We start from the raw sequence: 72,089 nt of genomic DNA on the forward strand, positions 1-72,089 counted from the left end.
CTTGCTAGGGGTGTGGAAGACAATGAAGGATCATAAGGAGGAGTGGCTTCCTCAAATGATACCTCGCCTTGATTGTCGATTTCCTGATGTGCCCCTACTTCGGGAGGAACAACTATTGTGGCCACTTGTGACCCTCCATGCACCTCTGCTTGCGCATCTCCTTGCGCTGCCTCTCCTTCCACATGTACTTGGGCTTGTACTTGCACATGTGATTGTTGTTGCGGCTGTGGTTGTTCAACACTCGTCAGATGAGCTACAACAACCTGTGTTGATTGAGGGACATTGCTGCTGCTTTCTTGCGATGAGCCAACATCACTGGTCGATGGTGATTGAAGAACTATACTGGCTGCCTCTGCAGCACTCAAGGGCTTGGACTTAAGTTGGAGTGGTGGTGGTGGTGGCAATGAGCCCAATGGAGCGGGGGTGCTGCTGCCAGCTTGGTCCCCAGCAGATCCCGCTGCAGGCATACTTTTTTTTTTACTCCCAAAAAAAGGGGCGGGCGGCACACCAGTGTCCTTGGTAACTTGCTTCTTCTGCTCCTTACTGGCACCTTTCTTGCTAGAGGAGCTACGGGTTACTTTTTTTGGGGCCATCTTCTTCAGAGCAGGTCAGCAGGCAGCAGTTGCACGAGTTGCAGAGGGTTCTGTGTCCAGACGTGAAGTCGCGTGACGTTATGCTGCACACACACACCGCTGCAGGACTTCTTCCTGGCACTGGTGGTTCTCTTGAGTCTTCTTGTGCACCTAAAAGCAATGGAAGACAGAGGAACATCAGTTCAGTTATACACCCCAAAAAATGGACAAAACACAGAAAAATGAGCACAATCCCATGCCATCCATGATGTTTACATTGAAGACACCCCACAGAAAGACTAGGGACATGCAAGTATGCAACACTCACTACCCCTGGGCATAATGGATGAAAAGTAGGCAAAATAAGTGCATGCCTCAGACACTGCCTCTCTTCAAAATGGCCCCTTACACCCCAAGCACATGTTGCCTGTACCAGCCAGCACTCAAGATGGCCACCACCACCACCCACATGGCCAGTCCACATCAACAGTACACCCCCAAAAAACAGAAAAACAGCCAGAAATCACCACAATCCAATGCCATCCATGATGTTTACATTAAAGAGAGTGAGACCAGACCACACCACAGGCACACTCAGTCCATGCACCACCACCCCTGGGCAAAAGGCCACACCAGCAGCCCCCAAAAAATGACAAAAAACAATAAAATAAGCACAATCCCAGCCCATCCATGGCCTCAATTATGTTTACATTCAAGAAGACACCCCTCAGAAACACTAGGCCCATGCAACACTCACTACCCCTGGGCATAATGGATGAAAAGTAGGCAAAATAAGTGCAGGCCTCAGACACTGCCTCTCCTCAAAATGGCCCCTTACACCCCAAGCACATGTTGCCTGTACCAGCCAGCACTCAAGATGGCCACCACCACCACCCACATGGCCAGTCCACATCAACAGTACACCCCCAAAAAACAGAAAAACAGCCAGAAATCACCACAATCCAATGCCATCCATGATGTTTACATTAAAGAGAGTGAGACCACACCACAGGCACACTCAGTCCATGCACCACCACCCCTGGGCAAAAGGCCACACCAGCAGCCCCCAAAAAACGACATAAAACAATAAAATAAGCACAATCCCAGCCCATCCATGGCCTCAATTATGTTTAAATTCAAGAAGACACCCCACAAAAAGACTAGGCCCATGCAACACTCACCACCCCTGGGCAAAGGGCCCCACCAGCAGGCCCAAAAAAACGACAAAAAACAATCAAATCAGCACAATCCCAGCCCATCCATGGCCTCAATGGTGTTTAAATTCAAGAAGACACCCCTCAGAAACACTAGGCCCATGCAACACTCACTACCCCTGGGCATAAAGGATGAAAAGTAGGCAAAATAAGTGCAGGCCTCAGACACTGCCTCTCCTCAAAATGGCCCCTTACACCCCAAGCACATGTTGCCTGGACCAGCCAGCACTCAAGATGGCCACCACCACCACCCACATGGCCAGTCCACATCAACAGTACACCCCCAAAAAACAGAAAAACAGCCAGAAATCACCACAATCCAATGCCATCCATGATGTTTACATTAAAGAGAGTGAGACCACACCACAGGCACACTCAGTCCATGCACCACCACCCCTGGGCAAAAGGCCACACCAGCAGCCCCCAAAAAACGACAAAAAACAATAAAATAAGCACAATCCCAGCCCATCCATGGCCTCAATTATGTTTAAATTCAAGAAGACACCCCACAGAAAGACTAGGCCCATGCAACACTCACCACCCCTGGGCAAAGGGCCCCACCAGCAGGCCCAAAAAAACGACAAAAATCAGCACAATCCCAGCCCATCCATGGCCTCAATGGTGTTTAAATTCAACAAAACAGTTGTATCATGCACCCCTAACCAACCCTGGTCCTACTGGATACTGTGGCTACCCACAATATAATTTATTTAATGTTCTGAAAAAGTTCCAAAATTTTACTTGCAGCAACTGTAATGCCCCAAACAAACTTACTTGCGAAAGTTGATTTCTAATCCAAAAGTGATCCAAAGACAGTCAAAAAGGCCTCAAATCCAAATATCCAGCAGCACCCACAAAAAGTAATCCTTCCAGCTCCAGATCCAAATGAAAGTGACCAGGAGATGGACAAAGCACTGGGAGGAGCCTGCTGGACAGGAACAGGAAGTTGGAGACTGTGGGGCACTTCCTTCCTCCCCCCCCCCAAAAATGGACTCCTTGCAAAAAAAAAGGCCATGCAAATGTCAATCTGAGGAGTGATTCTGATAAAAATCATAATTTTCTGAAGGTTTATCCTGTTTGCTGGTGATTTTCTTGTGCAGAATTGCAAAAGCTCTATTTCGCGAGTGCGAGATTGTTCCTTTCCGTCGCAACTACGTGTTCGCAATTGCGAACTCTTGCGAGGTGTGCTGTGCAAGGTGGCAAGCCGCGATTACGTATTCGCGGGCGCCAAACTCCCGCGGGATCACGCAGCAAGATCCAAAATGGCGCGTCACTCGCAAAGAAAAACAACTCGGCAAACGCTAAATGACGGAAAGTGAACGCCGTGCACCACGCCGCGCGCCGCAACCAAGCAAAAAATCCGCCGCGAGCGGATTCACGGATTTTCGACAAATTCGCGAGAGTTCGCGGATTGCGAATTTGCCGAAAATCCGAAAAATCCGCGATCGGAGCGGATTTTACGCCCATGCTTAATTACCTTAAAGTGCACAACATACTTCACTTTCCAAAATAACAACTTACCTTTGAGAAAGCAGTTGAAGTTCTCAGTGAAAATCCTTTTCAAATGCACTTCAGGAAGTAGTAGTCAAAATGGCTGTGTTTCCCTCTCATTTTTCATTTATATTCATGTACATAACCAATCAAATGTCAGGAAAAAAAATAGAAAATGAAAGTAACATTTTAATTGGTTGTCAATTCTAACACTTCAGATGTGTTTTTGTTATGTAATTTACCTCAGGATATTTAGACAGGGCTACAGGCCAAATGGCTGAATGGAATTCCACCAAAATTGGGAAAATGGTAGGGACTGGTATGTAGTATTGCCTATTCTATATTTGGTGAAAGTGTCTCCAGTGGTTTTTATGTAAATTAACTTTTATTATTTTTTTTGGAGCGCTTCCCAGTGCGCGCCTCGGTACGCTTACCGGCAGCGGTACGGGAGTCCTCCATTTTGTGTTTCGATAGATTTGAGTCAGAAAATGGCGGACAAACAACGTTGGGAATGGGTATAAGGGGGCACGGTTGGCACTCCCTGACCCTCTAGGTTTCCTGAGGGGGTCTTAGGAGGCCCATATAGGACCAAAAAAAATTATATTTTTAAATATTCGCGGGGGGAGCGCCCGGTACGCGAACCGGGAAGCGTACCGGGGTGTGTACTATGGTGAAAAATAGTGAAAAAAGTTAGAAAAAGATAATCATTTGGAGTGATCAGAGATAGGGTAGCCCTGAAAAGGGCTTTTGGGTTCTGTGGCTGATTTAGGTACCTACAAGTAGGTACCAATGCACAGTCTTAAATTCAGGAGGAATATTCTATTCCCTTCATCTGAGAAGTGCACACCATCTTCTCTGTAAATATCTTGCATGTTGTAACGCAAGTTGTTGTTGTATATTGAACCCATTCCATAGTCTCTCATGTAAGCAGAAACAGATTTATTCACATGTTTCCGTGCTTTTTCAAATTGTGGACAAAATGGTTGGACCACTTCCATTTTTGCCTTTGGCATATATTGGAATATACCAAGGCAGTTTGTGGAAAAAGTGCCATCAATTGCTCAAAGGTGTCATTTAAAAGCATTTCCAGACCTACACCAGTCAAAGTGCCCAAGTCATTTCCTCCACAGTGCAGGATTAACAGGTCAGGGTGTGGCAAATGCAAAAAGGTTTTCAATGGAATCAATTGGTGACATTTTAGTCCTCTGTGGCTAATCCATTTTATGTTCACGTTTGATAAGTCAAGGTTGTGTACATTTCTGTTACTAGCATACCTTTGAGCCCAGTGGATATAACTATGTCCAATAATCCAGACAGAGCACATGGTCAGAGGAGATTCTGGTGCAGTTAGATGAAGTGTGGAAAAGAAATGGCAGTTGGAATAATAGGAGTTTGCAAAAAAAAACCTGTGGAGTTTCAGTGCTCTTGAATCACAAGCAATGATTGGTAGAATGAGATAGGTGAAAACTGAAAGTTGGGGTGCATGGTTGTGTTCTGTGTAAGAAGTAATTTGAATGGTTAAAAAAAAGTTATTTAAAGAAACCTTACACCAGATAAGCTGGTGTATTTGCAGGTCAAACATCCTTGCAGAGGTGATTTGCAACATTGTAGAATACACTTTTAACCCTGGCAGCTCAGTGAGGAGGGAGTTGCTATGGTAACAGGTAGGAAGAGCTGATGGGGGGAAGGGTGTTGGTTTGAATATAGAGAGGGAAGAGTTTTAATTGGTTAACAAAAAGGGATATCTGTGTAGAATTAGAGGTTTTCTGTGCCTTTATGGTTTGCAGTGGTTGGAGAACATACCTTTTGCTCTGCTAAAGAAATATTGGTGTATGTATCTGACACTGTTGGGAATGTCCTAAAGCATTTGTAAAGGTGAGTTATGATTCATTTAATATACATAGATACTTGTATATTCTATGGAGAAGATTTGGAAGAAAATTGTGGTCTTTACATGTTGCTTTGTGTCATGCTTTTTGATAATGCTTGGTAAAAAGTTTTTACTGCATAGAGTAATTGTATTTTTTTAAATTGTGAATTTTTAGTCGTGACATGGAATGCTTCTAACGTAGGACTTGTGCTGTGTTTTGTAAATGTGATGTAAAAAACGATTTTGGGGGGAAAAATAGTTTTTACATTTTTTAAAAGAAATAAACAATGTGTGCATGTTTAATAGAAATACATTTGACTCTTTACAATGATGTTACATGTGTTAACTCAGTGTAGGAAACATATTGAGTTTGTTTGCATAGAGGAATTATAATTTGTAAAATTGTGAAGCTTCATGTGAAAGCTTTTGCCTTAGTCTTATCATTGCTGTGAGGCAGATGGTTGTACATAGGATTGTGCTGTGTTTCCTAAATGTGATTTAAAAAACGATTTTGGGGAAATTAATGTTTTTTACATATTTGAGTATATTGTGGCACAGATGTTTAAAAAGTGACGCATCTAATTACATGAGTCTCATTTTAAATATGGTGCAAAAAGGTACATGTTTGGGCTTTCTTGGGGAGCGTAGGTGGTGAGGCTTGTGTCTAAGAGTGCAGTGAACTAGGCTTCATGAAGCCTATCCCTGACTGCACTGTTAGATACAGGTGTGAATTTGACTCTTTACAATGATGTTACATGTGTTAACTCAGTGTAGGAAGCATATTCAGTTTGTTTGCATAGAGGAATTGTATTTTGTAAAATTGTGAAGCTTCATGTGAAAGCTTTTGCCTTAGTCTTATCCCTGCTGTGAGGCAGATGGTTGTACATAGGATCTGTGCTGTGTTTCCTAAATGTGATTTCAAAATCGATTTTGAGGAAATGAATGTTTTTTACATATTTCAGTATATTGTGACGCAGAGGTTTAAAACGTGACGCATCTAATTACATGTGTCTCTTTTTAAATATGGTGCAAAAAAGTACATGTTTGGGCTTTCCTGGGGAGCGTAGGTGGTGAGGCTTGTGTCTAAGAGTGCAGTGAACTAGGCTTCATGAAGCCTATCCCTCACTGCACTGTTAGACACAGTTGTGAATTTGACTCTTTACAATGATGTTACATGTGTTAACTCAGTGTAGGAAGCATATAGAGTTTGTTTGCATAGAGGAATTGTAATTTGTAAAATTGTGAAGCTTCATGTGAAAGCTTTTGCTTTAGTCTTATCCCTGCTGTGAGGCAGATGTTTGTACATAGGATCTGTGCTGTGTTTCCTAAATGTGATGTCAAAAACGATTTTGGGGAAATGATTTTTTTTTACATATTTGAGTATATTGTGGCGCAGAGGTTTAAGACGTGACACATCTAATTACATGTCTCACTTTTTAAATATGGTGCAAAAAGGTACATGTTTGGACTTTCCTGGGGAGCGTAGGTAGTGAGGCTTGTGTCTAAAAATGCAGTGGACTAGGCTTCATGAAGCATAAAAATAGTTTTTACATTTTTTACAAGTAATAAAGAATGTGTGCATGTTTAATAGAAATACATTTGACTCTTTAGAATGATGTTAGCTGTGTTAACTCAGTGTAGGAAGCATATTGAGTTTGTTTGCATAGAGGAATTGTATTTTGTAAAATTGTGAAGCTTCATGTGCAAGATTTTGCCTCAGTCTTATCCCTACTGTGAGGCAGATGGTTGTAAATATGATCTGTGCTGTGTTTCCTAAATGTGATGTCAAAAACGATTTTGGGGAAAATAAATAGATTTTACATTTTTGAGTATAATGTGGCGCAAAGGTTTAAAAAATGACGCATACATGCGTCACTTTTTAAATATGGGGAAAAAAGGTACATGTTTGGGCTTTCCTGGGGAGCCTAGGTGGTGAAGATTGTATCTAAGTGTGCAGTGGACTAGGCTTCATGAAGCATATCCCTGTCTGCATTCTTAAACACAGTTGTCAATTTGACTCTTTACAATGATGTTAGCTGTGTTTTAAAACAGTGTAGGAAGCTTATTGAGTTTGTTTGCATAGAGGAATTGTATTTTGTAAAATTGTGAAGCTCCATGAGAAACTGTTTGCCTCACTCTTATTCCTGTTGTGAGGCAGGTGCAAGATTTTGCCTCAGTCTTATCCCTGCTGTGAGGCAGATGATTGTAAATAGGATCTGTGCTGTGTTTCCTAAATGTAATGTCAAAAACGATTTTGGGGAAAATAAATGGTTTTTACATTTTTGAATATAATGTGGCACAGAGGTTTAAAAAGTGACGCATCTACCTACATGTGTCATTTTTTAAATATGGGGCAAAAAAAGGTACTTGTTTGGGCTTTCCTGGGGAGCATAGGTGTTGAGGCTTGTGTCTAAGAGTGCAGTGGATTAGGCTTTATGAAGCCTATCTCTGCTGCATTCTTAGACTAAGGTGTTTTGAGGCGAAATCTTGCACTTGTCTCACAACAGGAATAAAAATTAGGCAAACACTTTCTCATGGAGCTTCACAATTTTACAAAATACAATTCCTCTATGTAAACAAACTCAATATGCTTCCTACACTGATTTAAAACACAGGTAACATCATTGTAAAGAGTCAAATTGACACCTGTCTCTAAGAATGCAGACAGGGATATGCTTCATGAAGCCTAGTCCACTGCACACTTAGATACAATCCTCACCACTTAGGCTCACCAGGAAAACCCAAACATGTACCTTTTTTCCCCATATTTAAAAAGTTACGCATGTATGCGTCATTTTTTAAACCTTTGTGCCACATTATACTCAAAAATGTAAAATACATTTATTTTCCCCAAAATCGTTTTTGATATCAAATTTAGGAAACACAGCACAGATCATATTTACAATCATCTGCCTCACAACAGGGATAAGATTGAGGCAAAATCTTGCACCTGCCTCACAACAGGAATAAGACTGAGGCAAACGCTTTCACATGGAGCTTCACAATTTTACAAAATACAATTCCTCTATGCAAACAAACTCAATATGATTCCTACACTGATTTAAAACACAGCTAACATCACTGTAAAGAGTCAAATTGAAACCTTCGTCTAAGAATGCAGACTGGTATATGCTTCATGAAGCCTAGTCCACTGCACTCTTAGACACAAGCTTCACCAACTACGCTCCCCAGGAAAACCCAAACAAGTACCTTTTTGCTGCATATTTAAAAATTGATGCATGTGGGTAGATGCGTCACTTTTTAAACCTCTGCGCCACATTATAATCAAAAATGTAAAAACCAATCATTTTCTCCAAAATCGTTTTTGACATCACATTTAGGAAACACAGCACAGATCGTATTTACAATCATCTGACTCACAGCAGGGATAAGACTGAGGCAAAATCTTGCACCTGCCTCACAACAGGAATAAGACTGAGGCAAACGCTTTCTCATGGAGCTTCACAATTTTATAAAATACAATTTTATATAACTATATAACTCAATATTTTCTTGGGAAGCATAGGTGGTGAAGCCTGAGTATAAGAGTGCAGTGGATTAGGCGTTATGAAGCCTATCTCTGCTGCATTCTTAGATACAGGTGTTTTGAGGCAAAATTTTGTACTTGTCTCACAACAGGAATAAGAGTGAGGCAAACGCTTTCTCATGGAGCTTCACAATTTTACAAAATACAATTCCTCTATATAAACAAACTCAATATGCTTCCTACACTGATTTAAAACACAGGTAACATCATTGTAAAGAGTCAAATTGACACCTGTCTCTAAGAATGCAGACAGGGATATGCTTCATGAAGCCTAGTTCACTGCACACTTAGATACAATAATCACCACCTAGGCTCACCAGGAAAACCCAAACATGTACCTTTTTTCCCCATATTTAAAAAGTGACGCATGTGTGCGTCATTTTTTAAACCTTTGTGCCACATTATACTCAAAAATGTAAAATACATTTATTTTCCCCAAAATCGTTTTTGATATCAAATTTAGGAAACACAGCACAGATCATATTTACAATCATCTGCCTCACAACAGGGATAAGACTGAGGCAAAATCTTGCACCTGCCTCACAACAGGAATAAGACTGAGGCAAACGCTTTCACATGGAGCTTCACAATTTTACAAAATACAATTCCTCTATGCAAACAAACTCAATATGATTCCTACACTGATTTAAAACACAGCTAACATCACTGTAAAGAGTCAAATTGACACCTGCGTCTAAGAATGCAGACAGGTATATGCTTCATGAAGCCTAGTCCACTGCACTCTTAGACACAAGCTTCACCAACTACGCTCCCAGGAAAACCTAAACAAGTACCTTTTTGCTGCATATTTAAAAATTGATGCATGTAGGTAGATGCGTCACTTTTTAAACCTCTGCGCCACATTATAATCAAAAATGTAAAAACCAATCATTTTCTCCAAAATCGTTTTTGACATCACATTTAGGAAACACAGCACAGATCCTATTTACAATCATCTGCCTCACAGCAGGGATAAGACTGAGGCAAAATCTTGCACCTGCCTCACAACAGGAATAAGACTGAGGCAAACGCTTTCTCATGGAGCTTCACAATTTTATAAAATACAATTTTATATAACTATATAACTCAATATTTTCTTGGGAAGCATAGGTGGTGAAGCCTGTGTATAAGAGTGCAGTGGAGTTAGACATAGGTCTGATCTTCTTTGTAGTTGTGGACAGAGCTGTCTTCCACTATATTTTTCAATACACTCCTCGCCTTTTGTGCACCACTGGAGAATCCTCACCTGATCTGAAACCCTGTATTGATCGTTTGCTTTTTGTCATTGCTTTGTTGTTTGGTAATAGTGGTCTATAATGTGGTACTGTTTTTCTTTAACACAGATTGAAATCGTTATTTGAAGAAAAAGCTAAGATGCCCACAAAAGAAAGGACAAAGAAAGAACGCAACCGGGAAAAATCAAAAATAGCAACGGAATTACAGCATTCTTCCACAACAGATACTTCAAAAAACAGGAACAAAGCTCCTGGTAAGACAACTAAGTCTTTTTTACGCAACATATGTACATCCAGAAAAAATAATGGACACCATGTACAAAAAGAAAATGAGAGAGTAAAATTGAAAAGGAGGGAGAGAAATTCAAAGAATCCTAAAACTGGAGCAGGAGAGAATAATATGTATAGGAATAGAAGGCAGAATCAGTTTAGAGACATTCGTAGATGAATGTTTCGCAATAGGGTGGTTTTAAATTTGTTAAAAAACATTAGGAAAGGTAAACAGAGAGCTGCTTTTTATAAGAAAAAGAAAAGTGTAGAGAAGATTGTTGATCATGCTTTTGAAGTTAAGAAAAAATTATTTATTTTAATAATCAATAGAATTAGGACACTTAACAAGACAATTGATGTTTTCAAATCAAACAGTAGATGGAAAAGAGTAATTAATCGGACTCATTTTTGTAAAGTTTTTTCTGGAGAATGGATGCACAGTTCAAGTTGTGAGCCATTTTTTAATGAGGAGAGTTACTTCCAGGAGAATGATTTAGTGCATGCAGTTGACACCAGTGGTCGAGCGTATGAAGTGAAAGACGGTTGTCCGATTGAAAAAGAGAAACTTGTGCCTAGAGAACCAGAAGAGGTGTTATCTGATGGAGTTTTAGGGAGACGTACTAAGGGTCCAGTGTACACTTGGAAGTGTAGTAGTATTTGTAGTGTGCGACAGGAATCAATTGATTTGTTTTATAATTTCTTACGTACATATAGTAAGAAAAGTCTAAAGCAGAAAATGAAGTTGTTGCAAGACTTAGATCCTTGCAGAGTGAGAGGAATCACAGGTTTGCAAGGCCATTCACTGGCTTGTCTTTCTAGAATAGTCTGTCAGAGTGTTTTTCATCATTTTAGGATGTTAGCAGTGCATCATACCAAAATGAGGAAATTAGTGAGAATGTTGTATTATGCAAAAAGTCCAGCACTTAAGCTAAAACAATTAAACAGTGCTCTTTTGCATGGAACAGAATTAGATGTGAAGAAGATTTGTGAAGAAATTGAGATTTGTTATTTTCGTGAGCAAGAGGACAGTGTAGAAATTGAGACAGCAATTCAAGGTAATGTGGAAGACAATGTACAGATTTTAAATACAGAAAAGTTTGAGAAGGAAATTACCAGGTTTAAGGTGAAATCAAGTGAAAGGCCGAATTTTACTTGTGTGTGTTGTCGAGGGACTCATTATAAGATTCAGACTAGGTTAGTTGATTTATATACAAAAAGTGAAAAGATGGATAATTATGAATGGAAAGATTTAGCAACTTATTTGTGGGTGGAGAATTCTTTTGATTTGAGTTCTGATCAGCGTATTTGTAAATATTGTTATGACAAATTAAATCAAAATAGAATGCCTGCTAGAGCTGTTCATAATAATCTGGAGTTGATAGACATTCCCCGTGAATTGATAGATTTAAATACATATGAGTCTATTTTGATTCAATGTGTCCATCCTTTTCAGGCAATTGTTCGCATGGAGCCTAAGATAGGGAAATTGCCTCCTACAGATTTGCAGAGAGGATTAAAGGGAAGAGTTGTTTATTTGCCCCTAGATTTGAAAAAAAATATTGATACAATTGGTATAGAAAAAGTAGAAGAGGAACCTTTAGTTATTCTAGTTAATTGGGTTCCAACAAAGAGTAAAAAAATCTGGCAAGATTTAGTGGATGTTAGGAAAGTCAAAAAGGCAACGTTGTATTTAGTCAAAAACAATGAGTGCTACAAAGATGTATGTGTTGCAGCAGAGGAAACAGCTGCAGATGAAGACAGTGATTGTTCAGCTGGCCAAATTGAAAAAGTTGATGTGTCTAGAAGTGAAGAAATATATGAACATTATACTGTTCATCCTTTACATTCCAAAGAAGTAATGGGGAATGCAATTGACTTGTTTCAAATGAAAACAGCAAAAGGAAGTCCCATTAGTGTATGGGAAGAAAGTTTGGAAGCTCGTTGTTTTCCACAGCTATTTCCAACAGGTCGAGGTGGACGATATGACGATCGACCACTTCAAATTCCTTCATCTGAATATCGAACTGTAAGATTATATGCTGAAGATGCAAGGTTTTGTCAATGCATTCCCTATTTGTTTCATCTATTGTATGAAAGTGACTTGTCTGGGCTTTCTTATGCAGTAAACCATATTCTGAAAAGTGGAGCACATCTACAAAATGTTTCGGTGAGGGACTTTATGCAGAAAGTGAATCTTCCAGATAATATTTTAGAATCTCATCTAATCAATCGCATGGCATGTCAGCGTGGTACAAATGAGTATTGGTACCGTCGCCATGGGGAATTGAAATGTATGCTAAGAAACTTAGTAACTCCTACATGGTTCCTCACTCTTAGCTGTGCCGAGTATGCATGGGAGGACTTACTTCAATTTCTACGAGAGGCCAATGCTAATATACAAAATATAGAATTCAAAACACCTGGAGAACTGTGCTCTTTGGATCCAGTGAATGTATGCAGATATTTTAATCATAGATTTGAAGCTATGATGTCTTTTATTACCAACAAAAAAAATCCTCCCCTTGGAGAGGTTTTGGATTTCTTTTGGAGAAAGGAGTATCAATCGAGAGGTGCTCCTCACATACATATGTTGTTGTGGATTAAAGATGCACCCAAATTTGGAACAGATTCGAATGACACAGTGATGAGTTTCATTGAAGAGTATTCAACATGTGCTGTTCCGAAAACTACAGAAGAAAACAGTTTAAGGCAACAAGTTTTACGCTTTCAATCCCATCGTTGTGGAAAGTACTGTCGTCGAAAATTCAGAAACAAGGACAAGTTCTACACAAAATGTCGTTTCAGCTTTCCACGACCAGTGATTTCTAAAGGAAGAGTAAATAATTTGATGTCTTCTCTGCGACATACTGTGACGAGGAAATCACCAAAAATACATACAATTTAAAAAGAGACAAAGAGTCTAAATACATCAACGACTACAACCCAGTGATTTTGTCCATGTGGAATGCTAACATGGATATTCAATTTGTTGCTGACAACTCTATTGCTGTGGCTCGATATGTGACGTCTTACATCACAAAAAAAGAAAAGACAGAACTAAAGGAAATGTGGGAGGACATTTCACATGAAAAGAGTCTAAGCAAGAAATTATACAGTTACAGTCTGAAGATGTTGTCGCATCGAGAAATTGGAGCGTATGAATGTTCTGATCGATTGTCGTCAGCAAGTCTCTATGCCAAATCTAGAACCATCATTTGGGTGAGTCTAGGTCTTGCTGCAACACGAAATCGAGTTTTGAAATCTGTACAAGAGATAGAGTATTTGGTGGAGAAAGAACCAGAAAGTACAGATATTTTGAAGACAAACATGTTGGATACATACTATCCAAATAGAAGTCATCACCTTGAGAACGCTTGTCTCTATGAAGTTCTGCAGAGATATATTTATAAGAGGAACATCAGAGAAGATATCAATAATGGAATATATGGAGTCATTGGATGTGAAGGATGTCTAGTGAAACAGAAAAAAGGTCATTTGATTAATCATCGCAAATTGAGTTGTGATAATCCAGATAAAAGAGAATTTTATTATTTGGCTCTTTTGCAACTGTTTAAACCATGGCGTGAAGAAGAGGAACTTCTTGGAGATTTTCTCTGTTATGAAGACTCCTTTAATGCAACGAAGGATACCATAGAATGTCCTGTTTTTCCAAATTATCTGCAAATGTTGAATGAAGAAATAGAGCAAGAAGCCACAATTGCTGCAGAGATTGCGAGAGACAGTTCTCAAGGCAGTCAGAGTTCTGCTTCATTGAGTCAGGATCCACTAGGAGGACCAATTATCCAAAATGAAGCTGCTACTGCCATGGATGAGGTGGAAAGAGTTATGGAACAAGGTCAAGATGATGAAGTTAACTTAGAAGATTTGGTGAAACAACTAAACCTTGAGCAGAAACAGATATATGACGAAGTCACAGAACAGATTGAACATGGATTCAGTCATGAGAAAAAAGAATGCTCATGTACATCATTTAAGCCTGTCCAACTGTACGTGAGTGGAGAAGCGGGAACTGGAAAAAGTTTTCTGATTAAAGCCATTGCAACTTATCTGCAGAAAAGGACTGAATCACCGCTGTCTTGTGTTGTTACTGCTCGAACTGGGCTGGCAGCACATAACATTAAAGGGATTACTTTACATCGTTTACTGATGCTGCCAGTGGAGCATGATAACAAATTGGAGTATCACAAGCTATCAGGAGATGCGTGTTCCGAAGTTTCGAGAGTTCTGAAGAAAATGAAACTTCTTATCATTGATGAAGTAAGCATGGTGTCAAATATTATGCTTGATTTTGTGCATTTGAGAATGCAAGAAATTCTTAGAACAGACTATGATGTCTTATTTGGTGGAAAACATATTATTGTTTTTGGAGATCTTCTGCAGTTGACTCCAGTGAAAGGACAACCTGTGTTCAAAATGCTCCCACATGAAGATACCAGGAAGTGCTTAGGGAGCATCGGAAACGTTAATATATGGTTAGACTTTAAATATGCAGAACTGCTTCAAAATATGCGGCAGGCAAATGATGAAGATTATAAAAATATTCTACAAGATGTAAGGATCGGAAAAGTAAGTCAGCAAGGGAAAGAAGCTTTACATGCACGATTAATTTCAAATTTGTACCTAAATGAAAACATTCTTCCAGAGAACATATTTAAGAAAATTAACGAGAAGAAATCTGGCATATGTTTGTTGCCAACTCTGAAAGAATGTTCCATGTTCAACAACAAAATGTTACAGTTAGAAAATGAAGAGATAGTGAAACTGGAAGCTATTGATAAAATAGAGCATATGGGAGCAACAATTATTTTGTCTGAAAATTTTAAATCAAAATTGAATTCATTAGAGAAGACTATATCTAAAACTGCTGGTTTTGAAAAGACTCTGAATGTGTGTTTGAATTGTCGAGTCATTTTAAGAAGGAATTTAAATGTTGAAAGAGGTCTAGTAAATGGAGCAATGGGTTATGTTGTTGGTTTTCTGAATTACAAAAATAGAGATGGAATAGAAATTTTAAAAATTAAATTTGATGACATTGATGAAATAGAACAAATTTGTCGTTGTTCAGCTAGATTTTTGCTCGTGAAAGACTTATATGTTCGCCGAAAACAGTTTCCTATTTGTTTGGCATATGCGGTGACAATTCATAAGTCTCAAGGTTTAAGTGTAGATAGCGCTTTGGTGAACATTGGAAGTTCTGTGTTTAAAGAGGGTATGGCATATGTGGCATTATCACGAGTCAGAACTTTAGCAGGATTGTACTTGATTGAGTGTGATGAAACAAAGATTTGTGCAGATTTAGATTGTGTAAAAGAATACAATAGGTTAAGAAGAGAGTATGCTCCACATTTGCCTCAATATCCTCTGATTGAAAAACGTGTGGTAGGCCGAAAAAGAAGAAATAGGAGTAATTGCAGTGAGGTATCAGCAAAAAGACATAAAGTAGATAACAGTGTAATTGTAAAGGGAAACAAAAAGGATTCTGTTGAAGATGTTGTTGGATTTCAGTTTGAAAACAGTTCTGGTGTCAACTGCTATGCTAATGTAGTAGTTAATGTTGTTTTTTTTTTCAAAATTTACAAAGACAGATTGTTGAAAATCGGGAACAAACATTGTGCTGTTTATTGAATTCTGTGTTAGAGAAATGTAGTAGTGATAGAGCTAAAATAGAAAGTGTTTCAGAAATTAGAAATCTTCTAGATATATGTTCAGGTCAAAATCAATTTTCACAGAATATTCACCAGGATTGTCAGGAATTTTTAATGTATATGTTTGATGTATTACAAGATGAAGGAGTAGATATAAAAAATCTATTTGGCCTTTCTTATCAATGGCAACATGACTGTGATAACTGTGCTTCATCAAGTACTACTAGAATAGACTCTGAAAGATTTGTATATTTAACTTTACCAGACTGCAAATCAGTGTCTTTCAATAATCTAGTTAAAGCAGCGGATCACAATATGATGTGTACTCAATGTAAGTCTGCAATGCTGTCCACATTATTTCTACAAAATTATGGTCACTATGTTATTTTAATGTTCCAACGATGTAGACATGATGGAACTAAATTGACAACTTCTATTAAAAATTTCGTGGCTTCTCAGTTATCGATATCAGGAAGAACCTTTGCAACTGTAGCTATTATTTTTCATGACGGTCCTTCTACAACATCAGGGCATTACACATGCTATTTAAAAACTTCTAAAGGTTGGACCCAATGTAACGACAATAATTTGACTTTCAAACAACGTTTGCCTTTTGGCTTTATAAATTCATACCTAGTGTTTTTACAGCCAAAATTTAGGTAAAGGTAATTGGCCTATGAAGACGGGAGGAGTACTCATATATACTCATACATGTGACACTATTTGGCCAAATGGAAAGGTGCAAGAATGAGTAAAGAGTCATGACTGAAAAAAAGGAGTATATTAAAATTTTGAAAATATTTCAGATGTTCTTGGAGCTTTTCTTGTAGAAAGTCGATGAAATGGATTTCTAAGTGAACAGCAAAATACTATGTAACGAGAAAAGGACCTCCATGATATACTATTTGGCCTCAAGGAAAAGTAAGTCAATCAAACATTAGCGTACATTTGTCGTTTGTCAGTATGTAAGGTTTTTTTTAAAACACAATCTTTTAGATTGTGTTTTTTTTTTCCGCTGTCATATGATGAGTAATTTGAACTCACTGCTTTAAGTGAAATTCAATATATTCTGAGAACAGCAAAAATAAACTTTGTAACATGTTGTAGAAATTATTCTATACTTTGGATTGTGTAAATTAAATTGTATTCCCATTCTCTGACATCCACTCTCCCTCGCTTCTCTTTGTTTGCTTCTTACTTTTGACCTCTTCTCTTTATTTTTCGTTCACTACTTCTCTGTGCTCAGTGCCTCACTCTACTTGTGTTATTTTCACTTGTGTTTATCTACCTTCTATCATTTCTTTTACAACAACTTCACTGCTCCTCTCTCATCGTTCTTCATCCGATTTCTTTTACTCTGGTATCGTTATTATCCATCATTTCCTTTCTTTCAATGTCCTTCTCTATACTTTCATCACCAAATTATTTTCTCTCAGTACCACTGTTTTAGTCGTCTTCTCCTCTCTTTCCTTTTTTTTGAAGACTTACTTTTATTCTCACTCATTGTACTCCACCTCACTCAGTTTTTCTCTTAGTGTGTCTACGTTATAACTTCTCAGTCCATTTCCTTCAATTGTTGTATATTATTCTGTCTCCCTTCATCCTTTCACTCTTTGATTGTTCTTCTCTTACTCTCAGTTATCTTCTATTCCTCATTCTTCTAAATGCATCCTTAATTAGACTGTTTTCTGTCTCAGTCATTATCTTTTTACTTACTTCTGTTTCCTGATTTAGTTTTGCTAACTCACATTGTTTTAGTATCTTTCTTACCTTCAGTTCATTTCTCTGTACTTCTCTCTCTTTTTCTTAGTGAATCTATATGCCTTACTCTTTGTAATTTGCTCTCCTTCTATTTCTTTTTCCCTCTTTTTGTCCTTCTACCTTAGTTTATTTCCCTTTCTGTGTTCTTCACTCTCACTTTATATCTAAATACACAGATACCAACTGTAGTAAAAAAAATTAAAGTTACATTTATTATATGGTAATTATGACTAAAAAAATGTAGTTTATTATCACCCTTTGCTTTAAGGTCACTAACATTTTCTCAATATACCTCACTCCAGTGTTTTTACTCTGCTTCTTTCACTTATTCTTATTCTCCATGTTTACTCCCCTTTCCCTATTTACCCTCTCATATTCAACTTCTTTTGATCCCTATTCTTTACTTCACTTACCCTCTGATCCCTTCCTTTGCTTCTTCACTCATTCTCTTTTTTTAAATTATTTACCTTACTCCTACACATATAGCTCATCCCCCTCCCAACACATGCACACACCTGTAACATACACCCACACACACACCACACACACACCTCATACACACAAAAAACCTCCCACACGCACTCTTCAAAAACACACACACATTCCATACACACACATACATCGAACACATATACACCCCACACTCATACACTTTTCATACATATTTCACACACCCTCATTTCTACCCACACCAAAACAGTCCACACAACCACACCCACAGACACACCTTACACACCCAAACTCCTACCTACACCCACTGACTCCCTGTAAGTCACACACATTGCATTACTTAACTTTTTTTGCTGTTTTACTCAAGCCCATTCAGGTACTGTTTCCTTTACTCTCTATGTCCACTCTCTATTTCACTCACCATGTGTTATCCTAATTCAATATTTCTCCCTCTTTCACCCCTCTTTACTTATACTATGGGTAGCCCATTTCTCTGTCAATCCACATGTTTTAACTTTATTCGATGTTATCCATCTTATTTCATCCCTCTTTATTTATGCACACTACTCTCTCCTTTACCAGTGTTATTTAAATCTGGTTCCGTTATTACCTTTTATTTGTACATCATTTTTTCTCTTTCCTTTTAGTCTTTAGAGACACTCACATTCTTCATGTGCCTCTGCTTTAGTATTCTTCTTCTCTCTTTCTTTGTTTCACAGCCTTATATTTTTTACATTTTCTCTCTTACACTTTGTTATATCTTTTACACTGTTTTACTATGTATTACACAGTACATCTGTGTTGCTCTCTCTTGCTGTCTGTCACTTAACATTACTCTCTCTTTCTCTTTCTCTTATGCTCTCCTGCTCTTGTTTTTTTTTTCGTTTTTTTGTGTTGCGCTAACGGGGCGCTCACCGGTGCGCGTACCGGGAAGCGCACCCATGAGAAAAATTAAATGAAGAGTGCAAAAAATTTTAGTAATTTTTTAAAAATGGGAGGTAGTTCTGAAAAGAACTTTTTTAAATGTTTTTGTTGATTTATATTTTTTTTATTTTTCTGAACATTTTTTTTTTTTTTGTGAACAATTTTATGTTTTTTGGGGTTTTTTGGGGGGGGAACAACGAAAAACAGGCATTAGAAAGGGCTCAACAGGAGCAAAAAAAAAATTTATTTTTTGGGGCGTTTTGAGCACTTGTGGTTTTCAAATGCTCTGTTTATCAAATTGATACTCATATTTGCACATGAGAGTAGGTCACCACAATAAAGGCACACTATCTTCATGTGCACAAAATTCTGTTGGATGTTTGGGACCGTTTCCCTCACCTCTGGTCCCGATAGGTTACCTGTGCCGATGTACTGGCCACAGGAGTTGGTGGGTTGTCTTGGAGGTGACGCATCTCTGCAACGCTGTAATTCAGTGGATGCCACCTCTGCATATGACGGTGCATAGTATAGTTACCATAACTATACTGTTTGTCTGTACCTCTAGATAAAACATCTTTACAAATGAGGCATGTCACATGTCGGGCATTCACTTTTTTTTGGCCTCGAGGAAAAGAATAAAACTGCCAAATAAAACTGTCTTTGTGGTGGGATTTCCGGGGCTCTTCACGTAAGAACTGCCTCCGCTCTACTTCCTCTTCCTCTTCTTCTTCCTCTTCCTCTTCCTCCTCTGGGTTGGGAAGGAACTGTGGAGGTGGTCCTTCCTTCCAAGGTGGTTGTGGTGGTGGTGGGGGTCCACCAGCTGCAGCTACTACAGATGCCATTATTTTAATAAGCAAAAACAGGCCTTCCTCTCACAAAGATGAAAGTCAGAGTGAGGAAAGAAGGTGGGGGCTTTCATCATTTGGGAAAAAAAAAATTCTAAACCAATGAAAAGTGTTATTTTTAGGTCACATGACCTAGCCTTACATCATTAGGAAACCAAAAGTGAAATGAACCAATAGAAAGTTTTATTAACAAGTCACATGACCTGTTACGCTTACATTACGCGCTCCGCGCCGCGCCCCGGAACGCTTCCGGGGAGCTGCGCTTTGCGCCTCGGTTCGCCATCCGGAGCACTTCCGGGTGCCCTAACGCGGCGCGTCATAAGACGCATTACGCGGCAACGCGATACGTCGCGCTTACGCGACGCGCCCCGGATCGCTTCCGGGGAGCTGCGCTTCACGCCTCGGTTTGTGCTCCGGAGCACTTCCGGGTGCGCTAACGCGGCACGTCATAAGACGCATTACGCGGCAACGCGATACGTCGCGCTTACGCGACACGTCACGATGTTGTTTTCTAACGTGGCAGTTGCGCTAACGGAACGTTTACCGGTTCGCGTACCGGGTCGCGGCACCAAATTGAGCTAACGGGAAGCTACCCGGTGCGCGGACCGGTAGCGAAACAAAAAATAAAATAAAAAAATATATATACATAAAAAAATTATATTAAATACATATAAAATATCTTTTTCCTTTAAAAAAAGAATACATTTAACAGCTTTTAATATTTGCTATTAAAAAACCATTGAAATTCACTGAAAAAACCATAGGTTATAGACCATATATAGTTAGGAATTAGCATTTACAAAACCTTGAAAATTCACTGAAAAAAACATAGGTTATAGACCATATATAGTTAGGAATTAGCATTTATAAAACCTTATTTTACTGACACAAAACCATTGAAATTCGCATATATAGTTAGTTGCACTAACTATATATTTCGCGCACCCGCAATCCACTGCTGATGATGTCACATATTACATCATTCATGACATGGTCAGTGACATCACTGATGACATCACTGATGACATCTCAAATGACATCACTGATGACATCACTGATGACATCTCATTTGACATGACTGATCACATCACTGATGACATCATTCATGTGATAATACGATGAACTTCTTCAGACTCTAATATAACCTTATATACACTCAGTGTAAACCGACACTCACAGAGTGTCACTCATCCATGGAGTTGACGTGTATCTAACAAGGACCCCCTGATTATATGGATCTTATAGTTCCTAGGTCAGGGAAATTAATACAATTGAAAGGCAACAACCTAGGCAACTAATTTCTCAAACACATTAATGGTGAATTAAATAAACAATTGGCTGAGACTGACTGTAAGACTTGAGTGTTTTTATTTAACAGTTACACAGTTAATAAATCATTATTATAACGCAATCATAAAAGTTAAAATATCATACAAGATTCTAAAACAAGGACAAATGAAGACATAAGTAAAAAATATATTCATCAGTGATAAATCAGTGGCGAGAAATGAGTCTCTACGCGCGTTTCGGCGGCCAGCGCCTTCTTCATGTAGTAGCCACACAATTTCTAGAGAGTGAAAATATACATAGATTATATATACACATAATGACACAATTTATACAATTTAGACAAGTTTATTAAAATCTTCAATTTTAATCTATACAGCCATTTAGTCCAGTTTCTGTTTAACAGATTTATGAAGCAACAGTAATTTCCATTGTTCAATTTTATTCTTGTCATTTCCTTACATGTTCTCTCTGAGTCCAAAAAGACATCTGTCTTAACTTGGGAATTGAAAAAAGTGGGATACGAGGTTACATGATAGATTAAGATATTTTTATAAAAGATATCCTACTTCAGTAGTTTGAAGAGCATTTGATATGCTTCAGACAACGTATAGCCACTCAATTAGTGTAGGAGGAGATAAGCGAATGGTCTTTTGAGGGCTTATTTATGATGCTGTATTGATGAGAAAACGACCAAATGACATGAAAATTATTTTAACTTACTTTTATACAGGGCAGAGGAAATAAAATTATTGGTTTCTTTTGTTTTGTGGGTGTTTTTCCTAAATAATGGTTTGGTATTTACGTCTGTAATACTTACAATAAAGATCACTTATTTGACACTGGTCAAGACGGTTCTCTACTTCTTAGGTAACTCTTTTTGGATCCAGTGTTACAGGAGCTTGGGTATAAAGTTATCTCAATTATTACTTTTTTATATATTCCAGATGAGAAAGTCAGTTTACAGGTATTATTTAGTAATGTTTTTACCTGATTGACCAGGACCCAAGTAGTAAATTCCCGCTGGCCGGAGCCCTTTAAATGAAGAAATGCCGAATAAGATTCCCTAGGTCGGAATCCACCTCAGTTGACTTCTAGTATCTGTTTTTTTTTTAAAAAGTGTAAAGCCAGAATTGTATCCATTGGTTTTGATCTTAGCAATGATTTAATTAGATTCAGTTTCTTACACAGTGGTGGACTTAGTTTTTAGTAGGTTAGTTGTCTAGACTTATTTTTGATCTTACCTATGATGTCTGTAATTCTTGATTTCTTTTTCGTGAGCCCACTTGTTGATCTTTGATGTGATCATGGGCTACATATAAGTTAAGACGTGATATTCTGAGGGTCCAAAAAAGAGAAAAGGAGAGAATGCAAAAATTGTATCTATATCTTTGGACCGATCAGGCTAGAGTATTTCTCTGACTCTTTTAATCTTACCAGTGATTGCAAGGTCTTCTATTTCAGAAAGCGTGGATGGCGCTAACAGGATGTTCCAAAATTCTAGCTGGGTGGGGAGGTGATGTTAAAAGATCTCCCTGCCTGGGGACATAAAGAGGGAAGCGTGTTGAATTCTATTTTAATAAATGGTTGGAAAACTGGGGTACTGCTATTTATTCATAGCATTTTGTTGTAGCGTCTTACCTCACGATGATCGGCAGGGCTCACTATGTCCGGCGACAGCGGGATAGTCCGTCTAGCGATGTGATGGTTCGGGAAAAGCCGATAAACTGCCCGACGGTGGGAGGTGTTTATATATCTTTGATAATTAATGTTAATTGCATACACCTGTGTTGTTTCTTCGTGAAGTTCTTCTAGCGCGCTAGTTTTGGTGAGGAGTATCCCATGTAAACACCTGATGGTGGTTTGGCTCTGCGCACTTCTGTGATTGGGAGTGAGGCGCTTTCCTGTTTAAGTGCGCTGAAAGCGAAAAAGGACTTAGTTCTGTAGTTTTTTAGTGTGGTGGGATACATTTGCTTATGTTGTTTAGCGGTTGTGTCAAACGACAGACTTTGATACTATAATTGGAGGTAAATGTTTAAAATGCAGCGATTTAAGCATTTACAAAACACATGATTCTAAGGGAAAGTAAAACCACGAAAGGGATGCATATAAATAATTATACTCTCGCGCTGGTATTATTTGCGCTTGCGAGTGAAGACAGACTTCGATTTCTGCAGTTTTGGAGGTAGATACATCATTGAGGCGATTTAGGTGCCTACAATGTACTTGGTGGTAAATGTAGCGATTTAGGCATTTACAAAACACATGATTCTATGGAAAATACATCCACGAAGGGAATGCATATAAATGATTATACTCTCGCGCTGGTATTATTTGCGCTTACGAGTGAAAACCGACTTCGATTTCTGCAGTTTGGAGGTAGATACATCATTGAGGCGATTTAGGTGCCTACAAAGTACTTGGTGGTAAGGGAAGCGCCTAAACTGTACCTAATTCTGAGGCAAAATAAACCCATGAGGGTGAGGCATTTGAGAGATTCTATTTGCGTGCTTATATTATTTGCGCTTACAGGAGAAGACAGACTTTGATTTATGTAATTAGCAGGTAGATTCTTCATTGTGGCTATTAAGCACCCATAATGTGATTGATTATTGGGGAGGGGGGACTTACGGGATAAGGGATTTTAGTGAATTACATGATTATGAAAATAACGAATTCACTCAAGGTAACCTATTTTTTGATATAGAGAAAATAGCGGCTATTCTCTAAATGGTATTCGTAGATTGCAGGCTGTACAATGTATATTCTTTTTTGGAATAGTGTTACGCTACAGGGATTGCTTCCTATGTTTTTAGGACTATTACTCATGTTATTACCTTGTTTTGATAGTAGCTTCATCAATTTTTTATTGATTCTCCGTTCTGATTAGTGACGGCATTATTTATATTTACTGGGGGTTTTTTTTTGGTTTGCAGGCATCTAGTTAATTTACAGGACATGAATTTTCAGGAGATGGCGTGTTCCCACGGAATTTCATTATTCATTCCCTGGCGGAAAGTATTAAAAATAAAAATCCAAAAGACTTCCCTTTTCTTTCGGATGGCTGTACCGCCTTTGGAGTCTGGGGTGTGGATTTTTTCAAGAATCCTCCATTTAAATTCATCTGCACAGTGACCCTTCTCTATGAAGTGCTTTACCATTGGGCATGCAATTTTTTTAGTTCTTATCGCCGAGCGATGTTCGTTCAAGCGTGTCTGGATCATACGCGAAGTTTCTCCCACGTATCCTAGAAGGCAAGGACATTGTATGAAGTATACTACGTTGGTTGATTTACAGTTCCACATTTCCTTTGCTTTTGTTTTGTGGCCATTGTGTTCGAATTCTTCGCCTCGCAGAATATTGCCACATGAGTTACATGAGGAACAGGGGAAGGTCCCTTTTATTGGATCATTTGTTAAAATTGATCTTTGACTAAAATTCTCTCTCTGAGTACTATTTTGAAAGCGGGAGTGGACAATGAACTCTTTTATATTTTTATTTCTCTTGTGAGCAAAGAGAGGCTTCGCCAATTTTTGTTCACTGGTGCAATTACTGTTTAATATATGCCAATTCGAATTTATGACTTGTTTAACCTTTTCATTTACAGTGGAGTGTTTTGTTATGCACACTATTTGGTCAGTAGATTTGGAAGGTTTGGTTCGCAGGAGACAATCTCGGTCATAGTACCTTGCTCGCTTGTATGAGTCTCTCACTAAACGGTGAGGATAACCTCTATCAATAAATTTAGTTCTCATAGCTATAGCTTGCTTATCAAAGTCATTCAAGTTCGTACAATTACGTCTGACACGTAAGAATTGAGAGAAGGGAATGCTATTTTTTTGCGATCTTGGGTGGAAGCTACGATAGTGTAGTAGTGTATTCCTAGCTGTAGGTTTTATGTGGAGATCTACTTTTAGGGCACCTTCTTCATTCGTGATTTCAATATCTAAAAATTCTACTTTCTTGTTACTGATATTGGAGGTGAAATGGAGGTTAGGGTTTGCTGCATTTATCCATTGAAGGAATTCTTCTAGAGTTTCTCTCCCATCGGTCCAGACAAAAAAGATGTCATCAATGTATCTGGACCAATGGGAGATAGACTCGTAAAAGGGGGCAATCTCATTTTGAATGAATTCCTTCTCGAAGGCTGCCATAAAGATATTGGCTATCGATGGTGCTACTGAGGCACCCATGCTTACACCTTTGATTTGGTGGTAGATATGGGATCCAAATTCAAATATATTCTCTGTTAATACAATTTCTAGGCAAGCGAGCAAAAATTATTTTGGGCAGGGAATTTTGTGTAAATCAATGAACCAACTCGTGGTTTTCATAGCATCAGTAAGGGGAATATTACTATATAGGGACTCCACGTCCATGGTGACTAATAGTTCATTGTTGCAGTTAAAAGAAATTCCTTCAATTTTCTGTATCATATGGCCTGTATCGCGTATGTATGAGTCAATTTTGGGGATGAACGGACGCAAATAATTGTCCACATATTTGGACAGTGGTTCAGTTGCAGTACCTATGGTGGAAACAATGGGACGGTACGGGGGGTTGCTGGCGTGCTTATGTATTTTGGGGAGGCCATAAATACACGCAGTTTTTCCCTGATTGTGATTCAGGAAGTCGAATTCTTTGACATTAATGAATCCGTCTTCAAGGGCAGCTGTAGTTAGGGACATGATTTTCCGCGATAAGTTTATTAGAGAATGAGATCTCAAAGGGACATAAAAAGTCGGGTCATCCAGCATTTTGAGCATATTGATTTCATATTCGGATGTGTCAATGATTACTATGCCGCCTCCTTTGTCACATCCCTTAAAGGTTAGGTTTTTGTTGTTGGAAAGGGATGTTAGGGCTTGGTGTTCTTCCTTTTCTAAGTTGTAAATTGGTTTCGGGATGTACCTTAGCGCCTGATCTAATTTTTTCAAAACTACTAGCTCAAAGGTAGCAACTTCCGGCCCCACTTGTTCTAGACCAGGGCTGAAAGTGGATGGAAGACAGAGGGGTTTTATGAGGGGATGTTCTTCATCCGATGTGTTGTTTAGAGCAAAAAACTTTTTCAACCGGATTTTCCGGAAGAAGGAGATTATGTCACAGTACAACTCAAATAAATTGAGTGTGGAGTGTGGGACGTAGGATAGACCTTTAGATAATAGGTTAGTACTATGGCTATCTAACTCTGATTTTGTTAGATTGAAGATTGGAATTACATGCCTTGTTTCCAATATTGTCTGCTTCGAGTCTCGCGGACAAATTGTGGCTCTTCCTGTTGATGATGGTGCTGGGGCTGGTAATTCCCTCTCGCCTGACCTTGGAAGTGGACTCTGGGGCGTCCCCGAGCGCCCCCTCGGTTCCCTAAAAAAGGTTGTCTACGGTTTCCTCTATTTGGAGCTTGATTATAGATAGGGTCTTGATCATAGTATGTAAGTATCAATGGGGGCTAGCTAACTTTAAGGGGAAGAGAAAGAGTGACTCAGGTACGTCAGACAATACAAGGAAAGCGCGATGTCTTCCTTTGAAAGCCCTCACCCACCGACCTAGTCGGTGGCATGCTTCATCATCGGGCCCACCACAGTGGCACCGAATGTGCCCCGGGTGTGCTGCAACGCCAGGAGACTGCGGAGCTGGTATATTGCTGCGTGTGCAGTGAAGGGGTGAGAAGTGAAAGTTTAAAAAGCTATACAAGCGGTCCCAGCACCCGAGGGTTAACAAGTGTTTAATGAACTGGGCCTCCGTTAGCTGTTTAAAAAGGCGAAAGGACAAAGTGGAGTGATTAATGATCTCCCTTGTCCTGTGTGGTCTACATGTTTCTGCCAGTGCCTTTTCTATTATAAGCTGGCTTTCCTCAGGACCAAAGAGTTAAGTGAAAAAGTGCAATTAAATAATAAACTAATAAACTATATTAAGTGATTGTGTTTTTGTTGGCTATGTGTTGCGCTCGCTAAGGCGCTGTAGCTGTTAGAGGGGGATTCCCTCAGGCTTGTCTACATAAAACACATAGGACAAAGACAAGACGTACAGGGGAGAGTCATGTTAGGTTGGCAGTTTTTAGAACTCATGGTGGCCGGCTCATAGGGTGGTGTTCGACATAAAACTGGCTAGGGTGAGCTCATAGCGATTGTATGAGGCTAGTGAGACTGTAAAAACAACCGTAGGTGGGTAGTGGTGGGCTAAAAAACGAAATCACAAGGTGAGGTACAGGAAAGTACTAGTTCTAGGTCCTCACTCTGTTATTTCTCTGTAAAAAGCCTCATGGGTCGCCTGGCAGAGAAAGAGACCCTGTGGAGATAAATGAGGTTCACAAGGCTGTCTAACCTGTAGGAAAGAAGAGTTTTGGCTTACCCCATGGTGTTGGACAAGCGGTTTTACTCACGAGTAGTTCGGTCTGGTTCCTCCTTGGACCTATTCGTCCTTCCGCGGCGCCCGGTGTGAGCTGAGTGGGCTGCCTCGTTTTCTATTTATATGGTTTTGTAAACTCGGTACACCTGTTCAGGTTAGAAAGAGGGAGGGGTGCGCGGTAAACGCTGTCTCATGCCGAGACTGACTGCGCATGTGCGGAGGAGTAGTGCGCGTTGGCAGCGCATGCGCGATAGACTGTTTTAGCGCATGCGCGGTGAATTGTTATAGCGCATGCGCAATAGACTGCTGTAGCGGTATTGTGCTTGCGCATGCGTGGTAGCGAGTAGTTCAATAGAACTGAGTCTGAGAAATGGCAAAATTAACTATATTAGTTACATTCATGTGGCTCAGTCAGCAAGGGTATGCTGCTGTCGATTGAGACAGGCATTAGAGGAGAAGAATGGGCTAGGGAGGGGGACGTTCATGTAGGAACATGGTGGCACTGGTACATCACGAGTAGCAGGAGTGTCTATGAGGCCAGACTGTTCCACGGAATGGAATCATTAAGGCCTTTGGTATGGGTGGAAAGACGGTAAATCCAGCGTTGTTCCTTATGTAGTAAGAGTTTCTCATCCCTGAGGTTGTCAAATTTCTCAATGACAGTCCATGTGAAGTCATTTGGTGTGTGGTTGTGGGTCAGAAAGTGGTCTGTAAGCTTACTGATGTTTTTCCCACATCTTATGGTGCTTCTGTGTTCAGTCATTCTAGTGCGCACTTTCCTGGTCGTCATACCAACGTACCGGAGGCCACATCTGCAGGTGATGAGGTAAACTAGGTTTGAAGAGTTACAGTTCGTAAACTGTCGTTGTGTCCAGGTCTTGCCTGGTTCCAAGGTCAGTGTTTTGGAAGGGGATGTCAGGTGGCATACACTGCAGTTGTTGCAGGGTTGGTGGCCAGTGATCTTGGGCAGGCCCCATGCATTAGTGATGGTGTTGTCTTTTTCTTGAAGTTTGGGGCGCGGTCTTGTGCTCACAAGCTGGTCTCTCAAGTTGGTTGCTCTTTTATAAGCAAAGCGAGGCTTTTCCCACTGCCTAGTGCCCGAGTTTATGATTTTCCAATTGCGGTGGATGATGTTAGACACTTGGTTAGATGCTGTGTTGTACGTTGTTACACAGGTAAGCACAGGATCTTCTTCGGGTTTTTGGATTGTTTCTAGGAGAGCGTCCCTGTTTTGATTTCTTGCTCTTTTGCAAGTTTTGTTAATTATCCTAGAGGGATAGCCGCGGTCCATTAGTTTGTGCACTAGGTCACTGGATTGTTGCTTGTAGTCAGTTATGTTGCTGCAGTTGCGCCTGATGCGCAAAAATTGCCCATAGGGCGGGTTTTCCCTCAGGTGTCGGGGGTGCATGTGAAGCGTAGGTACGGGTCTAGTTGGTTGACCCATAGCATGAATCTATCAAGCGACTCCTGGTTGCCCTTCCATATTATTAGAATGTCGTCAATGTAGCGACGTCAATGTAGTCGAATGAGACATTCTCATAATACGTACCTACGCTTCACATGCACCAGTAGCCCCCTGGAGTTACCCTTCCTGGACCTCAATATCAGACCAGAGAATGGAGGACTCTCCACCACCACCTTCTACAAGCCCACAGCAAGAAACTCCCTGCTCAGGTTTGATAGTTTTCACCCCCGACACCTGAGGGAAAACCTGCCCTATGGGCAATTTTTGCGCATCAGGCGCAACTGCAGCAACATAACTGACTACAAGCAACAATCCAGTAGGCAGTGGGAAAAGCCTCGCTTTGCTTATAAAAGAGCAACCAACTTGAGAGACCAGCTTGTGAGCACAAGACCGCGCCCCAAACTTCAAGAAAAAGACAACACCATCACTAATGCATGGGGCCTGCCCAAGATCACTGGCCACCAACCCTGCAACAACTGCAGTGTATGCCACCTGACATCCCCTTCCAAAACACTGACCTTGGAACCAGGCAAGACCTGGACACAACGACAGTTTACGAACTGTAACTCTTCAAACCTAGTTTACCTCATCACCTGCAGATGTGGCCTCCGGTACGTTGGTATGACGACCAGGAAAGTGCGCACTAGAATGACTGAACACAGAAGCACCATAAGATGTGGGAAAAACATCAGTAAGCTTACAGACCACTTTCTGACCCACAACCACACACCAAATGACTTCACATGGACTGTCATTGAGAAATTTGACAACCTCAGGGATGAGAAACTCTTACTACATAAGGAACAACGCTGGATTTACCGTCTTTCCACCCATACCAAAGGCCTTAATGATTCCATTCCGTGGAACAGTCTGGCCTCATAGACACTCCTGCTACTCGTGATGTACCAGTGCCACCATGTTCCTACATGAACGTCCCCCTCCCTAGCCCATTCTTCTCCTCTAATGCCTGTCTCAATCGACAGCAGCATACCCTTGCTGACTGAGCCACATGAATGTAACTAATATAGTTAATTTTGCCATTTCTCAGACTCAGTTCTATTGAACTAATCGCTACCACGCATGCGCAAGCACAATACCGCTACAGCAGTCTATTGCGCATGCGCTATAACAATTCACCGCGCATGCGCTAAAACAGTCTATCGCGCATGCGCTGCCAACGCGCACTACTCCTCCGCACATGCGCAGTCAGTCTCGGCATGAGACAGCGTTTACCGCGCACCCCTCCCTCTTTCTAACCTGAACAGGTGTACCGAGTTTACAAAACCATATAAATAGAAAACGAGGCAGCCCACTCAGCTCACACCGGGCGCCGCGGAAGGACGAATAGGTCCAAGGAGGAACCAGACCGAACTACTCGTGAGTAAAACCGCTTGTCCAACACCATGGGGTAAGCCAAAACTCTTCTTTCCTACAGGTTAGACAGCCTTGTGAACCTTATTTATCTCCACAGGGTCTCTTTCTCTGCCAGGCGACCCATGAGGCTTTTTACAGAGAAATAACAGAGTGAGGACCTAGAACTAGTACTTTCCTGTACCTCACCTTGTGATTTCGTTTTTTAGCCCACCACTACCCACCTACGGTTGTTTTTACAGTCTCACTAGCCTCATACAATCACTATGAGCTCACCCTAGCCGGTTTTATGTCGAACACCACCCTATGAGCCGGCCACCATGAGTTCTAAAAACTGCCAACCTAACATGACTCTCCCCTGTACGTCTTGTCTTTGTCCTATGTGTTTTATGTAGACAAGCCTGAGGGAATCCCCCTCTAACAGCTACAGCGCCTTAGCGAGCGCAACACATAGCCAACAAAAACACAATCACTTAATATAGTTTATTAGTTTATTATTTAATTGCACTTTTTCACTTAACTCTTTGGTCCTGAGGAAAGCCAGCTTATAATAGAAAAGGCACTGGCAGAAACATGTAGACCACACAGGACAAGGGAGATCATTAATCACTCCACTTTGTCCTTTCGCCTTTTTAAACAGCTAACGGAGGCCCAGTTCATTAAACACTTGTTAACCCTCGGGTGCTGGGACCGCTTGTATAGCTTTTTAAACTTTCACTTCTCACCCCTTCACTGCACACGCAGCAATATACCAGCTCCGCAGTCTCCTGGCGTTGCAGCACACCCGGGGCACATTCGGTGCCACTGTGGTGGGCCCGATGATGAAGCATGCCACCGACTAGGTCGGTGGGTGAGGGCTTTCAAAGGAAGACATCGCGCTTTCCTTGTATTGTCTGACGTACCTGAGTCACTCTTTCTCTTCCCCTTAAAGTTAGCTAGCCCCCATTGATACTTACATATAAACCCAGGGGATACGGGCTAGCATATCTAGTCCTCTCTCTCTCTTTGATCTGAATCTTGATCATAGTAACCTTCATTATTTTCAATTTCAGAGTCTGAGGTCTCTGAAAATGTATTCACACGTTGTTTTTGTTGCTGTGGGTCAGTAGTTTCAGCTGAGTAATGATTATGTTGGTAAAAATCTGCTCTCAGGTAAGGGTAAGTATTTTCAATGGTAGCAAACCTCTTATCTTTTAATAATTTGTCATTTTTCCTTTTGTCTAAATAGTTGGTAAAAGACTCTAGTTCCTTATTACATTCATCAATTTTCTTAATGGAATCCTCAATATTCCCCATTTTTTTGATCTTATCTTCTAAATCTTCTACTTCAGATCTTACTTCTACTGCTAGTTCTTTAGCGGTCTCGACGATGAGCATCATCAAGTCTCTTGAGCATCTACTGGCAATTCTGCTCCATTTGTCCAGAAATGCTTTGTAGTGCACAAACAAACCAGGGATGTTTCTCACTCGGAGACCCATAGGGATGATACCTAACCTTAAGTAAGCCAGCATGAATTCACCATGCGCTTCAATTCTTTTGAGTTTCTTTTTAAGTTCTATTAGTTTTTTGGTATCGTCATTATGCCGATTGGAATTTGTAGTGGTAGTGCCGAATTGGGATGATGTTCCTACAAGTGTTTCAAATTCTTCATCCGTGAAACCGAAGGTTTTCTGGAGGGCCATAGTAATAATGAATAGGGATTTAAGTGTATTGATGGATAATTGCAGAAAGAGGAGGTAAGGAAATGACACTTGAAGAAATGGATACAATAAATTCTATTAGTAGAAAAGCCCTGCACAGACAAGCTGTGGGAAAATTGACGTGTATCTAACAAGGACCCCCTGATTATATGGATCTTATAGTTCCTAGGTCAGGGAAATTAATACAATTGAAAGGCAACTACCTAGGCAACTAATTTCTCAAACACATTAATGGTGAATTAAATAAACAATTGGCTGAGACTGACTGTAAGACTTGAGTGTTTTTACTTAACAGTTACACAGTTAATAAATCATTATTATAACGCAATCATAAAAGTTAAAATATCATTCAAGATTCTAAAACAAGGACAAATGAAGACATAAGTAAAAAATATATTCATCAGTGATAAATCAGTGGCGAGAAATGAGTCTCTACGCGCGTTTCGGCGGCCAGCGCCTTCTTCATGGAGTAGCCACACAATTTCTAGAGAGTGAAAATATACATAGATTATATATACACATAATGACACAATTTATACCATTTAGACAAGTTTATTAAAATCTTCAATTTTAATCTATACAGCCATTTAGTCCAGTTTCTGTTTAACAGATTTATGAAGCAACAGTAATTTCCATTGTTCAATTTTATTTTTGTCATTTCCTTACATGTTCTCTCTGAGTCCAAAAAGACATCTGTCTTAACTTGGGAATTGAAAAAAGTGGGATACGAGGTTACATGATAGATTAAGATATTTTTATAAAAGATATCCTACTTCAGTAGTTTGAAGAGTATTTGATATGCTTCAGACAACGTATAGCCACTCAATTAGTGTAGGAGGAGATAAGCGAATGGTCTTTTGAGGGCTTATTTATGCTGCTGTATTGATGAGAAAACGACCAAATGACATGAAAATTATTTTAACTTACTTTTATACAGGGCAGAGGAAATAAAATTATTGGTTTCTTTTGTTTTGTGGGTGTTTTTCCTAAATAATGGTTTGGTATTTACGTCTGTAATACTTACAATAAAGATCACTTATTTGACACTGGTCAAGACGGTTCTCTACTTCTTAGGTAACTCTTTTTGGATCCAGTGTTACAGGAGCTTGGGTATAAAGTTATCTCAATTATTACTTTTTTATATATTCCAGATGAGAAAGTCAGTTTACAGGTATTATTTAGTAATGTTTTTACCTGATTGACCAGGACCCAAGTAGTAAATTCCCGCTGGCCGGAGCCCTTTAAATGAAGAAATGCCGGATAAGATTCCCTAGGTCGGAATCCACCTCAGTTGACTTCTAGTATCTGTTTTTTAAAAAAAAAAGTGTAAAGCCAGAATTGTATCCATTGGTTTTGATCTTAGCAATGATTTAATTAGATTCAGTTTCTTACACAGTGGTGGACTTAGTTTTTAGTAGGTTAGTTGTCTAGACTTATTTTTGATCTTACCTATGATGTCTGTAATTCTTGATTTCTTTTTCGTGAGCCCACTTGTTGATCTTTGATGTGATCATGGGCTACATATATGTTAAGACGTGATATTCTGAGGGTCCAAAAAAGAGAAAAGGAGAGAATGCAAAAATTGTATCTATATCTTTGGACCGATCAGGCTAGAGTATTTCTCTGACTCTTTTAATCTTACCAGTGATTGCAAGGTCTTCTATTTCAGAAAGCGTGGATGGCGCTAACAGGATGTTCCAAAATTCTAGCTGGGTGGGGAGGTGATGTTAAAAGATCTCCCTGCCTGGGGACATAAAGAGGGAAGCGTGTTAAATTCTATTTTAATAAATGGTTGGAAAACTGGGGTACTGCTATTTATTCATAGCATTTTGCTGTAGCGTCTTACCTCACGATGATCGGCAGGGCTCACTATGTCCGGCGACAGCGGGATAGTCCGTCTAGCGATGTGATGGTTCGGGAAAAGCCGATAAACTGCCCGACGGTGGGAGGTGTTTATATATCTTTGATAATTAATGTTAATTGCATACACCTCTGTTGTTTCTTCGTGAAGTTCTTCTAGCGCGCTAGTTTTGGTGAGGAGTATCCCATGTAAACACCTGATGGTGGTTTGGCTCTGCGCACTTCTGTGATTGGGAGTGAGGCGCTTTCCTGTTTAAGTGCGCTGAAAGCGAAAAAGGACTTAGTTCTGTAGTTTTTTAGTGTGGTGGGATACATTTGCTTATGTTGTTTAGCGGTTGTGTCAAACGACAGACTTTGATACTATAATTGGAGGTAAATGTTTAAAATGCAGCGATTTAAGCATTTACAAAACACATGATTCTAAGGGAAAGTAAAACCACGAAAGGGATGCATATAAATAATTATACTCTCGCGCTGGTATTATTTGCGCTTGCGAGTGAAGACAGACTTCGATTTCTGCAGTTTTGGAGGTAGATACATCATTGAGGCGATTTAGGTGCCTACAATGTACTTGGTGGTAAATGTAGCGATTTAGGCATTTACAAAACACATGATTCTATGGAAAATACATCCACGAAGGGAATGCATATAAATGATTATACTCTCGCGCTGGTATTATTTGCGCTTACGAGTGAAAACCGACTTCGATTTCTGCAGTTTGGAGGTAGATACATCATTGAGGCGATTTAGGTGTACTCACACACCTAGTCAGTCATGCAAAGAATCAATCACACCTCCATTTCCTCAACTATACAGTTATACACACCTTACTTATTCAAACAGATACTAACACATATTTACTCTCTTATACAATCCCTGATACAATTTCAGACTGATCCATACAGCCACTCACACATTCACTGGCTCTTATGCACAGTTATTTATATATGTCAACTCTCACATATACTGTGTTTTACATATGTTCTTACTTTGACATGTAGCACTGAGATATCCATTCACTCACCAATACACTCATGCACACAGTCAACCGCCCATACAGCTGTTTCCACATGCACTTTTGAACCCATACATCTAGTGAATCAACTGCTCACACATCAATGCACAGAGTCATACACCTCCCAACCACCCACACACACACTCAGTCTCCCATACAAATACTTGGGCAACCAATCAATAACCCATATAGTTACTCATATAGCTACTGATCAACACATGCAGCAGTTTACAAAACAACAGACATAATGATGCACAAATTAAGACAGTTTAGTCACTAACCCATGCACTCAGTGAGACACATTTAATCACTCACTCATACAGTCAGTCATGCACCTACTAAATCCTTTATCCAGACACTTATACATCCACTCATTCTTCAATATGTAAGACATATTTAAACTTTACAGAAACATACAGACACTGGATGTTGATATCAGTGATGTCATCAGTGGTCATTTGAGATGTCATCAGTGATGTCATCAGTGATGTCACTGACCATGTCATGAATGATGTAATATGTGACATCATCAGCAGTGGATTGCGGGTGCGCGAAATATATAGTTAGTGCAACTAACTATATATGCGAATTTCAATGGTTTTGTGTCAGTAAAATTAGGTTTTATAAATGCTAATTCCTAACTATATATGGTCTATAACCTATGTTTTTTTCAGTGAATGTATATATATATATATATTGAGTGCAACAGTGGATGCAAAATGCATTTCAGCATTTGTGTACAAATGTAATTTTTATGCAAAAAGTACTGTATCACCTTCATTGAAAGTAATGTATGTGAACCCGCTTTTGGTAAGGGCTGGGATGAGGAGGATGACATGAGGGACTAATGAAACAATTAGTTACTCTTAATATTCATTACCCAAATTCAAAGCCCTACTCATCCCATTCCACATACGTTCCTCCCTTCAACCCTCCCGTTGTTGCACCTCTCAGCTTGTAGCGGTTAAAATACAGAAGGGAGTGGGTGGAAGGACCTTCTTCTGAGCCATTTAATGAAAATAGCAGCAGGATTTGAAATCTGGAATCATAGATCACAGGGCATGGGTATAGTTCTGTCTGAGGTACGTTCACCTCATTTTGGAGGGATTCAAATGAGGTGGACTTCGAATTAGGATAAGGAAGATTACCGGTAAGTCATTCCTTCACTCCAAGGTTGTTGATGTCTTATCTCTGTACAAACTCCTCTTGCACAGGGATCAAATTCGAAGATTTACAGGTATTATCACACCTCACAGTTCTGCTTTGGTGACCAACCAGAGGCCAAACATAATTAAATTAATAAAAATACTTGCTTAACCAAGCTGCAAATTCTGATACATGTTGAATTTGAAGTAGCAAGCACCAAATTCCCCATATAAATTCTCTTTTTATTTAGGCTCTCTGATTACAGACCCAGTATATACTGCACCTTGTTGTATCTGCATTTACGTGTGCAGTAAACTGATACCATTCTCTCTACAGTGCCGCTTATCATCGGGGCCTTAATGTATTAGGAGTTCTGTATTGTGCCCATGATCAATGCTAATTTCCGCATTCCAAACAAAGGTTGACTACCATGTTTACATCCGTTTCTGTAAATTCGTGTTCATGGTTTTTGTTCATGCACGCTGTAATATAAAGCATGCTCAAATCGAATGAATCCAATGAAAGCATTGAACTTATAACCCGTCTTAACTGCTAACCATAACTGGTTACAAATGTGGATTCAGCAGTCTAGAATGTATTCTAAAGCAATGGTTGGATACAAATAATTGAGAACATCAGGGAAAACAAATGTATCCAATTACCTGTGTTTTTATCTCGAGTGTGCATGGTTTACTCATAGATACAGTTTCATGCGAGACCACTAATCCATTTTAGAATTTTGCCACAGCAGTATTACCGGACATTTGATACGGCACATTATCATGTGCTCCCCATTTTCAATGACTAACATTTTGTTTTCGATATCCATACTTTTATTTCAGCTAATGTACTTCCAATAGTGACAGAGCTCAATATGTTTTGTGCTGGAAGGCCACTGCAAGATATCACGTGACAGACAAATTCAACGTTATTTATTTACTCCTAATACATAGCTCGATCATGCACGTGTCAAATAATAATATTTAATGCACACAAACCGAAACAAATGCCAAGAGCTAGTTTGAAACACGCAAAACACACGCACATTCATTTTCAACATAATTTCAAAAGGGCCACATGTTAGAATTTCAGTTTGTGTCTATTAAAAAGAAAACAGGATTTAGGTATTTTTTGACATCTTTACTGCAGCTTTCTTTTTTAAATGTTATCCTGCGGAAACTCACATGTATAGGACATCTTGGCAATCTCAAAATTCTCTCTGCCTTTGTGACACCAACAGACACGGATGCACTTAGAAAAGAACAGCGCAGACTCCTTTCCTTACATAGATACATGAGGATGGTGGGTCAGTACTACTGTATTAAATGTACTGCGCAAACGTCACGGTGTGTTCGTGGAATATTTAACACTGCAAGAAATCATTTCCAAACAAAGAAAGACTGCTATAGTTTAAAATAACCAACATTCACCAGTTGCTATGTGTAGTAAGCGTCATATTTCCTCCATTATTTATATTTACTAGATGAATTGTGTTTGTCAGCTAACCAATACCACATCTCTTTCATACTCCTCGTCGCATCTTGGAAGTTCTGTTAATATGAAAGAGAAAGTAGAAAGGCAAGCAACGAGCAAGATAAACGTTAAATAAAAAACCAACTGGCACGACTTTTTGGATGAGGAAGGACTGGGTATTAGTGGTATGACTTTGTGTGTGCCCCCCGTTGATCATAGAAATATACATCTGTAGCATAAAAGAAAAGAGTTAAGAAAAGGTGTTAGAAGAAAAATGTGTTCATTAAGTGGTAAAATGACAGGCAAACGTGCGAGCATAATAAACTGTAAACCTAACATCGTCATGTAATCATGACAGCAGAAAACAAGCATTGGAAATGCAATAGGTCTCGGCTTTATTTGAGTTAGAGCTAATGGCATTGTAAATGGCAATGTCTTTTAGCCACGTGTTAAGGAGTGTATGCATGTGATGTGTAGTGGAATTATGTGGGTTGGATTGGAATTGTAGCAATGGTGGCATGCTGCGCTTTAGATGAATATGTTTAAAAGTAAAGTGCACCATAATGCGATTGCTGCAATATTGTGGATGCGTTAACCATTGATGTGTGCACTGATGGCTGGTGGTGTGTGTGCCTGTAGAAATTGTGCACTGATGGCTGGTGGTGTGTGTGCCAGGTGGAAGTGTGCACTACCGACTGGAGGTGAATGTGCCTGGTGGAAGCGTACACTGACGTCTGGTGGTGTGTGTGCCTGGTAAAAGCGTGCACAGACGGATGGTGGTGTGTGTGCCTGGTGAAAGCGTGCACTGACGCCTGGTGGTGTGTGTGCCTGGTGAAAGCGTGCACTGACGGCTGGTGGTGTGTGTGCCTGGTGAAAGCGTGCACTGACGGTTGGTGTTGTGTGCCTGGTGAAAGTGTGCACTGATGGCTGGTGGTATGTGTGTGTTTGGTGAAAGCGTGCACTGACATCTGGTGGTGTGTGCCTGGTGGAAGCCTGCACTGACGGCTAGTGGTGTTTGTGCCCGGTGAAAGCGTGCACTGACAGCTGGTGGTGTTTGTGCCCAGTGAAAGCATGCACTGACGACTTATGGTGTCTGTGTCTGGTGAAAGTGTGCACTGATGGCGTGGATGTGTGTGTGTGTGGTTGTGTGTGGTTGCGTGTGTGGTGGTGAGTGTGTGATGTTGTGTGTGTTCTGCAGTGTGTGTGGTGGTGTGTGTGTGGTGGTGTGTGTGTGGTGGTGTGTGTGTGTGTGTGGTGTTGTGTGTGTGGTCTTATGTGTGTGGTGTTATGTGTGTGGTTTTATGTGTGTGGTCCTATGTGTGTGATCTTATGTGTGTATGTGTGGTGGACTTAGTTCGGGTTTTCGTACCCTGCACACTCATGCACTGCCCCTACACACTCACACACTGCTCACCCTACACACTCACACAATGTTCACCCTGCACACTCACACAATGTTCACCCTGCACACTCACTCTGCACACTCACACACTGCTCACCCTACACACTCATACACTCTTCACCCTGCACACTCACACAATGTTCACCCTGCACACTCACACAATGTTCACCCTGCACACTCACACAATGTTCACCCTGCACACTCACACACTGCTCACCCTACTCACACACACTGCTCACCCTACACACTCTCACACTGCTCACCCTGCACACTCATACACTGCTCACCCTACATACTCACACACTGCTCACCCTACACACTCACACAATGTTCAACCTGCACGCTCACACACTGTTAACCCTGCTTGCTGCTCTCCTCACAAAGGGCCGCCTGCCTCCATGAAGCTCCCGAGACACGTGTTCAGCTGTTCTTTGTTTTAGCTCCAGTGTGTCAGTGCACCATGTAAGCGCACAAGCATACCCTGCTCTCTCTGGAATACTCACACTGCTGAGTCTCTCTTACTCTGCTGTCACTCTCACTTTGCTGTCACTCTCACTCTGCTGTCACTCTCACTCTGTCTGCTGTCACTCTCACTCTGCTGTCTCTCATGCTGTCACTCTCACTCTGCTGTCTCTCATTCTGTTGTCTCTCACTCTGCTGTCTCTCACTCTGCTGTGTCTCTCACTCTGCTGTCTCATTCTGCTGTGTCTCTCACTCTTCTGTCTCACTCTGCTGTCTCTCACTCTGCTGTCACTCTCACTCTGCTGTCTCTCCCACTTTGCTGTCTCTCCCACTCTGCTGTCTCTCCCACTCTGCTGTCTCTCTCACTCTGTTGTCTCTCTCACTGCTGTCTCTCTCACTCTGCTGTCACTCTCACTCTGCTGTCACTCTCACTCTGTTGTGTCTCTCGCTCTGTTGTCCCTCACTCTACTGTCTCTCACTCTGCTGTCTCTCACTCTGCTGTCACTCTCACTCTACTGTCACTCTCACTCTGCTGTCGCTCATGCTGTCACTCTCACTCTACTGTCACTCTCACTCTGCTGTCACTCTCACTCCCACTCTGCTGTCACTCTCACTCTGCTGTCACTCATGCTGTCTGTCAATCTCACTCTGCTGTCACTCTCACTCTGCTGTTGCTCTCACTGTGTTGTCTCTCTCACTCTGCTGTCACTCTCAATCTGCTGTCACTCTCACTCTGCTGTCACTCTCACTCTGCTGTATCTCACGCTGTCACTCTCACTCTGCTGTCACTCTCACTCTGCTGTCACTCTCACTCTGCTGTCTCTCATGCTGCCACTTTCACTCTGCTGTCACTGCTGTCAATCTCACTGTGCTGTCACTTTCACTCTGCTGTCACTCTGCTGCCACTCTCACTCTGCTGTCTCTCATGCTGTCACTCTCACTCTGGTGTCACTGCTGTCACTCTCTCTCGGCTGTCACTCTCACTCTGCTATCACTCTCACTCTGCTGTCTCTCATGCTGTCACTCTCACTCTGCTGTCTCTCTTACTCTGCTGTCTCTCTCACTCTGCTGTCACTCTCACTCTGCTGTCACTCTCACTCTGCTGTGTCTCTCACTCTGCTGTCTCTCATTCTGTTGTCTCTCACTCTTCTGTCTCTCACTCTGCTGTCACTCTCACTCTGCTGTCACTCTCACTCTGCTGTCACTCATGCTGTCACTCTCACTCTACTGTCACTCTCTCTCTGCTGTCACTCTCATTCCCACTCTGCTGTCACTCTCACTCTTCTGTCACTCATGCTGTCACTCTCACTCTGTTGTCACTCTCACTCTGCTGTCACTCTCACTCTGCTGTCTCTCATGCTGCCACTCTCATGCTGCTGTCACTGCTGTCACCCTCACTGTGCTGTCACTTTCACTCTGCTGTCACTCTAACTCTGCTGTCTCTCTCACTCTGCTTTCTCTCTCACTCTACTGTGTCTCTCACTCTGCTGTGTTTCTCACTCTGCTGTCTCTCACTCTCCTGTCACTCTCACTCTGCTGTCTCTCAATCTGCTGTCTCTCAATCTGCTGTCTCTCAATCTGCTGTCACTCTCACTATGCTGTCACTCTCACTCTGTTGTCACTCTCACTCTGCTGTCTCTCATGCTGTCACTCTCACTCTACTGTCACTCACTCTGCTGTCACTCTCACTCTCACTCTGCTGTCACTCATGGTGTCACTTTCACTCGTGCTGTCACTCTCACTCTGCTGTCACTCTCACACTGCTGTCACTCTCACTCTGCTGTCTCTCATGCTGTCGCTCTCACTCATGCTGTCACTCTCACTCTGCTGTCACTCTCACACTGCTGTCACTCTTACACTGCTGTCTCTCATGCTGTCACTCTCACTCTGCTGTCACTCTCACTCTGCTGTCACTCTCACTCTGCTGTCTCTCATGCTGTCACTCTCACTCTGCTGTCACTCTCACTCTGCTGTCACTCTCACTCTGCTGTCTCTCAAGCTGTCACTCTCACTCTACTGTCACTCTTACTCTGCTGTCTCTCATGCTGTCACTCTCACTCTGCTGTCACTGCTGTCACTCTCACTCTGCTGTCACTCTCACTCTGCTGTCTCTCGCACTCTGCTGTCTCTCTCACTCTGCTGTGTCTGTCTCTGCTGTGTCTCTCACTCTGCTGTGTCTCTCACTCTGCTGTCTCTCACTCTGCTGTCACTCCCACTCTGCTGTCTCTCTCACTCGGCTGTCACTCATGCTGTCACTCTCACTCTGCTGTCACTGCTGTCACTCTCACTCTGCTGTCATTATCACTTCACTCTGCTGTCACTCTCACTCTCACTCTGCTGTCACTCTCACTCTGCTGTCACTCTGCTGTCACTCTCACTCTGCTGTCACTCTCACTCTGCTGTCTCTCAGGCTGTCACTCGCACTCTGCTGTCACTCATGCTGTCACTCTCACTCTGCTGTCACTCTCACTCTGCTGTCACTCAAGCTGTCACTCTCACTGTGCTGTCACTATCACTGTGCTGTCACACTCACGCTGCTGTCACTCTCACGCTGCTGTCTCTCATGCTGTCACTCTCACTCTGCTGTCACCCTCAATCTGCTGTCACTTTCACTCTGCTGTCTCTCATGCCGTCTTTCTCACTCTGTTGTCACTCTCACTCTGCTGTGTCTCTCACTCTGCTGTCTCTCAGGCTGTCACTCTCACTCTGCTGTCACTCTCACTCTGCTGTCACTCATGCTGTCACTCTCACTCTGCTGTCACTCTCACTCTGCTGTCACTCTCACTCTGCTGTCTCTCATGCTGTCACTCTCACTCTGCTCTCACTCTCACTCTGCTCTCACTCTCACTCTGCTGTCTCTCATGCTGTCACTCTCACTCTGCGGTCACTCTCACTCTGCTGTCTCTCATGCTGTCACTCTCACTCTGCTGTCACTGCTGTCACTCTCACTCTGCTGTCACTATCACTCTGCTGTCACTCTCACTCTGCTGTCTCTCTCACTCTGCTGTGTCTGTCTCTGCTGTGTCTCTCACTCTGCTGTGTCTCTCACTCTGCTGTCACTCTCACTCTGCTGTGTCTCTCACTCTGCTGTGCTTCTCACTCTGCTGTCTCTCACTCCGCTGTCACTCCCACTCTGCTGTCTCTCTCACTCTGCTGTCACTCTCACTATGCTGTCTCTCATGCTGTCACTCTCACTCTGCTGTCACTCACACTCTGCTGTCACTATCACTTCACTCTGCTGTCACTCTCACTCTCACTGTGCTGTCACTCTCACTCTGCTGTCACTCTCACTCTGCTGTCAGCAGAAACTCTGCTGTCACTCTCACTCTGCTGACAGCAGAAAGTGACAGCATGAGTGACAGCAGAGTGAGAGTGAGAGTGACAGCAGAGTGAGTGACAGTAGAGTTAGAGTGACAGCATGAGAGACAGCAGAGTGAGAGTGACAACAGAGTGAGAGTGACAGCATAGTGAGAGTGACAGCAGAGTGAGAGACAGCCGATTGAGAGACAGCAGATTGAGAGACAGCAGAGTGAGAGTGACAGGAGAGTGAGAGACAGCAGAGTGAGAAACACAGCAGAGTGAGAGACACAGTAGAGTGAGCGAGAAAGCAGAGTGAGAGAGACAGCAGAGTTAGAGTGACAGCAGAGTGAAAGTGACAGCACAGTGAGAGTGACAGCAGTGACAGCAGCATGAGAGTGGCAGCATGAGAGACAGCAGAGTGAGAGTGACAGCAGAGTGAGAGTGACAACAGAGTGAGAGTGACAGCATGAGTGACAGAAGAGTGAGAGTGACAGCAGAGTGGGAATGAGAGTGACAGCAGAGAGAGAGTGACAGTAGAGTGAGAGTGACAGCATGAGCGACAGCAGAGTGAGAGTGACAGCAGAGTGAGAGACAGAAGAGTGAGAGACAACAGAATGAGAGACAGCAGAGTGAGAGACACAGCAGAGTGAGAGTGACAGCAGAGTGAGAGTGACAGTAGAGTGAGAGAGACAGCAGAGTAAGAGAGACAGCAGAGTGAGAGTGACAGCATGAGAGACAGCAGAGTGAGAGTGATAGCAGAGTGAGAGTGACAGCCGAGTGAGAGTGACAGCAGTGACACCAGAGTGAGAGTGACAGCATGAGAGACAGCAGAGTGAGAGTGGCAGCAGAGTGACAGCACAGTGAGAGTGACAGCAGTGACAGCAGAGTGAAAGTGGCAGCATGAGAGACAGCAGAGTGAGAGTGACAGCAGAGTGAGAGTGACAGCAGAGTGAGAGTGACAGCATGAGATACAGCAGAGTGAGAGTGACAGCAGAGTGAGAGTGACAGCAGAGTGAGAGTGACAGCAGAGTGAGAGAGACAACACAGTGAGAGCAACAGCAGAGTGAGAGTGACAGCAGAGTGAGATTGACAGACAGCATGAGTGACAGCAGAGTGAGAGTGACAGCAGAGTGGGAGTGAGAGTGACAGCAGAGTGAGAGTGACAGTAGAGTGAGAGTGACAGCATGAGCGACAGCAGAGTGAGAGTGACAGTAGAGTGAGAGTGACAGCAGAGTGAGAGACAGTAGAGTGAGAGACAACAGAGTGAGAGACACAACAGAGTGAGAGTGACAGCAGAGTGAGAGTGACAGCAGAGTGAGAGAGACAGCAGTGAGAGAGACAGCAGAGTGAGAGAGACAGCAGAGTGGGAGAGACAGCAAAGTGGGAGAGACAGCAAAGTGGGAGAGACAGCAGAGTGAGAGTGACAGCAGAGTGAGAGACAGCAGAGTGAGACAGAAGAGTGAGAGACACAGCAGAATGAGACAGCAGAGTGAGAGACACAGCAGAGTGAGAGACAGCAGAGTGAGAGACAACAGAATGAGAGACAGCAGAGTGAGAGTGACAGCATGAGAGACAGCAGAGTGAGAGTGACAGCATGAGAGACAGCAGTGTAAGAGTGACAGCAGAGTGAGAGTGACAACAGAGTGAGAAAGACAGCATGAGAGACAGCAGAGTGAAAGTGACAGCAGATTGAGAGTGACAGCAGAGTGAGAGTGACAGCATGAGAGACAGCAGAGTGAGAGTGACAGCAGAGTGAGTGTGACAGCACAGTGATAGTGACAGCACAGTGAGAGTGACAGCTTGAGTGACAGCAGAGTGAGAGTGACAGCAGAGTGAGAGTGACAGCATGAGTGACAGCAGAGTGAGAGTGACAGCCTGAGAGACAGCAGAGTGAGAGTGACAGCAGAGTGAGAGTGACAGCAGAGTGACAGCAGAGTGAGAGTGACAGCAGAGTGAGAGTGAGAGTGACAGCAGAGTGAAGTGATAATGACAGCAGAGTGAGAGTGACAGCAGTGACAGCAGAGTGGGAGTGACAGCATGAGTGACAGCAGAGTGAGAGAGACAGCAGAGTGGGAGTGACAGCGGAGTGAGAGACAGCAGAATGAGAGGCGCAGCAGAGTGAGAGACACAGCACAGTGAGAGTGACAGCAGTGTGAGAGACACAGCAGAGTGAGAGACACAGCAGAGACAGACACAGCAGAGTGAGAGAGACAGCAGAGTGCGAGAGACAGCAGAGTGAGAGTGACAGCAGAGTGAGAGTGACAGCAGTGACAGCAGAGTGAGAGTGACAGCATGAGAGACAGCAGAGTAAGAGTGACAGTAGAGTGAGAGTGACAGCTTGAGAGACAGCAGAGTGAGAGTGACAGCAGAGTGAGAGTGACAGCATGAGAGACAGCAGAGTGAGAGTGACAGCAGAGTGAGAGTGACAGCAGAGTGAGAGTGACAGCATGAGAGACAGCAGTGTAAGAGTGACAGCAGTGTGAGAGTGACAGCAGAGTGAGAGTGACAGCATGAGTGAGAGCGACAGCATGAGAGACAGCAGAGTGAGAGTGACAGCAGTGTGAGAGTGACAGAAGAGTGAGAGTGACAGCATGAGTGAAAGTGACAGCATGAGTGACAGCAGAGTGAGAGTGAGAGTGACAGCAGAGTGAGTGACAGTAGAGTGAGAGTGACAGCATGAGAGACAGCAGAGTGAGAGTGACAACAGAGTGAAATTGACAGCAGAGTGAGAGTGACAGCACAGTGAGAGTGAGAGTGACAGCAGAGTGAAGTGATAGTGACAGCAGAGTGTGAGTGACAGCAGAGTGAGAGTGACAGCATGAGAGACAGCATAGTGAGAGTGACAGCAGAGTCAGAGAGACAGCAGAGTGGGAGTGACAGTGGAGTGAGAGACAGCAGAGTGAGAAGCACAGCAGAGTGAGAGACACAGCAGAGTGAGAGTGACAGCAGAGTGAGAGACACAGCAGAGTGAGAGACACAGCAGAGTGAGAGACACAGCAGAGACAGACACAGCAGAGTGAGAGAGACAGCAGAGTGAGAGTGACAGCAGAGTGAGAGTGACAGCAGAGTGAGAGTGACAGCAGTGACAGCAGAGTGAGAGTGACAGCATGAGAGACAGCAGAGTGAGAGTGGCCGCAGAGTGAGAGTGACAGCCTGAGAGACAGCAGAGTGAGAGTGAGAGCAGAGTGAGAGTGAGAGCAGAGTGAGAGTGACAGCATGAGAGACAGCAGAGTGAGAGTGACAGCAGAGTGAGAGTGACAGCAGAGTGAGAGTGACAGCATGAGTGTCAGCAGAGTGAGAGTGACAGCAGAGTGAGAGTGACAGCCTGAGAGACAGCAGAGTGAGAGACACAGCAGAGTGAGAGTGACAACAGAGTGAGAAAGACAGCATGAGAGACAGCAGAGTGAAAGTGACAGCAGATTGAGAGTGACAGCAGAGTGGGACTGACAGCATGAGAGACAGCAGAGTGAGAGTGACAGCAGAGTGAGTGTGACAGCACAGTGATAGTGACAGCACAGTGAAAGTGACAGCTTGAGTGACAGCAGAGTGAGAGTGACAGCAGAGTGAGAGTGACAGCATGAGTGACAGCAGAGTGAGAGTGACAGCCTGAGAGACAGCAGAGTGAGAGTGACGGCAGAGTGAGAGTGACAGCAGAGTGACAGCAGAGTGAGAGTGACAGCAGAGTGAGAGTGAGAGTGACAGTAGAGTGAAGTGATAATGACAGCAGAGTGAGAGTGACAGCAGTGACAGCAGAGTGAGAGTGACAGCATGAGTGACAGCAGAGTGAGAGAGACAGCAGAGTGGGAGTGACAGCGGAGTGAGAGACAGCAGAGTGAGAGGCGCAGCAGAGTGAGAGACACAGCAGAGTGAGAGTGACAGCAGTGTGAGAGACACAGCAGAGTGAGAGACACAGCAGAGACAGACACAGCAGAGTGAGAGAGACAGCAGAGTGCGAGAGACAGCAGAGTGAGAGTGACAGCAGAGTGAGAGTGACAGCAGTGACAGCAGAGTGAGAGTGACAGCATGAGAGACAGCAGAGTAAGAGTGACAGTAGAGTGAGAGTGACAGCTTGAGAGACAGCAGAGTGAGAGTGACAGCAGAGTGAGAGTGACAGCAGAGTGAAAGTGACAGCATGAGAGACAGCAGAGTGAGAGTGACAGCAGAGTGAGAGACAGCTCTCACTCATGCTGTCACTCTCACTCTGCTGTCACTCTCACACTGCTGTCACTCTTACACTGCTGTCTCTCATGCTGTCACTCTCACTCTGCTGTCACTCTCACTCTGCTGTCACTCTCACTCTGCTGTCTCTCATGCTGTCACTCTCACTCTGCTGTCACTCTCACTCTGCTGTCTCTCAAGCTGTCACTCTCACTCTACTGTCACTCTTACTCTGCTGTCTCTCATGCTGTCACTCTCACTCTGCTGTCACTGCTGTCACTCTCACTCTGCTGTCACTCTCACTCTGCTGTCTCTCGCACTCTGCTGTCTCTCTCACTCTGCTGTGTCTGTCTCTGCTGTGTCTCTCACTCTGCTGTGTCTCTCACACTGCTGTCACTCTCACTCTGCTGTGTCTCTCACTCTGCTGCGCCTCTCATTCTGCTGTCTCTCACTCCGCTGTCACTCCCACTCTGCTGTCTCTCTCACTCTGCTGTCACTCATGCTGTCACTCCCACTCTGCTGTCACTGCTGTCACTCTCACTCTGCTGTCATTATCACTTCACTCTGCTGTCACTCTCACTCTCACTCTGCTGTCACTCTCACTCTGCTGTCACTCTGCTGTCACTCTCACTCTGCTGTCACTCTCACTCTGCTGTCTCTCAGGCTGTCACTCTCACTCTGCTGTCACTCATGCTGTCACTCTCACTCTGCTGTCACTCTCACTCTGCTGTCACTCAAGCTGTCACTCTCACTGTGCTGTCACTATCACTGTGCTGTCACACTCACTCTGCTGTCGCTCTCACTCTGCTGTCTCTCATGCTGTCACTCTCACTCTGCTGTCACTCTCAATCTGCTGTCACTTTCACTCTGCTGTCTCTCATGCTGTCTTTCTCACTCTGTTGTCACTCTCACTCTGCTGTGTCTCTCACTCTGCTGTCTCTCAGGCTGTCACGCTCACTCTGCTGTCACTCTCACTCTGCTGTCACTCATGCTGTCACTCTCACTCTGCTGTCACTCTCACTCTGCTGTCACTCTCACTCTGCTGTCTCTCATGCTGTCATTCTCACTCTGCTCTCACTCTCACTCTGCTCTCACTCTCACTCTGCTGTCTCTCATGTGGCACTCTCACTCTGCGGTCACTCTCACTCTGCTGTCTCTCATGCTGTCACTCTCACTCTGCTGTCACTGCTGTCACTCTCACTCTGCTGTCACTCTCACTCTGCTGTCTCTCTCACTCTGCTGTGTCTGTCTCTGCTGTGTCTCTCACTCTGCTGTGTCTCTCACTCTGCTGTGTCTCTCACTCTGCTGTCACTCTCACTCTGCTGTGTCTCTCACTCTGCTGTGCTTCTCACTCTGCTGTCTCTCACTCCGCTGTCACTCCCACTCTGCTGTCTCTCTCACTCTGCTGTCACTCTCACTATGCTGTCACTCATGCTGTCACTCTCACTCTTCGGTCACTCACACTCTGCTGTCACTATCACTTCACTCTGCTGTCACTCTCACTCTCACTGTGCTGTCACTCTCACTCTGCTGTCACTCTCACTCTGTTGTCACTCTCACTCTGCTGTCTCTCATGCGGTCACTCTCACTCTGCTGTCTCTCGCACTCTGCTGTCTCTCTCACTCTGCTGTGTCTGTCTCTGCTGTGTCTCTCACTCTGCTGTGTCTCTCACACTGCTGTCACTCTCACTCTGCTGTGTCTCTCACTCTGCTGCGCCTCTCACTCTGCTGTCTCTCACTACGCTGTCACTCCCACTCTGCTGTCTCTCTCACTCTGCTGTCACTCATGCTGTCACTCTCACTCTGCTGTCACTGCTGTCACTCTCACTCTGCTGTCATTATCACTTCACTCTACTGTCACTCTCACTCTCACTCTGCTGTCACTCTCACTCTGCTGTCACTCTGCTGTCACTCTCACTCTGCCATCACTCTCACTCTGCTGTCTCTCAGGCTGTCACTCTCACTCTGCTGTCACTCATGCTGTCACTCTCACTCTGCTGTCACTCTCACTCTGCTGTCACTCAAGCTGTCACTCTCACTGTGCTGTCACTATCACTGTGCTGTCACACTCACTCTGCTGTCACTCTCACTCTGCTGTCTCTCATGCTGTCACTCCCACTCTGCTGTCACTCTCAATCTGCTGTCACTTTCACTCTGCTGTCTCTCATGCTGTCTTTCTCACTCTGTTGTCACTCTCACTCTGCTGTGTCTCTCACTCTGCTGTCTCTCAGGCTGTCACTCTCACTCTGCTGTCACTCTCACTCTGCTGACACTCATGCTGTCACTCTCACTCTGCTGTCACTCTCACTCTGCTGTCACTCTCACTCTGCTGTCTCTCATGCTGTCACTCTCACTCTGCTCTCACTCTCACTCTGCTCTCACTCTCACTCTGCTGTCTCTCATGCTGTCACTCTCACTCTGCGGCTACTCTCACTCTGCTGTCTCTCATGCTGTCACTCTCACTCTGCTGTCACTGCTGTCACTCTCACTCTGCTGTCACTCTCACTCTGCTGTCACTCTCACTCTGCTGTCTCTCTCACTCTGCTGTGTCTGTCTCTGCTGTGTCTCTCACTCTGCTGTGTCTCTCACTCTGCTGTGTCTCTCACTCTGCTGTCACTCTCACTCTGCTGTGTCTCTCACTCTGCTGTGCTTCTCACTCTGCTGTCTCTCACTCCGCTGTCACTCCCACTCTGCTGTCTCTCTCACTCTGCTGTCACTCTCACTATGCTGTCTCTCATGCTGTCACTCTCACTCTGCTGTCACTCACACTCTGCTGTCACTATCACTTCACTCTGCTGTCACTCTCACTCTCACTCTGCTGTCACTCTCACTCTGCTTTCACTCTCACTCTGCTGTCTATCAGACTCTCACTCTCACTCTGCTGTCACTCTCACTCTGCTGTCACTCATGCTGTCACTCTCACTCTGCTGTCACTCTCACTCTGCTGTCACTCTCACTCTGCTGTCAATCAAGCGGTCACTCTCACTGTGCTGTCACTCTCACTGTGCTGTCACACTCACTCTGCTGTCACTCTCACTCTGCTGTCGCTCATGCTGTCACTCTCACTGTGCTCTCACTCTGCTGTCACTCTCACTCTGCTGTCTCTCATGCTGTCACTCCCACTCTACTGTCACTCTCACTCTGCTTTCTCTCATGCTGTCACTCTCACTCTGCTGTCACTGCTGTCACTCTCACTCTGCTGTCACTCTCACTCTGCTGTCACTCTCACTCTGCTGTCACTCTCACTCTGCTGTCTCGCTCACTCTGCTGTGTCTGTCTCTGCTGTGTCTCTAACTCTGCTGTGTCTCTCACTCTGCTGTGTCTGTCTCTGCTGTGTCTCTCACTCTGCTGTGTCTCTCACTCTGCTGTGTCTCTCACTCTGCTGTCACTTTCACTCTGATGTGTCTCTCACTCTGCTGTGCTTCTCACTCTGCTGTCTCTCACTCCGCTGTCACTCCCACTCTGCTGTCTCTCCCACTCTGCTGTCACTCTCACTATGCTGTCTCTCATGCTGTCACTCTCACTCTGCTGTCACTCACACTCTGCTGTCACTATCACTTCACTCTGCTGTCACTCTCACTCTCACTCTGCTGTCACTCTCACTCTGCTTTCACTCTCACTCTGCTGTCTATCAGACTCTCACTCTCACTCTGCTGTCACTCTCACTCTGCTGTCACTCATGCTGTCACTCTCACTCTGCTGTCACTCTCACTCTGCTGTCAATCAAGCGGTCACTCTCACTGTGCTGTCACTCTCACTGTGCTGTCACACTCACTCTGCTGTCACTCTCACTCTGCTGTCGCTCATGCTGTCACTCTCACTGTGCTCTCACTCTGCTGTCACTCTCACTCTGCTGTCTCTCATGCTGTCACGCCCACTCTACTGTCACTCTCACTCTGCTTTCTCTCATGCTGTCACTCTCACTCTGCTGTCACTGCTGTCACTCTCACTCTGCTGTCACTCTCACTCTGCTGTCACTCTCACTCTGCTGTCTCTCTCACTCTGCTGTCTCGCTCACTCTGCTGTGTCTGTCTCTGCTGTGTCTCTAACTCTGCTGTGTCTCTCACTCTGCTTTCACTCTCACTCTGCTGTGTCTCTCACTTTGCTGTGCCCCCCACTCTGCTGTCTCTCACTCTGCTGTCACTCCCACTCTGCTGTCTCTCTCACTCTGCTGTCACTCTCACTCTGCTGTCTCTCATGCTGTCACTCTCACTCTGCTGTCACTGTTGTCACTCTCACTCTGCTGTCACTATCACTTCATTTTGCTGTCACTCTCACTCTGCTGTCACTCTCACTCTACTGTCACTCTGATGTCACTCTCACTCTGCTGTCACTATCACTCTGCTGTCTCTCAGGCTGTAAATTTCACTCTGCTGTCACTCTCACTCTGCTGTCACTCATGCTGTCACTCTCACTCTGCTGCCACTCTCACTCTGCTGTCACTCAAGCTGTCACTCTCACTGTGCTGTCACACTCACTCTGCTATCACTCTCACTCTGCTGTCTCCCATGCTGCCACTCTCACTCTGCTGTCACTTTCACTCTACTGTCTCTCATGCTGTCTTTCTCACTCTGCTGTGTCTCTCACTCCGCTGTGTCTCTCACTCTGCAGTCACTCTCACTCTGCTGTGTCTCTCTGCTGTCACTCTCACTCTGCTGTCACTCTCACTCTGCTGTCTCTCATGCTGTCACTCTCACTCTGCTGTCCCTCTCACTCTGATGTCAGTCTCACTCTGATGTCACTCTCACTCTGCTGTCACTCTCACTCTGCTGTCACTCTCACTCTGCTGTCACTCACTCTGCTGTCACTCCCACTCTGCTGTCACTCTCACTCTGCTGTCTCTCATGCTGTCACTCTCACTCTACTGTCACTCTCACTCTGCTGTGTCTCATGCTGTCACTCTCACTCTGCTGTCTCTCATGTTGTCACTCTCACTCTACTGTCACTCTCACTCTGCTGTCTCTCATGCTGTCACTCTCACTCTGCTATCACTGCTGTCACTCTCACTCTGCTGTCACTCTCACTCTGCTGTCACTCTCACTTTGCTGTCACTCATGATGTCACTCTCACTCTGCTGTCACTCTCACTCTGCTGTCTCTCTCACACTGCTGAGTCACTTTCACTCTGCTGTCACTCTCACTCTGCTGTCACTCTCACTCTGCTGTCTCATGCTGTCACTCTCACTCTGCTGTCCCTCTCACTCTGCTGTCACCCTCACTCTGCTGTCACTCTCACTCTGCTGTCACTCTCACTCTGCTGTCTCTCACTCTGCTGCCGCTCTCACTCTGCTGTCACTCTCACTCTGCTGTCTCTCACTCTGCTGTCTCTTTGCTGTCACTCTCACTCTGCTGTCACTCTCACTCTGCTTTCACTCTCACTCCGCTGTCACTCTCACTCTGCTGTCTCTCACTCTGCTGTCTCTCACTCTGCTGTCACTCCCACTCTGCTGTCTGTCTCACTCTGCTGTCACTCTCACTATGCTGTCTCTCATGCTGTCACTCTCACTCTGCTGTCACTCACACTCTGCTGTCACTATCACTTCACTCTGCTGTCACTCTCACTCTCACTCTGCTGTCACTCTCACTCTGCTTTCACTCTCACTCTGCTGTCTATCAGACTCTCACTCTCACTCTGCTGTCACTCTCACTCTGCTATCACTCATGCTGTCACTCTCACTCTGCTGTCACTCTCACTCTGCTGTCAATCAAGCGGTCACTCTCACTGTGCTGTCACTCTCACTGTGCTGTCACACTCACTCTGCTGTCACTCTCACTCTGCTGTCGCTCATGCTGTCACTCTCACTGTGCTCTCACTCTGCTGTCACTCTCACTCTGCTGTCACTCTCACTCTGCTGTCTCTCACTCTCTGATACTCCAAGGGGGCACCCTTGCCAGCAGTCTCTTTGAGACTTACTTCAAAGGGGAGGACCCTTGCGAGCAGACACTCCAGTACTAATTCAAGGGGAGCATTCTCAGATACTCCAAGGGGGGGGGGGCTTGCCAGCATTCTCCCATATACTTATTCCAGAGAGAGAGCACCCTTTCTGAAGCTTGGCTGCAAGCTGAAGTGAGACCCTCACCAAGCCATGTCTTCCCTGGACCGGAACCAAGCATCCAGGGACCGGTTTCTGGCTAATCAGCCGTCATCAGCCAGGTTAGCTTGAATCCAGTGGCAAAGTGAGCAAGGGACCCACGCCTGGGCATACCCTGCCAACGTATGGCAAACACCAAAGGGGATGATGGACGTAGTGTTGAACAATGCAAGCACTCACCCCCAGTCAAATTATCTGGATTTAATCCATCATCATTCTTTAGCTCACTCCGCCACCCCAGTTCGCTTGGCAGTTCGGGCTGGACTGTTCCCATGAGGCTCAGGGTCATGACTGATTTGCATATGGCTGGGTTCAAACTGGAATTGCATGGTGAGCAACAGAACAATGTATTTAGGCCCATATCTCTGTACTGGGGTGATTGTATGACATAGTTCTGCCATCTGTCTATTAACTGTTGTTTTTGCTCCCTAAGTGCAAGCACCCTACAGAAAGGGTGTTGTGTAGTTTGTGCTGTTCACCTGGTGCATTCTTGCTGTGGGTGGAGATGTTCATTGTGTGCTTCTCTCTTAATAGAGGATTCCAGCAGACTGGCTTCACTGACTAATGGTATCTTGGTGTAAGTCTCTTTCAGACTGTTCTCAGTGTGCCACCCACTTAGTGAATTTATCCTTCAGAATGTGCCCCCACACACATGCTTACGTGGTGGGATGTCTCCTCTGGATGTTGGTCTTAGTGTGGTGGCTGCTTTGTCGTTGTTACATGCAGACTGCATTCTCAGCGTACTCCTAACATGGTGAATGTCTCCTGCAGAAGAAGGTTCAGCGCATTTGTGCTAAGATAACTGGTGCTGTTTATTGTGTGTTGCTCGCGTGGCATGGCGGATGCCTGCCTCCTGCAGAAGCGGTTTTAAAATGCTTGCTTGATGGGTGTCTCCTGCGTCAAAAAGTGCAGGTGCTTATTTGGTCGATGACTTCTGCCCAAAGAGTTAAGCAGGAGGTATTCGAGCCAGTCCTCCTGCAGGAAAGGATCACTGCATGCTGTTCACTTAAAAACTGCTTCCTGCAGAGGTGGTAATTGTGGGTTGCTTGCTTTTTGGATGCCTCCTGAAGATGTGATCATTGAGTGTTGCCTACTTGGTTGACTTTTCTGCAGATGTGGTCAGGGTGTGTCGCTCGTTTGGTGGATGCTTCCTGCAGATATGGTCCGTGCATTTTGCTGGCTTAGTGAATATCTCCTGCCGGTGGTCAGTGTGTGTTGCTCACTTTGTGGACGCCTACCTCTGGCAGAAGGTGGTTCTGTAGTAGATGCTCGCTTGGTGGATGCCTCATGCTACAAGAAACGAGGTTCTTGCATGGTGGATGGCTGTTGCTGAGAGGATTGAGCAGGAGGGGCTCGATGCTGGTCTTCTGCAGCATGGGACAGAGTATGTTAACTTCTTGGATGCCAGTTTCTGATGATGTTAAGTGAAGATGATCTCCCGGTGGCTGTGTGCTGCATTGGGTACTGACATGAACATGCTTAGATGATAGGTTATAAGTTTGCTCAGTACACAGTCGAATAGAAACTATCTCACTTGGTAGATCAAGGCAAGAGATAAGGAGACATGTTCCTCTTATGGGCATTGCTCGTCTTCCGCTTAGGGAGCTGTGTGCCCGACTAGCTTGAGAAACTTTTGGAACTGAGAGGGTTAATTTGGAGATGCTGTCTTTAAGGGCGAGACTGAAACAAGCATTTACAATGCAATAGGTCCAGTTAAATATAGGAAACAATATGGTGCCTCTCCAGCTGTCAGGCACTTGATGGAGCTTGGCACAGGTGGTAAACAGTGGAGAAAGTATTGCGGGCCATAGTGCTAAGTCTTCTCCAAACAGTTGGGCCGGGAGACCATTTGGGCCCAGTGCACCTGAAGCTCTTGTTTTACGTAGTGCTTTTTTAATATTGTCGATCATATGTGTGGAGACACAGGCTTTTGAATCGTCAGGGGAGTCTGAGTGTTCGAGCAAGAAGACTCTCGGGTGATCCACTATGTATCGTTTTTTTTACATGTGAGAACCACATAGTTTCATTAATGGCATTATTCCGTGTAGCTTCCTGGCTTGTTTTGTTTTTAATACGCCTCCATAAGTCCACCTAGTTGTGCTTGCTCATTATTGAGTAAACGTATAGCCATTCCTTTTCCTGCTGCTGTTTTTTCCTGCCATATCAATTGCTTGTGTTGTTTTCTTGCGCTTTTAAGTTCCAATAAAAGCGTAGCTTTGGCTTGCTTGTTCTGAGTTTGTCTACATACCTTTGTCAGCTTTAGGATAAGTTGTGCGCTGTTCAGTATGAGTTGATTTTTGATGGAAAAGTTTAACTGATGTCGCCCGCGGCCTGTGCAGGGATTCGTTGATACCCCTGGTTATAGATGCCCAGTGGGTTAATAGGTATTCACCGCTTTGATCCTACGGAGACTGACCAGTGATGGCTTTCCATGATGCTGGTTTCGGTGGATTGACATGGCCCCATTTTATTGTCTGGATTAGGTGTACTGATTCCTCATTGCAGGAGGTGCCAGAGCCATATGACCTTTGTATTTTGGTAGATAGAGATTACATATTGTACAGAGGGGGAGGTGGTCTCTATCTTTTGAGGGGTACACTCTTAAGCTCACAAGTTGGTCCATGAGTTTATCAGAGGCAAAGATGTAGTCAATAGTGCTTATTCCCTTAAGGTTTTCAAGGGCTGAGATGTTGTTTCAAGGTTGTTGACAATGATCTGTGCGAATGTTAGTCCATGTTTGCCTAAAATGTTGTTTATTTGAGTGCTTAAGGTGTTTGAAGGTTGGCAGGCGGTGTTAAGAGATCCAAGGTGTCTCAGATTGAAGTCGCCACAGATTATTGTTTCATGATTAATGTGATTGCAAAGAATTTGATCCAAATTATCGCACAGCTGACTCAGTCTTGAGGTTCATGCTGAGCCAAAGCTGTTAAAGTAAGTGTTAATCAGGAGGATCTTAATTCGAGATGCAGATGTCTTGGGACTCTTCAGTACAAGCGATTGGAGCATCTCATCTTGAGTTGGAATTAAATGTGTTGTTATTTTCCTATTTAGATTCAGATATATTAAGAGGTCTCCTAAGGGCCTCCCAAAGATGTTTTTTTCTTTGCTGCTTGATGGACCCCTTGGAAGCCGGCGATTGCATATTGGAGTTTCTGAACAGGTTTCTTGGAAGCAAAGAACATTGGATGCCATTAGCATTGATTTTGCTGTGTTTGAACTTAAGAGTCTTGATAGCCCAGCTACATTCCACAACAGGAGGGTTATGATTTGTTGTGCTCTACAGGGTGCTTCCCACTGCTAGGAGTAGGCTGTGGCTTTACTGAGAAGGATAAAGGGCACCTGATTCCAGTCGGATTGATGTACTCCCCCAGTTAGTCCAGTTGCTATTTTCCTCGCCGGGCCCCTAATTGGTGAGTATGTGCAGGCAATCTGTATGTTATCTATCTGTGGTTACCGAAACAAGTGCCTGGTCCCCCTTAGTATACCGTAGGGGTGGGATTTTGGATTGGATGAATCAAGCAACTTTTTTAGTGGTGCTGGATATTAAGGTGCTTGGATTTTTTGAATTCATAACCCCATTCTTCGAGGATGGCCTTGCATGCTAATAAATCTTCTGCCAATGGATTTGTTTTTAGTGTTAAGACTGTGGCTTCTCTCCCGTTGCGGCACTCTGGGGTGGTTTTAAATTCCACACTCAATATGTCCTCCGATATTATCTTTGACTGAATGGTAGTAGCCTGAAGCAAACTTAATATGTTAGATCGATTCAGTACATTATGCCTCCTTTCCTAAGGGTAATGTGGAATGAGGGCCAGCTTGGTCGGTCTATCCTCACCTGGTCACTTTTTAATAAGACCTTTGTTATGCGGATGGGCAAGGGGGAAGTGATCATTAGAAATTGGTCTGATCAGATCACACCCTGGGAATGTTCTCCGTGTATCCGCACTTTCTATTGCAGACAGAAGTCACCACCCATCCTGAGGGCTGCTGTGCCCTCTGCATTTGGAGGGTAAACACTGAGTGTCTAAGTGGGGGAACATCACTTACAACGCAACTTTTACCACGCAGTGCTTTTACATCGCAGCTTTTACAACGCAAACCATTACAACGCATTGCGCTGGGGGGCGCTCTAGGATAGGGAATATATTTAATTTACTATCCAACACCTTCCCTACTATCCACGGGGACTGGAGTTGTAATAGTAAATTAAATAAATCCTTATCCAGCGCCCCAAAGCACTATGCGTTGTAATGGTATGCGTTGTAAAACTCACGTTGTAAAAGCATGCGATGTAAAAGCATGCGTTGTAATGTCGTACATCCGTCTAAGTGGGGGGCTATGGTTGATTGTAGGACACAAATGTCTCTTGAGATGAGCCGATGTCACAGGGCTTTCGGATTGGGGGTAGGTGATTGACCTGATTCCATTTTTCTAGGGCCTATTGCCACTATTACTGGGCAGAAGTTCCTTCTGATCTTGCATGGTAGTAGGTTGTGTCCCCAGCAGGTGTCTTCCTGGTATGATGGGTTTTTTGCTGAGCTTTGTACCATGGTAGAGTCTGTATTTAATTTGGGTGAGGTCCATACAAAGGCCGGAATTTCGTGAGGTGGGGCAGCAAGGGTTTGGGCAGAATGTTGTGCATTCTTCATTTTTCCACTACCTTTAAACATTGGGTATACCCTAGACAGGTTGTTATCTGGTTCTGTTGGTTTGGTTGAAGACTGGTTTGAAGAACATTCTTTCTCTGCTTTGTTTCTGGTCTTCTTTTGTCTTGTTTTGTTCTTTTTGATAGGGCAACAGACCAGTTGTTATCTTCAGCTGCAATTTTTCCATTATGATAGCCTGGTATTTTTTTATCCTTCACATCAAGGGCCGGTTCTTGCGCTATAGAGGGTAGGACAGCCCCCTGATTGTGGATTCCTACCGTGGCGTCTGGTGAGGATTTTGTAAGAACTTTCTTTAATAACTTTGCACCTGACCGTGGGGTTTCCCTGTCGGCTGCCTCCGGCGAGATGGTCATGCTTTCCATGATACAGCCAGTTTCCTTATCTGTTGGTTTTTGGTCGGGCCTGCTGACCGAGTTACTTACTTGTTGTTGTAGGGCTTATTTGATGCCCATTATCATTAGGTTCAAAGCATCTGGCAAGGTGGATAGTTTCTCCGCAATCTGGTGGCAAGAACATGATGCACAAGAAGTTTCTTTGCCTTCACCATTTTTTAACCTCTCTTGCAAGGAACTGATTTTTTCCTCAATCTTTAGTATTGAGATGGACAGGGCCTGGATTAATTCAAGTTGCAATTTCAGTTTATCAGACTGCCATGTCAGGGCATTTACTGTATTGGCTAAGGTGGCGTTTATTGAAGCCAGTAGGGAGTCTTGTTTGGTGTTATTTTTTATCTTTTAGTAGTGGATAATGTTAGGCTTTCCATAATGCTCGAGCTCAATTGGGAGCTATGAACTGCTGAAAATTGGAGCTCGTGCTGATCTGGTGCTTTCCCATTCTCTGAGGGGTTCCTTATATCTTTGTCCTTGTGATTGAGAACCCTGGACTGACCCTGACCAGAGTCGTTTCTCCTTTGTCTTCTTTTAGGATTGTTGTGGTCTACAAGGCCGATTGGCCCCAGGCTGCGGCCTACTATGCCCTGTTGTCCTGTGCCACCTATTCTTTTTTCCCCGGTGCTGTGGATCTGAGCAGCTGTGGTAATGCTGTTTATTTTAAGATGGGGTTGTGCCTTCAGCAAGCAATCCATAGGGGTTGCAAGGTGAGTTATGGGGCCAGTACCATTTTCTTCTCGTTGATCTTTTCCCATCATGTTAGTTGATAGATCAAGGTCTGCCAGCAATCTACATGGAAAACATCCGGAGGATATATCCATTACTGTGCTGTTTATTAGTTGTTGGTGCACTTGGTTGTACTTGCTATTTGTTCTGGGGGTGGAATTTTGAGCGATATTATGTCAGCCATGGTGGGGGCAGGGGTGGCTACTGAACCTCAGTGGGGTTCCTTTTTCCTAGTTGAGTCTGAGATGTCGAGGTGGGCTGACTGAGAAGATTTTTTTAAGAGGTAATCAGTTATAAAGTTTTTTTTAATATATTTGGAGTGCTCCATCTACTAATTTGGCTAGCCCTTTTGCTGTCCGTATGGATTCTTGCTGCAGATGCGATGTAGATTTTGGTGTTAAACGAGTTGCACAGACTGTGCCTTTATTGGCCTAATAGCTACTAAGGTCTCCAAGGTCGATTGGTTTATCTTATTGCGGCTGAGGTTAGACACTGCACCCATGGAGAAGAGCGTACGTGGAACATCGCGAGTGGTCAACAGCACTTCAGTTGTTTTAGATGTTTTTGTCTTAAGCTGTATGTCTTGGGTTTTTGGTCCTTCCTTTTTAGGTCTCGCTCAAAACCTATTGCTGTGGAGTTGGCTCTCAAGGGAGACAGACCTGGGCACGCGCGTCGATTTCACATCGTGGACGCGCATGCCCAGCCTCCCGGAGCCGTGCACATCTCTTGCTCTATATTCCACATTCACAGCGCCAGCCTCTCACAATCACGCGCGCACACACACACGCACCCCCCACGGGCTCACTCGCACACACACAGCCACGCGCGCACACACACAGCCACGCACGCACACCCCCCACTCACAGGCTCATGCACGCACACACAGCCACGCACGCACACCCCCCCTCACAGGCTCACACGCAGACACACACACACGCACACACACACACATAGACACACTCATACACATCCCCCCCACTCACTGGGCTCTTTCCGCGTGTTCTGTGTCGCCTGCGCTGCAGCAAGAAGCACCTGCATGTGAAATTCAAGGAGCAGGGGTGGAACGACTGGATCACCGCCCCCTTCGAGTATGAGGCCCACCACTGCAAGGGGGTGTGAGACTTCCCCCTGCGCTCGCACCTGGAGCCCACCAACCACGCCATTATCCAGACCCTCATGAACTCCATAGACCCCGGCGCCACTCCCCCCAGCTGCTGTGTGCCCACCAAGCTCACGACAATCAGCTTCCTCTATATCGACGCCGGCAACAACGTGGTGTACAAGCAGTACGAGGATATGGTGGAGTCGTGGCCAATCAGCTTCCTCTATATCGACGCTGGCAACAACGTGGTGTACAAGCAGTACGAGGATATGGTGGAGTCGTGGCCAATCAGATTCCTCTATATAGACGCCGGCAACAACGTGGTGTACAAGCAGTACGAGGATATGGTGGTGGAGTCGTGTGGCTGCAGGTAGCAGTGGAGGTAGCTTGGATCTGACAAGGACAGGGACAGAGCGGGCTGGCCCGGGCTGAGGCCTGCACCACTCCAGTCAATGAAGGGGACCTGCCCGCGCAGGACTGGACCTGGGGGAGGAAAGGAAACCCACCGGTGTGCTGCTCCAAGATTGCAGCCTCTGGCCACTGAAACACACAGTGAACCACACACGCGTCTATATACCAATGCTTTAAAGTTTAAACGTATGAAAGTAAGCAAGTGAAGGCAACGTTCACATCTGACCAAGCCTAGACCGCAAATCAGTTGCATCCGAGAGACAAGTCAAGGGACATATCGCAGTTACTTCAATCACATCGCGGGTGCCTTCCATGCAGTGCCAGTGCCTACTCGGAGCTAATTTAGCACATGCTGGCGATTCCCAGGGTGGTCCCAGGCTCGTGTTTTAGAGGTTATATATATATATATTGTTCCTCTCTCGGAGGGATGGAGAGCTGAGGAGGCTCCGGGCCGCTTGCACCGCTGGAGAGCGAGAATGAGGGCGGGGAGAATGGGGCGGCGAGCCCCGGAGACAGCACCTCGAGGAAGAGGAACCCGCTGGACTAAGGGCAGGAAGGAGGAGTGCCCATGACTGGGCGCTGAAAGGGACAGGCCGGTCTCTGGTGTCTGACTGGCGGGAGACAGGAGGCACCCGCAGGAGCTTTAAAGAACAAGCCGGGGTCATACACACTCACAGAACAATGCCCTGTACCTAAAGCCGAATTACCACCTCTGATTGCTGCAAGAACTATCGCTTCCGAATTTAGCACTTTAAATACAAATCGGGGATTTTTTGTTACTACCAATCTCTCAAACAGACACGGAGTATTCCTCTGGAACTTGGAAAGTTCACTTAGCTCCTACTGTCTATCTCTAGTGTAACTTGTGCCACAGTAGTGACGTACAAGTTCTCCCTTCTCGCGCGGTTGTGACATATGTTGATACCAGTATCTCCTAAGGATCTGTGAGTTATTAGTTGCACGTGCTCTGAACGGGTTTGTTTACAGTCCTCGGGCTGAGGGTTACATTCGTGTTTCACTACCAAGGGGCACCAGTGTCTTCAGGGAAGGAAGGCTGAGTCTTTCACTCCGTCCCTTTAAGGGTGTAGAGTCCTGCTTGACTCACCTGCTGCCGCCACCTTTTCACACTAGATTAACGCTGTTTATAACCTAACTGTTCTCCAATTAGTAGGATCTGGCAGCAAGGGTGTGCCCAGAGCTGGCAGCCTCCTAACGAGGCGCTACGCCATTTATACCCTGACTGTTAATCAGTTAGAGTACCTGGCGGCAAGGGAGTGCCCAGAGTTGGCAGCCTCCTAACGAGGCGCTGCACACCTTCTCCATCTATCATGATCATGTCATCCTTAGGGGCTCTTACGACATCTGTACAGCACACTGTTTTCTGTAATGTCAAAGTATTGCATATAGTGCGGACCCAGCTCCGTGCAAAGTCGGTGCCTGGCAGCAGGAGCAGGCCTGCTCTGACATGCTGTGCATAGGACTGTATAATAATCTATGCTGTCCGGTGAGACTGGACTACAAGCATGGTCAGTGCCACTCTGCGTTCTGCAGGTTTGAACTGCACATCTTTATAAAGTGAAAGCACAGGTTACAGGTGATTTGACAAGAATCACACAATCGGTTGGTTGAAGTGCTGAAGCTGCGATTAGAACCCCGGTCTCCAGAGTGCAAGGTCAGCAGCTAAGACACTGGACTCGGACCCTTCCAGGCTGTGCCAATCAAGCATCCTACCTTGAAGGAACTAGTTTCATGACCCACCTTGGAGGTACCGGTTTCATGACCCACCTCAGGCACGGGGCTGACGCAGTTATTATTCACACAGCTCTGATGATGCACCTCAGGCACGGGGCTGACACAGTTATTATTCACACAGCTTTGATGATGCACCTCAGGCACGGGGCTCACAGCTGTTATTATTCACACCGCTCTGATGATGCACCTCAGGCACGGGGCTCACAGCTGTTATTATTCACACAGCTCTGATGATGCACCTCAGGCGTGGGGCTCACAGCTGTTATTATTCACACAGCTCTGATGATGCACCTCAGGCACGGAGCTGCCGGCAGTTATTATTCACACAAGCTCTGATGATGCACCTCAGGCACGGGGCTTACGCAGTTATTATTCACTCAGCTCTGATGATGCACCTCAGGCATGGTGCTCACAGCTGTTATTATTCACACAGCTCTGATGATGCACCTCAGGCACGGTGCTCACAGCTGTTATTATTCACACAGCTCTGATGATGCACCTCAGGCGTGGGGCTCACAGCTGTTATTATTCACACAGCTCTGATGATGCACCTCAGGCACGGGGCTGCCGGCAGTTATTATTCACACAAGCTCTGATGATGCACCTCAGGCACCGTGCTGATGCAGTTATTATTCACTCAGCTCTGATGATGCACCTCAGGCATGGTTCTCACAGCTGTTATTATTCACACAGCTCTGATGATGCACCTCAGGCACGGGGCTCACAGCTGTTATTATTCACACAGCTCTGATGATGCACCTCAGCACGGGGCTGACACAGTTATTATTCACACAGCTCCGATGATGCACCTCAGCACGGGACTGCCGGCAGTTATTATTCACACAAGCTCTGATGATGTACCTCAGGCACGGAGCTCACAGCTGTTATTATTCTCACAACTCTGATGGTGCACCTCAGGCACGGGGCTCACAGCTGTTATTATTCACACAGCTCTGATGATGCACCTCAGGCACGGGGATGACACAGTTATTATTCACACAGCTCTGATGATGCACCTCAGGCACGGGGCTCACAGCTGTTATTATTCACACAGCTCTAATGATGCACCTCAGGCACGGGGCTGCCAGTAGTTATTATTCACACAGCTCTGATGATGCACCTCAGGCACGGGGCTGACGCAGTTATTATTCACTAAGCTCTGATGATGCACCTCAGGCACGGTGCTCACAGCTGTTATTATTCACACAGCTCTGATGATGCACCTCAGGCACGGGGCTCACAGCTGTTATTATTCACACAGCTCTGATGATGCACCTCAGCATGGGGCTGACGCAGTTATTATTCACACAGCACTGATGATGCACCTCAGGCATGGGGCTCACAGCTGTTATTATTCACACAGCTCTGATGATGCACCTCAGCACGGGGCTGACACAGTTATTATTCACACAACTCTGATGATGCACCTCAGCACGGGACTGCCGGCAGTTATTATTCACACAAGCTCTGATGATGTACCTCAGGCACGGAGCTCACAGCTGTTATTATTCTCACAACTCTGATGATGCACCTCAGGCACGGGGCTCACAGCTGTTATTATTCACACAGCTTTGATGATGCACCTCAGCCACGGGGCTGATGCAGTTATTATTCACACAGCTCTGATGATGCACCTCAGGCACGGGGCTCACAGCTGTTATTATTCACACCACTATGATGATGCACCTCAGGCACGGGGCTGACACAGTTATTATTCACACAGCTCTGATGATGCACCTCAGGCACGGGGCTCACAGCTGTTATTATTCACACAGCTCTAATGATGCACCTCAGGCACGGGGCTGCCAGCAGTTATTATTCACACAGCTCTGATGATGCACCTCAGGCACGGGGCTGACGCAGTTATTATTCACTAAGCTCTGATGATGCACCTCAGGCACGGTGCTCACAGCTGTTATTATTCACACAGCTCTGATGATGCACCTCAGGCACGGGGCTCACAGCTGTTATTATTCACACAGCTCTGATGATGCACCTCAGCACGGGGCTGACGCAGTTATTATTCACACAGCTCTGATGATGCACCTCAGCATGGGGCTGCCGGCAGTTATTATTCACACAGCTCTGATGATGCACCTCAGGCATGGGGCTCACAGCTGTTATTATTCACACAGCTCTGATGATGCACCTCAGGCACGGGGCTCACAGCTGTTATTATTCACACAGCTCTGATGATGCACCTCAGCATGGGGCTGCCGGCAGTTATTATTCACACAGCTCTGATGATGCACCTCAGGCATGGGGCTCACAGCTGTTATTATTCACACAGCTCTGATGATGCACCTAAGCCACGGGGCTGACACAGTTGTTCACACAGCTTTGATGATGCACCTCAGGCACGGGGCTCACAGCTGTTATTATTCACACAGCTCTGATGATGCACCTCAGGCACAGGGCTGATGCAGTTATTATTCACACATCTCTGATGATGCACCTCAGTCACGGGGCTGACGCAGTTATGATTCACACAGCTCTGATGATGCACCTCAGCCATGGGGCTGACGCAGTTATTATTCACACAGCTCTGATGATGCACCTCAGGCACGGGGCTGATGCAGTTATTATTCACACAGCTCTGATGATGCACCTCAGGCACAGGGATGCAGTAGGGTGACCAACTGGCATGGGTCCAAATCAGGACGCTCAGTGTAAACATTCAGGACAAATGGTCAAAATTCAGGACAAATGGTCAAGATTCAGGACAAGAATTCAGGACCCTATTGCATTTCAAATGCTTTTTTTTGTTGCAGATGTACAGCATTGGCAAAAATGATTTTGTATAAAGCGTGGTAGGATATGTCTGTTGTGGTGGTGTGCAGAAGTTGGTAAATGCTGTCAGACATCACATCATTTGGTGACAACTTTCATGGCTTGTGTTCCATTGTTTTTTTAGGCATTTATTGTGAATATTAGTTTGTTTTTAGTACCGGGGACAAAAAGCCACTTTGGTAATTACAACTATTGTAAAACATGAAAAGCAAGTCACTGGAAGAGATGCGGTTTTGGCAGAAAAAGCATCCTTTGCTCTTGTTGTTTCTGTGTTTGTCTGGGAATATCTTGGTAGAATAATTCCCTTTTTGTCCTCCTATGCCTGCAAGCCAGCCATTAGTTCACTGAAGTCCTGAGCAATATGGGATAAGATGCGGAAGCAGTTTTTACAGTCCATTTTATGGAGAGCTGGCATCATTTACGTGAACATGAGCCACGAGATAGAGTAGCCTACTGACAGATATCGGGTAGAACTGCAATTGTGTAGTGTACTGCAATGTGTTTAGTGCAGCTCGTGCGTTATTCGCTCAAGCTGCACCTGCTCTGTATATTGTTTATGTTCAAATTAAGCCCAAAGCAGTCACATCGGACATTGTCCTCGCTTCCACCGGGTATATGGCAGCCTTGCTACGCTACTGCACAGGGGAAAAGATATAAACAGTCACTACTCACTACAGACAAACACAAGACAAACTTGATAATCAATACAATACTGGCAGTACTACCATTGCTGCTATGACTATACTACTACTAATAATAATCATTGCACTAATACTAACACACAAAAACCAGCAGCAATATTTACAACCTGTGGCAAAGTAAAAATGCAGGGAGAGAGAGGTAATTTCAAAACTAGTACAATGCAGAGGCCTTTACTTACTTTCTGGAAACCGTGAACTGGGAGAACCTCACTCTATCTATCTATCTATCTATCTATCTATCTATCTATCTATCTATCTATCTATCTATCTATCTATCTATCTATCTATCTATCTATCTATCTATCTATCTATCTATCTGTCTGTCTGTCTGTCTGTCTTATCTATCACCCTCACTCTATCTGTCTGTCTATCTATCGCCCTCCCTCTATCTATCGCCCTCCCTCTATCTATCACCCTCACTCTATCTATCTATCTATCGCATCACCACAGCATCACTCAGGGGTACCACAGCATCACTATGCGCTACCACAGCATCACTGAACGCTACAGCATCACTCGTCGCCGCCACAGCATCACTCGTCGCCACCACAACATCACTCAGCGCCACCACAGCATCAATCTGTGCAACTATTCAACAACAACTGGTTCAAATATGTTCTCAATGTTTCAAGCTTTATTACAAGTGTCACAAAAAGATGTTAATATTTCACTTCTGTTCTTGGATTTTCGTCACAGTAAAATACACTGAACATAATCTTCACAAAAGTAATTTACTAAAGTTTAAGCTATTGCCATTATAAATTACAATAACTTTTATTTAAGCATTAATTATTACAAAAAAATAAAAGCCATTGTTATTTGTAATATCAATACATCTAAGTCACGTAAATACAACACATATTGCATTACAAATGCTATAGGTGTCACATTTGCGAAAGTTAAAACTATTGGCATTGTAAATGACAAAGCTATTAATTTAGCTATTTTCAAAACCAACACCTAAATAAAAAATTTGTCATTGACAATACAAATAGCTCAAACTTTCCTAATGCGAGACCTATTGCATTGCAAATGCTTGTTTCAATAGCATTTGCTCAGCATTGGTGAAATATTCTGTGAGATAGTTTCCATCCTTGAAGGAAAAGGTCTGCCCTCCTGTTTGCTTCATGGTGTGGGTCCTTGGCTGGTCTGTGGTGGTAACAATTTCTCTGGGTGGCCTGGGCCTCTGGTGAAGGCGTTAGAACAGTCATAAAAGGTATAGCTAGTTTGCCTATGGTGGAGTATGATGGGAAGACTGAGGGCTGCAGTACCAGCTGTGGTTATAGGTGTGGCGCTGACTGTTGTGGGAGTTGGAGTTGTAACTTTGGTTGTGGTAGCTATAGGTAGCAGGATGTGGTTAAGCTGCCCCCAACAGTGGTGGCTGATTCAAGTACCACCACTTGCTACCACAATTCAGTCCGCTATTCACCGGCCACTGGCGGTCAACTCCACTAAAGGGAAAAAGGTAATGTTTTTCACCAGGATGGGGTTGATGTTGTTGTTTCCTAATGTACTTTTTATCAGTGGCTCCCGGATGGCCGGTTGCACTTCGCCCTGTTTGGCCTGTTTTAGCCCAGTTAGCCCAGTTTAGCCTACCAGTTTCATCTGCCCACTGTACGGCTGTCCAGGGGTCCTGCAGCAGTTTCTCAAATGGTCAGAAAGCAATCCTGATAATGAAGGAGTGAAGAGAGGAGGGCTGTGTGGCTAGATTTACTGACCTTTTGCTCCTCACTGCTCCTCTGGACCAGGCAGTGGGGGCAGGCTGTCAGAGAGTGGGGGGTTGTTTCAACTGTCGGTGGGACCCGGCACAGGCAGTGACTGAGTAGGTGGAAAGACCGCCTGAGGCAGGCAAGGGGGGGACTAGCAGGGGAACACACCACACCCACTGTGACCAGCAAGCCGCCTCCACTAGGTCTGGTGGTTGGGTTGGAGTCAAGGCTCTGAAGTCCCCCGCCTGACTGTTACCTAGTTTTGCCTGGCCAAACGCTGCCATGTTAAACTGTTGCTGCGTGCCCCCCCACTGCTGGTGGCCATCGGCAGGGACACAGAGAAGCAGGCAAGTCAGCAGACTTGCCTGCCTTCTGTAGTGGTCAGCGCTTCGGTGTTCCAAGAGCTCCTACCAGAACGCACTCGCACGCCATCCGCAGGCCAGGCGTGGCCTGCAGGGTTAATAAAAGGAAGTGCTCACTCGGGGCGGTACTTCCACCATGAGCACACGTGTGTCGAGTCTTGATTTCAGCTGGTTCCCCAAGTGTCCCCCAAAACATATCAGGCCTGCCTGTATAGCCGTGCAGCCAGCACCACACTCGCGACAAGGGGGGCCGTGACCCACGCCCCCCCTGGCTGCCCGCTCCGCCTGCCACGGCCAAGCGCTGTCATCCTTGGCTGGAACCGCGACTCAGCGAGCCGCTGCATACCGCGCTCCCACGTGCGCTACGTCCTGCGGGTGTGTGTGCCCGCTGCCCTGCCAGCTAGCAACCATCCTCGAAGGGCTCTTGTGCTGCAATGCGCATCACAAGCCGCCCGGCAGTTTAGACACTCGAGTTGCCATGCGTGCTTCTCCTGCAGTCTAGATCAAAGGACAATAGCGCTTTCACACACACACCAGCTACCTGTTTCCCGCTCATGCAGTGCACAGAAACAACACCCCAGAGGCCATACAGGGGGTGCCACGGTGTAAAGGAGCTGCCAGCCCCTGCGCTCATCAACGAATTGTGCTTTACCCTGGTGCCACCTCTCACTTTGCGTACAAGGGCCTGAAGCCTAGCGCCTACCTCCCACCTAACTACCACCAACATGGGAGATGAAGAGCAAGCCCCTGCACTGGCCCAACAAGCTGCAGCACCGGCCCATTTCCCTTTCCAGCATGCGGCCTCGGGAGTGCTGCCACCATTCAGCGAGCTGGAGGACCCAGCAACTGCGTCCCCCAGGTGGAAGATCTGGATTGAACGCCACAGTAACTATTTTGTGGTGACCCATGAGACTGACAAAGCCATCAAACGCTCTTTGATCCTACACTATGCTGGGGATTAGATTTTCAAGCTCTTCAAACATTTACCGTACACAGGGGCGGCGACGGACTGTGGTGCCACAGTCACCGCTCTAGACGCCCATTTTGACCACCAGATTAACCCGGACTTCGAAAGTTTTTTTAAGCTCCGGCAAGCCCACCAGAGGAAAGGGGAATCAATGGACATGTTTTACGCCCGGTTATGCAAACTCGCCAACACATGCACGGAAGATGACGAACCAAAGGAAATCAGGGCCCAGCTCATCCAAGGATGCCGAGACAAGACGTTGGGAGGCCTTATCCTACGCCAACCAAAGATCGCGTTGGAAGATATCCTGCTACTGGCGAGGTCTCATGACCTGTCTGCATCCAGAGCGAACAAAATGGACTAGGCTCTGACTAAACTCTAAGGCCGAACCGACACAGTTAAAACAGAGCGGGAAGATACTCTCAGGACAAAGCCTAGTACGGAGTCTTCCCGAAAACCGAAGCCTGAAGCCTCCAAACCACAATGTGGATACTGCGGCCATGTGCCACATTCTGCGAAAGACTGTCCTGCACTAACTGCGGGATACCCAATCATTTTGCCACTGTGTGCCAAAGAAGGAACCGGGGCCGAGAACCCCAGAGGCCTAAGACCTCACGGGCAGTACGACAACTATCTGTGGCGGAGACAGCGCCACCAGAGGAGCCTATGAGGACCAGCCGAAGATTCCAGGGGCCAATTGATGCATCGTCGGATGAAGACGATGAAGACTTATACCTGGTATCCTTTGCAAGGGAACTCAAACGCTGCCGACGGCCGCAGCCTACCTGCATGCTCCAGGTTGCCGGCACGGAGATAAAGGCACTCATGGACACTGGAGCAGAGAAACCTAAGTAACCGGTGGCGATACAACTCTGTATCGACATGAGGCTGCCCAACAAAGCCATTAAGAGAACGTCACATCACAACAACGATGGACGATGTCATCGCAGATGTCATCGCAGATTTCAAAGGGTTGATGTGGTTTTCAAAAATCGACTTAAATGCAGGATACCACCAACTGACGTTATCCGAAGAAAGATGCTACATCACCATCTTCAGCACCGACCTAGGACTGAGAAGGTACAAACTAAATTTCAGAATATCCTCAGCGGCGGAGGTGTTCCAGAACACGATACGCGAGATGCTGTTAGGCCTACCAGGAGTACTAAACGTCAGCGACCATATCCTGATTCATTCAGCAACCACAGCTGATCACCACGAGCATCTACGCAGCACACTGAAACGCTTGAGCGAACACGGGGCGACGCTTCATAGAGAAAAGTGTCAGTTCTTTCATTCATCCCTGGAATTCTTTGGGTATATGTTCAACCAAGAAGGCTTCCAGGTGGACCTGAAGAAGTTGCACCCGATCAAAAAAGTACCCGCTCCAACAACGCCTACCGAAGTAAGAAGTTTTCTGGGGATGGCTACCTATTGCAGGAGATTTATCCCAGGCCTGGCAACCCTGGCCGAACCGCTGAGGGCCCTCACCCTGGCGGATGCCAATTGGCAGTGGAGCCAGGAGGAGGACGCATTTCAAGGGATAAAGGATGCACTCCTGGAAGAAGCCACGCTTGCGCAGTTCGACCCAGCCAAGAAAACCGAAGTACTTGTTGACGCCAGCCCAGTGGGGCTCGGAGCAGGGCTAGCTCAGGAACAAGAACCCGATCGGTGGGCAGCCCTATCATTTGCCAGCAAGGCACTCACCCTCACCAAGACAAGATATGATCAAATTGAACAGGAAGCGCTCGCCATAAAGTGGGCCTGTAGCCACTCCATCTATACCTGACCCGACAACCCTTCACAGAGGTCACCGGCCACCAGCCGCTCGTGCCCCTCTTCAAAGGGTCAGCACCTTATCCGCCCCCTGGATCGAACGATGAGCAGTTCAACTGCAGTCCTACGTGATGGAAGTTGTGTATCGGCCAGGGGCCAAAAACCCAGAGGACTTCCTGTCGAGACACCCGATACCACAAGAGGTACATGAAGACGCAGAAGATGCCGAACAGTACGTCCACATGGTGTACATAGCGGCATGGCCACAAACCATGACCCTCGACGACGTCAAGGAAGCAGACACGACTGACGTAGTGTACACCCCGACCCTCCGAGCCATCCAGGAAGGTTCGTGGACAAACTACCTGCGACAAGTACATTCTTGGGCCCCCAGAAGACAGAGAAAGCCTTACAAAGATCTGGCGAGTAAGGAACAAACTCAATGCCACCGGAGATGGAATATTATTAGGAGGGTCAAGGTTAGTCATACCTCAAGCATTGGATCACTGCGCAACCCAACTGGCTCACGGAGGCCATCAGGGAGCCACAAAAATGAAAGCACAGGTGAGGGAAAAAGTCTGGTTCCTGAAGCTGGAGAACATGGTCGACGATTTAGTCCGCCGGTGCCCGTCTTGCCAATTTACAGGCGCCACTGAGAGCCCGACCTTTGTAATCATGGAGGATGCATGCACTGTCCCATGGTCCAAAGTGAATGTAGACTTTGGGAGCTTCCCCGGAGGAAAACACACGCTAGTAGTTGTGGATGCATATTCAAAATACTCCTTGGTAGAGCCAATAACGTTGACCGCATTCACCCATGTGGGCCTCGCTTTAGAGAAAATATTTTCAATGATTGGATTTCTCCAAGAGATCCGAAGCGACAATGGGGGCCGCCGTTCCAAGGTTCAGAGTTTCCAACATTCCTGGGACAGTGAGGAATACAGCACCGCCGTGTTACTTCCCAGTGGCCACAAGCAACGGCAACGTTGAAAGATTCATGTGCACCCTGAACAAAATGTTCTGCATTGCTGTGCTGGAACAGGCTGACTCAGAGAAGCGGCTTCATGAGTTCCTAAGAAAGTATAGAAGCACCCCTCATTGCACCATGCAGAGAAGTCCCTGGTCGCTAATGCTACAAGGTCCGAGGAGAGACCTACTCCCCACCTGTCCCTGGTGGACGGCTCCACCCCTGGTAGCTCAGGCAGCACAGAACCGGCAAGCACGACAAAACGAGGGAGCCAGTGCTCAACGTCGGGCAGTATCGTGAACACTCCAGCCAGGTGCAACCTTCATCCTGAGGGATAGCCGACCAGGAGGAAAATTCAGGACAAACTATGAACCTGGCACCTGGACGGTCATTGCCAGCAATGGGTCCATGGTAACCGCAAAGAAAGGAAGTGAAGCGGTATCCAGAAACATATCATGATTCAAGGAAGTTTCTGTGGAATCCCCTACGGGACCACTCGATGGTCACCTGAACAACCCCACAAGCCCAGCTCAAGAGGCCCCAGGCAGGGAGTCGGGGAGAGGAAGCAACATGGTAGATCCGGAAGCCAACACCACACCGCTCCCCTGTCTACCTCCAAGCAGAGCACCGCCCGAGGATACCCACCAAAAGAGCTGTCCTCAGAGGTATGACCTGCAGCCCAATCCTCACCTGAACCAACGGCTACGAGACTTCACCTGCTGATGCCCCCGGAGCTGACACGATCCAGTGACGTGCAGGTACCCCGAACTGTAAGCATGTTCCAAAGACTGTTTAAAATGTTGTTTTCAAAAACTAACTTGAGAAGGGATGTAGGGATGTAGTGGTC

This window comes from Lissotriton helveticus, chromosome 6, assembly GCF_964261635.1.
Source record: "Lissotriton helveticus chromosome 6, aLisHel1.1, whole genome shotgun sequence".
Classification (NCBI taxonomy): domain Eukaryota; kingdom Metazoa; phylum Chordata; class Amphibia; order Caudata; family Salamandridae; genus Lissotriton; species Lissotriton helveticus.